General features: G+C 36.8%; 1 protein-coding gene across 1 annotated transcript; it reads left to right on the top strand.

Moving 5' to 3' along the window:
• Positions 1–20,142: 20,142 nt before the first annotated feature.
• On the top strand, positions 20,143–68,606 carry LOC145276982 (phosphopantothenoylcysteine decarboxylase-like). The gene is made up of 5 exons (XM_080128547.1): positions 20,143–20,304; positions 24,170–24,265; positions 25,956–26,081; positions 47,759–47,927; positions 67,971–68,606. The coding sequence occupies exons 1-5, from the start codon at positions 20,293–20,295 to the stop codon at positions 68,084–68,086; spliced, it is 519 nt and encodes a 172-aa protein (XP_079984673.1). The 5' UTR covers positions 20,143–20,292; the 3' UTR covers positions 68,087–68,606.
• Positions 68,607–72,089: the final 3,483 nt, after the last annotated feature.

The raw sequence follows: 72,089 nt of genomic DNA, 5'->3' as shown, positions 1-72,089 counted from the left end.
TCTAGAAGTTACGGGTTTCCAATTTCTGTGCTTCGATGCGTTTTTTGGTGGTTTCAGTAAATTCTCCTTAGCTATCGCTATTTCTTTCTTACAGTTATTTCTGGCTTCTATATACTTCTGTCTGTTTGAACTGGACTTATGTCGGTTAAATCTGTGGTACACATGCTGCCTTTAAGCAATGGCAGCTGCACAAGTAGAAATAAACCATTGGGGAGAGTGGTGTTTGCTATAAAATTTCCGCATGGGAACATGAGCTTCAATTGCTGTTTTGAACCATTCAGTGGTCTCTTTTGCGCACTGTTCAGCAGGAAGTGAAAAGATATTTCGCCATGAGACGTCTCTGATGAGATCCCTGATGGCTTCACAGTCAGCCTTTTTATAATATCTTGTTGTTTTGAGCAATGGCTCTTCTGTTTTGGCTCTAGAGTTTAGGGTGATTTCAACTATTATCACTACATGATCAGCATTCCCAAGTGGGCTGTGGGTATTCGTAACACAATCGTCGGGAACTGCGGTCAGAAACAGATCTAAAAGTGATGCGTGTTGTTCTTGCTGGTCAGGGAAACAGGTTGGAAACATAACCATCTGTGATAGGCAATGAGATATAGAGAAGCTATGTGTTGTGCTACCAGTTGCGTCTGTGTAAGTAGAAAATTCAAGCCAGTTGTTGTGCTGGATATTGAAGTCACCAAATACATGCACTTGTGCGCTAGTGTCGAGGGAAAGTGCTGTATCTATGCTATCAGAGACTTTGTTTTTTAGGTACATCCTGGGTCAATGGAGAACGGTAGAGAAAATAAAAGTAACTAATATTATTATTCCTAATATTCATAAATGACCTCTCTGATCAAATTGTTTCTGAGATGGATATATTTGCTGATGACACCACGCTCTATAACATGCACGAGGCGAAAACAAATGACCACATATCTAAGGAAATGGCAGAAACACTAGAGGAAGTCTTCCAATCTATAGTGGAATGGGGACAAAAATGGATGGTCACATTTAATGCAGCCACGACTAAGCTTGTTTCCTGCAATAATTACAAGAAACATTCTCAACCACCAATAGCTATGGTTAAAGATACATTAACTGAAAGTACTTTCAAACTCCTCAGCGTAACATTTATAGAATAAGAGACAACGAAATGGAGTTTCATTGTATATTCAAAAACAACTTTATTTGTCATCTTTGTTAGTAGCATGTACAAGAGAGAAATGGGTTAATAGCTGGAAGTGTTTTTGTGTGTAAAGATAGATTTAATATTATGCCAGCTTGCTTAAAGAGAGAATAGTTCAGTTTACACGTTGTGTAGTCAGTAGTAGTTGGGATAAAAATTAGACAGTTCTGTGATGTAAATGAGCTAAGCCAGTTAATAGAGAAAAAAAGGGAAAGGTATTCAGTGTGTTTACATGTTGTAGCGAATAGTAGTAGTGTACGTCTAGTCTATGTATTACCCACCCCATAGAAAATAGACACCCCACAAACCGTTAAAATAAATTACCATGCAGCAACAATACACCCCCTATTAAACCATAATACATATACCCCTTAATCTCAATAGTATGTTAAAGGCCATATACAATCTTATATATCATACTATATATAACAAACTTCTCCTTATTTATTTAGAATTCAATAAAGCTTCCCCCAACATTCTATAATTCCTCTTAACCTTTTTGGTCCCTAATGAACCTTATGCTAGACGCCGCATCTTCCCCATTGCTCCCTAGCATCCTTCTCTACTCTTCTGATGAGAAGCATTAGGTTTCGAAATGCCCTGGCATAAAGAGTCCCTTCTATCCCCCAAATTTTGCCTGTATTCCATTATTCAATAAATGATCCATTCTATATCTACCAATATATAGTTTTGTGTCTTCATTTCATACTCTTGTTGTCCTATTATATATATATATATATATATATATATATATATATATATATATATATATATATAATTATTATATATTATAATCTATATCTGTACTTCTATAAATTTCGTTTTTTTTTGTGTATTGGTATTCATAAAAACCCTTTTTTCTATTTATTTAAAAAGAAAATACAAATTTGTTATATATGGGTCGTGGAATTGCATTTATCTACAAAAGATCTAGCTAATTTGCATATTCTTTTCAACATTCAATTCTCTATTAGTTTTTTTTTTTTCTTCGGTTTTCTTATGGGATGATCATTTTTAGTTTTGCATGTAATTATATTCACGCAGATATTCTACATGATTTATACTTGCGTGATATTTGCGTAAAAAGTTTATAGTAAGCAGAAACCTCTTTCTATATATATATATATATATATATATATATATATATATATATATATATATATATATATATATATATATATGCGTATATATACATTTGTTTAAAAGATTTTGCCTACCAAACTCCTCTATCAGTTTTTAGGCTATAGGCATGAAACTTATATAGGGTATTTGAACCCATGCGAAACATTATATTTGACTTTTAGCCAGGGAAATTTGGTGCAAAAGTGTGAAAATTTAAAATATGGAATTTACCTGGTGATGGTCGAACAATGACATTATGAATATGCATGCGTAACATAGTAGTTATTGGTTCATATTGTAACGACACGTCAGAGACATTTAAATAAATAAATAACATTTTCGTTAGCCCACATTTGCCATTTCCACCCATGCAAATTCTGCGGAAATAAGTAGTAAAACGTTGTTTCGTGCGGACGTAAGACAGAGCATACCACGTGACAGGGCATCCACTTTCTGTCCAATCAACGCTCGAAGGAAAACATATTTCTCAAATCTTTTTCTGACAGCTTGGCTGGAGCCGCCCAAAAGCGTATAAAAACACCCCGCTAAGAAGAAATTTAATTCTTTTTTGTTCCTATTTCTTTAAAGGACATCATTCCCTCCGCCCAGACAAACTCTCTCATTTAATTCCAAAATCAAACTCTAACATGTTTTCTCCTGTGCGATGACAGAGCACAAAATGCACACACATAAAAAAGCGATGTTTTCTTCAATAAATTTCTATATTAAATGTTGAAACTGGTCTTCATATTGCTAATTACTGACATCTATTTTATTTTATTTTGTTTTTTGTTTTTTTTTGTCAAGGGTTGGGAGATATTTATCTATGTTTACGCCACGGCCGCGATATCAAACATCGGTGAATGCCGACCAACCCCCGTTCATATATATAAAGTTCACGAGTCACGACACTCTGTGTTCCCAAGATTTGTTCATTGTTGTTAGCGGGCAATGATTATTTGAGTTGAATAAACTCGCGTTACGTGATGGCTGGAAAACACGTGCTTCTCGCAGCAACAGGCAGCGTGGCTTCAATGAACATTCCCATTATTATTCAACAGTTGCAAGAAGCCGACCCTTCAGTAAGTTTTAACTTCTACATTTTTATTTTGGAGTTAAAATTCTTCGAAATGTCAACATCATGCTTTGTTTAGGTGAAAGTGCAGTGCAGTGCAACTTTAATAGTTTATTTTGGAAGTATAATCCATAAAGAAAATAAACAACCCACCTTTAAAAGAGAAATTACGAGTTTTTTTTTTTTTTTAATATTTTATTCGCAGTTTCGTGTTAGGGGTGTCAAAAATTCCTACAAAAATTCTGATACACCTACATAACTACTAGGTGCATCAGAATTTTGGGGGAATTTTTGACACCCCTAACAGAAAACGGCGAATAAAATATAAAAAACTCGTAGTTTCTCTTTCTAAAGTGGGTTATTTATTTTCTTTATAGAATATATTTCCAAAATAAACTATTTAAGTTGTTTAAAAAATAATAGAAATATTATTTTTCATTTTTTAAAAAACAGTGTTTACAAAGTGCGTGTGTGCGTTCAGGCAGTCATTTTTTTTACGTAATGAAATCAATTGATTTTTACGAGCTGAATATTTTTCAATTTTTAAACTTTAAATATCTATAAAAAAAATTTCTATTGGTTCAATTTTTACGGTTTTTTTCAGGGTGAATGTGAAATTTTATGCTCTTTCCAATAAACTGAATATAATATTTTAGACAAACGTTGTTTTATAAATTCACCCCCCCTCATTTTTAAATGTTTATGAGAATTTTAATAATTAATTTTTGTGCACAAGTTTTATATATCACAAATTGAAGATAAAACATCAATAAATAAAATAATCAACTTTAAAAAAAAAAAAAAAAAAAAACAGTTACGTGCAAATTTACCTGTAAAGTCCAAAGTGTAAATCCTTTTTTGTTTCGATAACCACGTTGTTTTTTTTTGTTTTGTTTTTTTAAGTGGAAGCTTATTTTTTGTTTAGAATTTTCCAGTCAATATTTTTCGGTCAGTGTATATTTTTATATTTAATTCCTGATTTCCTTTTTTTCGATATATAAAAAAAAGACGATACCGAATAATGTAGATTTATAGTATAATAAATAAAAAATTCAGGTATTTCTTTGAGATATTTAAAAAAAAAATTACATTTACTATGCTCGTTAATCTGTAATCCGTATAAATCCAAAATTACAAGATACCAGTTTTCACGTATGATAGCATAAAAACGCCAACAGTAAAAAAAGGACGATAAGTTATCTCCCTTTAAAAGTGGAAAATTTGAACGAATATAATCCCATATCGAGATTACTAACGTTTCTGAATTAGTGTTTTTTTACACTTATAGGCTTCCGTAGATAACAAAGTGAGAATCTTAATGTGTTCGTTACAACTCTACTTTCAACCGAGTCGTTGTTTGTTTCGTTCACCACACTCTTTTCTTCTACCTCTTCTTTTACACACGTCCGTTCGTTTCCGGGACTCAAAATCGTCTCTTTATGGCTGCCACGGCCACCCTGAGCCAACCGCACACAGGGAAATGGCCTACCATCTTTCCACAAAGCGAAAACACTGTTCGTCGAGTGATGTTTGATGGGAGCTTGGGAACGTGACTTCCTCTTCTCCAGCAAAGTCCCTCCTTGCTATTGCGCATGTGCAGGCCGAGAATTTTTGCTCCATCGCACAGACGCTCTGGTTCCTTACATGTCAGTCCAAAGCTTTCAAAGTGCATTCTAACCGATTGCGCTGACATGAGGTTCTCATTGACGAATATATCATCGATATATGAGGATGTTGCCTGTTGCACTGCCTCATCTTGCTGGCGGATAGCATGCATGATTGCTGTCATAATGCCTGGGGCCACATTTAGACCGAACCCTAGCCTGGTTAGACAATATCGGGTTCCTCTAATTTCCACAGTCTGAAATGGCCACAATTTCTTCTCAATGCGTATTTGCAGATAGGCCCTGCGTAGGTCCAGAGTTGCCACGTTCGATCCCTGCTGGCGCCACTTCCTTAATTTGAGTCCACACACATCAGCCCTTGTTGTATATGGGTCGACATGCTCATTGAGCTCACGGTAGTCTAGGATGGGGCGGACCTTTTGTTTGGTCTCTTGTACGACGGCTATCAAGGGAATCAGCCCTCGTGGGGGGGCCAAGCTCATCCTCTGGGTATGGAAGAAGCCAGCCATTGTCGATCCACGTTTGCAGTTCTTCTCCATACTGTTCCCTTAGCCACATCGGTGGGGGATATTCCGATAACCGGTTTCGCAAGGATATTGGTGGCTGATCGTTTGACCACTTCCAAGACGCCGTCCATGCATGAAAGTCAGGCTCATCGAGAGTTATGGCAGCCAACTGCTGGTATACTGCATATGCTCCCCAGTGAGGCGCATTGAGACCACGCATTCTATACGCTTCACCCCACAGCTGACATATTAATTCTGCTTTTTCCACCCATTCCTGCACTGAGTGATCAGTGCTACTGCCATCAAACAGGGGAATTAGCTTGGGGTCAAATCCTGACGTCATGCCGGAATAGCTTGTGTTCGTTACAACTCTACTTTCAACCGAGTCGTTGTTTGTTTCGTTCACCACACTTAACATTCGGTTTCTTTAATGGACGATAAACTAGTATTATCGATACGACGATTTACCGTGACATATGGTTGAAAAATCCTTCCATTTAAAAAATACATGGATTATAATACATAAATATGAATAAATTCTCATACAGGAAGATTAAAAGAAAGCATATGTTAGTCATGTGGAACAGGTAAGTGATGTTTTGCCAGTTAAATAAATATAATAAGATTCAACTCGTGTTATTTGTTCGACATTCCGTGAAATGTTAAGTGAAGAACTCCAAGGAAAAAATAAATAAAATTGTTTATTTCTCTATTAAAGCTTTTATGATATTAAAATTTGGTCTTTGCTCGTTTTATTGAAATAAAATTTACGGGTTTAAATTACATTTTCATATTGTTATAATCTGATAGACGTATAGGTGTCTATTCAAACAAATGTTTGTTATGGCGACTTGGACAAAAGTTCTGATACACCTACATAATCACATAGATAAATTCTATTTATTTAATGTAAAATGTTTATTTGGTTAAAAAAAAAAACGAGTAATGTTCAATGCTGCCGAGGAACAAGAAAAGATGGCAGCGATATCTTTGAAGACTCGATAGTCACTTCAAAATAAGAAATAAAACAAAATGATTGTAGAAACCTACTTAATGTTACCCCACCCCCTCAATGTAAACACAGAATTTTTTGTGAGATGTTAAACGGTACTTCTGCTCAGTAAATGTCGGCGCGTTCGCGTTACTTACGAAAAAACTGTTAATTAAACCGGAGTAGCACCTGTTAAACTATACAAGTTCTATAATTGAATATCCACCCCCAAAAAAGAACGAAAAACATAAAAACATGTTTTTGTTAATCGCTCGTGAAAACTTACTGACAGCATTATTTTTACTATTAAATGAGGTGAAAACTATTTTTTTTGATTTTATGACAAGTATTCCTTGTAATTTAAAAAATTGTCCGCTGTTTATAATCTCTTTAGAAGTCACTTTCGAAAACTTTATAAAGCACGTTAGAAAAAATCTCGGTAAATGTGTAGTTTAGCGGCGTAAATTATTTGACAGACAAAAAATACTATTTATTTTTATGTAAAACACCTTATTAAACCCAAAGGCCGAAATAAAACCAGAAAATATTTCATTTTTATTTTTTTCATAATTTTTTATTAGACTACATATACGATATTCGAGGCCGCCATATTGCTTTTAAAATTTAGCCTTTCTAAGGGTTGACAGATTGGGTCTTTTAATCTCTTTCATTTTGGGGCCGCCATTCTTTCTTTTTTTTTGTGTAATGAAAGAGCATAAAAAGGCCAAATCTGGCCTTAAAAAAGTCAACCTGTTAAACCTTAGAAAGGCCGAATTTTAAAAGCAATTTGGCGGCCGCGAATGTTGTTAGTCTGATAAAAATGATGAAAATGTTGTTAGTCTGTTGCAGGGCCAGTCGTCCGGGGACAATCGACCCAACAACTTAGAAGGTAGACACAGGCAAACAGTAAACAGCAAAAAGGCAAACAAGAATGACAGACACGGGTTGTTTGGTTAAAGGTGTAGGGGACTAGGATATATAAATACCCCAATCCCGTTACAAAAGAATAATGAAACGAATGAGGAATTGAAGGAAACAAAGACTCAATTAAAAGAGAAGGTAAACGTCGTTTATTTGCTGTTGAAAGAAATGAACAGTTTAGTTATAACATGTCCGCGCGTATGTAACCAATGTTCGTTGCAGGACTGGTGTTGTAGCAAGAAAAGGAAATGTGTTTTCATCTCAAGTTCGGGTCACTATTGTTTGTTCGCGCGTGGGAAGAGAAATAAATGTTGTAGGAAAATTGAGAACGGTAGTCCAGCGTGTGTATGCATTGATAAGGAATGAACTTTCGTAGGTTTGTATAATTAAGCAAAGCGTACTTATCTTTTCAGACGACAGGGGTGGTAAGTGGGTGGCCGGTCGTGCTACTTCGGTGATATGTGTCCAGGCTTTTAACTTGAGAGCGGCGACTACATTTATCAACGACTAGCAGCGCGGCGTCTTCGCCTCCTGTGTTTTTCTCCTTCTTTTTCTTCTTTGGTTTATGTGAAATAGGCATTGTTAGAATTGAAGGCATCTTGGCCCATAACATGAGAGCGGAGTTGGCTTCAGTTTACTGGTGCCTTATTTCTTCTTCTTCTTCTTCTTCTTCTTCTTCTTCTTCTTCATCTCTTTAGGTCGGGTGGAAGAATGTCCGTGCGTTCACTGACGCAGCTGGGCGAATCTCTTTTTTCTTTTCTTTTTCTTCTTCATTTCTTTAGGCCGGGTGGAAGACTGTCCGTGCGTTCACTGACGCAGCTGGGCGAATCTCTTTTTCTTTTCTTTCTGGTCCCCTCCTTTTATAGTCGTAAACCGGCTCCCAGCGGCTGTGATATTTTAGGCCTTTATTTTCGGCGGGGAGCTCTGCCATTGGTTGATAATTCTTTTATGGTTTCTTATTTTTCTTTTTCCAAACGGAAGCGATGCGTGGAGCCATGTGCAAACGACGATTTTTTATTTTGTCCCTTATGCTGGAGACGTTAGCATCCGGTTGGCATGTTCCCACAAAGGCGAGGGTTTGCCTTTTATTTTTTTAAAGGAAGCAAAAAAAAAAATTAATCGTTGTATCTGGTTGCTGGTCGCCTGGAAGACCGCACGTCACTAGAGGCTAAGGTCGGAAACAGGTACTCTCGACGTAGCGTGGTTTATGGTTGTTCACTGGGTCTGGAATAATCAGCTGGACGTCAAGGCGGTCCGGAACGGATAGTGGACACTGACATGGAGGGGTCAGTGTTAAGGAACGTGCAACACTGAGAACGGGGGATCAGTGTAAGGAACGTACGACCCTGAGAACGGACAACACTGAGACAGAGGGATCAGTGTTAAGGAATGGACGACCCTGAGAACGGAGGGATCAGTGTTTAGGAATGTACGACTGGCAGGGAGCCAAGTGCGAGCAAAGTGGCAGGCGAGGCTGCAGGAGACACCAAGGGCTGGAAAGCTGCAGGAATGAACTGGAGCGAACTGGAGACTGGAAGTGAACTTTGCCGGTGGGTCTCAAGAAGCAAGCAGTGATGAATCGGATTTATGAAAAACTTACTAGCCCTGACAAGGACTGTTTGAACTGCTGCTCAGCATGGTTGCTCCTGCTGCTGGGTTCGGACAACGTGACTTGTAGCGTCAGTTGTTGGTCCCGGGCAAGCTCCTCCGACTTGGCCAGAATGAGCTGTATTCATTTTGCTGGCGTAATATTAGTGAGGTTGGTCCCCATGAAAACAAACAAACGACTCTATTTAATTCTTGAACGAAATTTATGCACTCGAGAGTAGATTCGGAGTTTGTTGATTCCATCTAAATTAATTTCGTCTAAAGGGTAAAAATTAAATCGCCTGTTTTGTTGATATATGTTCGTGCGTTTCACCCGTGCTTAGCCGAACGTTTCACTCGTGTTTTTATCGAACGTTGCACGCGTGGGTGGTGAATGCACTCGTGTTTGGAGAATATTTCACTCATGTTTGGCAAACGTTTCACTCGTGTTTGGTGAATGCTCTCGTGTTTGGTGAATGTTTCACTCGTGTTTGGCGAACGTTTCACTCGTGTTTAGCCGGTAAGAGAAGGAGCGGGGGGGGGGGGAAGAAAGAAAGAAGGAGAAAAAAAAATGGAGGCGGTGATTTGAAACCGCGACAAGTCTAATAAAAATGATGAAAAAAAAAAATTAATAAAAATGAATATTTTTCCGGTTTTCTGTCTAATAATGTGTTTTATATAAAAATAGGGTACTGGTCGCGGTAAGAGTTCCCTGCCGAACACCCTAAAAAACAATGACTTCTCCCCGCGCAGGCGCAAAGGACATGTTTTAGTTGCCATAGTAACAAAACTTTTTATCGACATTGTTTTACTGTTTATGAATATTGAAATAAAATACATTACTACACATTTATTAATAATATCTCACTTTTAATCACTTTTATCGACTTTTTAAAACTTTTTTTTTACTCTTTTTTTCGTGTTAAAGAGAGAATAAGACGCCATCTTGAATGTTCCAATACATCGGTAAACACTGTATGGGTTTCGAGCTGAATAAATATGTTACATTGAATAAAAACACGAAAAATATATCCAGTTTGGTAGAAAAGTAAATTATCTTGCCTTTGATAACATTTATTTAAAAAGGCGATAAAATTGACACATAAACAGTAAAAAAAAAGAAGATATTAATAAATTTGTAGTAATGTATTTTATTTCAATATTCATAATCATTAACGTTGTCATTTAAAAAGAGTAAAAAAAAAGGGGTTTGTATTACTGTACACATAGATTCGAAAAAGTTGTCAAAAAACAAATATATAACAGATAAATGTTATCAAAGGCAAGATAATTTACTTTTCTGCCAAACTGGATATATTTTTTGTGTTTTTATTCAATGTAACATATCTATTCAGCTCGAAAAACAGTCTTTACCGATGTATTCGAAAATCAAGATGGCGTCTCACACCCTCTTTAACACCGTAAGTATGGAAAAAGGTGTTATAAATAAAAAAACTATACAAAATACTATTAAAAACCCGCCGAATATATGTCAACCTATGTCACGGTAACATATATTGAGCGAGTTTTTAACAGTATTTTATCCGGTTTTTTATTTATAACATCTTTTCCCACACTTACCGTGTTAAAGAGAGAATAAGACGCCATCTTGAATGTTCCAATACATCGGTAAACACTGTATGGGTTTCGAGCTGAATAAATATGTTACATTGAATAAAAACACGAAAAATATATCCAGTTTGGTAGAAAAGTAAATTATCTTGCCTTTGATAACATTTATTTAAAAAGTCGATAAAATTGACACATAAACAGTAAAAAAAAAAAAAGAAGATATTAATAAATGTGTAGTAATGTATTTTATTTCAATATTCATAAACATTAACGTTGTCATTTAAAAAGAGTAAAAAAAAAGTTTTAAAAAGTCGATAAAAGTGATTAAAAGTGAGATATTATTAATAAATGTGTAGTAATGTATTTTATTTTAATATTCATAAACAGTAAAACAATGTCGATAAAAGGTTTTGTTACTATGGCAACTAAAACATGTCCTTTGCGCCTGCGCGGGGAGAAGTCATTGTTTTTTTAGGGTGTTCGGCAGGGAACTCTTACCGCGACCAGTACCAAAATTAGATAGTTTTTATATATTTTTTTTGTCTGTCAAATAATGTACGCCGCTAAATTACACATTTACCAAAATTTCGTTACAAAAATCTCATTTTGGAAAATAAATTTTGGTTCACTTGAGATTTCACCCCCCCCCAACAATTGTTTTTCCTTTTCCTCTCTTTCCAAGTATTTTTGCGGATTATTATCAATTGGACATTAAGCTACCAGATTATTAAAAAAAAAAAAAAAAAAAAAATCAATATTTTAAGATTTGAAAGGGGTTCAATTTCACATAAAGCGTTCTAAATCGATCCCTCATTTTTTTAACTTGAATTTACGATAGTCTCGTTTTGATGTTAGATTCTTCATCCACCCCACCCCACGATTATTATTAATTTGCGATTTTTTTTTACTTTGGAAAAACTTATGTCCCCCCCCCCTCGTCATTATTATTAAAAAAAAAATTATGTATGACTTGCTGAGATAATCTAGATTGCAAATCAGAGAACATCATGAATTTTGGAGCATTGGAATATATAAATAACACAAATATATTTGAAAGTCAAAACAGTTATTGTATAAATTATTTTTTTAATTAAAGTAAAAATGGATTGTATCAAAATATAATTGTAAATAATAATGATGTATAAATAATATATATTTTTTTAATTCGTTTTAATGGTCGCATGCTATCTCTTAAAAAAAAATAAATAGAATTATATTCTTGGTGTCCCCAGGGCGTGAGAATTATGTCCCTTTGACCATTGAAATTAGTTCGGTTGTTTGTAATTTTTTTTCCTTTTGCCTGTCCGTCCTAAATTTCCCAACTTTTTCTCAGGAATAATAAGTTGGCATTACCGAATATTTTTCTTGCTTGCTCAACCTTGCTCCAATTTAATTCTTTTTTTTTTTTCTCACTCTGTTCGCCGTTTTTTTAATCTTTTCTTTCCTATTAGTTGGAAGGGTTAGCGTTATTCACAACAATTAGCATTCACAATTCTGTAATATAATATTTCTCTGGCTTTATTAAGCCTTTGTTTTTTTTTTTGTTTTTTTTTTTTAGAAAGTTTTTTCCATCCATTAGTTGTTCTTTCTGCTTCAAACTATGGCTGCTAAGGACCTGGTCTCCTGGATTGAGGCGAAGAAATTTTGTATCACCAGCACATTGGACTGGTTAATTGAAAATACTAGTGGACTGGCCTCTCATGAATCGAGTTCTTTGAATATTAATAAATGATTAAATGAGTTGGACGACATGTTCGACCAATTTATTCTAAAAACCCCCACTAAAGAAAGATTAAAACTGTATCGAGAATCAGCACAGTTTACTTCTGACATGAGAATAAAATTACTCGAGTTGAGGCCTAGCTGAGAAGAATCTGTTTTTTTTTTTTTTTTTTTTTTTTTACACAGTGATCAACTCTTATCAAGGCCCGGAAGCCACTCAGGGATAAGGTTTAAAACAATCTACTGCTATTCAACAGATGAGAATGGACATGGACTGCCCTAATTTTAGTGTGTCTCCCCTCATCGGATAAATTCAAATTTTCAAAGCTTCCTCAGGAGTTTTGAGTTCTGTTCGACCAACATGGGGAAGGCGGACAAGTTTCTTTTATTAAAATCAAAATTAATGGGCAAGGCATTCGACCTTGTTTCTAACTTAGACATAACATCCGATAATTACGACCAGGCATTTGCATGTTTAAAGGAGAGATTCCTAAATCCTTCTTTAATTAAAAATTGAATTTTCGAGGAAATTATTCCTCAGCCATAATGTATCGCACTATTAAAAGACCTCTGGGTCTTCCTCGAACGTGTCAAAATGGACAAGTCATTTGGTACAGACTTCTTTTTGGATAATTAAATATCTGGGTCTATGATAGCCCATATCTCATTCACAGAATTCTCAAGCAGTATACAAAGAGAAATAATGAACAGGACAAATGAATGTTTCCCTTCTCGTTCTTCTATAATCTCACATAGTTTTGACATTTCGGAATTTTTGACGGCGGCGCCATTAGACGCGACAAGGTGGGAAAATAGCCTACCTAAAATGTCAACTTCTTCAAAACTAAGGTCCAATATGGCGTCCGGTTCCTACTCCAAACCCATTAACATGAAGAAGGGTATGAATACGTTTAGAACACTCGCTAATAATAGCTAAACTAATAAAATTTGTAAATTTTGCAGGGTTACAGACTGCTCTGGTAAGGACTGTCCCAAATAAATGCTAAATTTCAAAGTGCCAAGGAACTTAAGTTATATGCCAAGTGTCTTGGTGGGCACTCTGAAATTAATTGCAAGGGCATTAAGGGATTTCAAATACCCTTGCATTGTTTGTGAACTAAAGAACCACTGTTCTATTATGTGCCCTAAGAGTCCCAAATCCTTTGTGGGACATACCTCTTTAACAGGACAGGAAAAATTGCAATTTTCCTGTATTTTCTTGTACTCAATGAGGGTGAAGGGCCACCTTGTCTATTTCTACAGCTTGTCAGATCTGGGCAGTCAGAGGTCATTCTTTTCACAGGCCCGCTCTGTCGGTGGGGCATCAGAATACACTGATTGCCCTCGTGCAGAGGATAAAAGTCCCTTAATGGAGCCACCTGCTGGCCATAGGTGGCGACCCGTGACACCTTGGGATGGAATCCTTGCAGGACCAGTTCAAGAACCTCCTCTTTCCAACACATCACTTTGGCTCTTACCTCAGCTAGACGGGCAGTCGGAGGGGCCCAATCTGATCAATCACCTGGTCAGCTCAAGCCCAACATCTACTATTAATGGCTTAAACTAAATAAATTGAGAATTCTAAAACTAATAAAAGAAATCCTCTTACAAAAAAAAAAAAAAACACAGAAACCAACAAACCTCCTTCCCTAAGGCAGACGTTTGAAGGTGCTGGCTAAGAGTCAATCAGCAAGTGAAGAACACAATTCTGACATGGCTGCAAACTCCACTTTTTTCACTCAAGATTTTAGTAATGAAACAAATCTAGTGACAGATGCTCGGGATTTCCCACTTGATTGAGTATATTTCAGTGCCATGATCTTCCAGAGAGGCTTCAGTGTCAGGGGAGGAGTTGGCCTATCCTCAGAAGTTGTCCACGGTCCTGGTGCTAGATCTCTGAGAGACACATTAGACTCTCTACCATCTGCATGTCGTACTAGAGCATACTGAAGGTTCACCTCTATGAGCTCTACATTGTCCACCAAAAGATCGTTCTTGGTGTAATGTGCATGTCATTTCAAAAACACAGTACCGAATCGAGAGAGCCAAGATGGAAGTGAAGCTCCCGCTGAACTCTGTCACTGAAAAGGTAAAAACTTTTCGTGCGGGGTGACATTCATGGAAGTACACAATAGGGATCGAATGGCGTATAATGCGACAGAAAGGAGATTTTCCCCAATTATCAATCGAACATCCGTTATTTGACGCAGCCAATTGAACTGTCTTCCAAATAAAGCTGTTATCTTTTACATTGATGTTGTAGGGAGTTGTCCGGTTTATAACTACTCTTTGACCCTGTAGAAATTTTCGAAGGTGCTCTGACTTGAAATAAGCCCCTTGATCCAAAGGTATATAGGCAGGAACTACAGAGCATTGTAATATTGCAATAGCTGATATGTCTGAGCAAGGGAAGGCAAAAGGAAACCGTGAATATTCATTGACAACAATTAATATATATCGGTTCCTTGCTTTGCTTGCTTGGTAATGATTCTTTAAAATCAAGATTGAGTCTTTCAAACGGTTTGTGTAGCAGGAATTTGTAATTCTTTTTACCTTCTCCACTGAGAAAGGCAAGTTTCTACACCTCACAGCACGAACCATTCGAGTAATGCCCAGGTGACATTGTTATGTAGTGTTTGGAGCTTGTCCCTGCTTGATGCCATACAGCATACTCTTGACAGTGTATCAGCTGTTAGGTTCTCTTTGCCGGGTCGGTAGCTGACGTCAAAGGAGAAACAAGATAGTTCAATTCTCCACCTCACTATTTTCTCATTCTTTATTTTACTTGTAGTCTTAGAGTTGAACATAAAAGTAACTGATTTGGGTCAGTAATAAGTTTAAAATGGCGTCCGATCAGGTATTGTCACTAATGTCTTGGCTATGGCATAGGCTTTATTTTCAATTGTGGGTTGTCGTCATTCAGCCTGTGAGAGTGTCCTTGAAAAAAAGGCTACAGGGCGATCAGCTCGTCTCAAAGAAGTAGCAATCGCACAATCTGATGCATCTGATGTATCAACAACCAGAGGAATATTTTGATCTATTGTTGTAATTGCTGATTTCGCAATATCCCTTTTAAGTCCCTCAAATGCCTTAACGGCTTGATGGGACAGAGGAAATGTCTATATTTGTGTCAATGGATGTATCTTTTCTGAGAACTATGCAAGCAATCCATTGGGAGTAGAAAGCAAACATCCCTGTAGCACGTTGAAAGGAAGGCTGATTGTGAGGGACAGGAATCTGGAGTAAAGGTTTTAATTGATCTACGTCTGGTGCTATAAAACCTTTGCTTATGCTATACCCAAATAGATTTATTTTGTCCAGTCCAAACGAGCATTTGTTGTCATTTTGGGTAAGGTTGTATTTGTCGACAGTGGACATGAACCATTTAAGATTCTCATTGTGTTCCTTTTTATTATGGCCACATACTGTGACACTGTCAATGGATGCAAATGTGCCTTCCAGTTTCTCATCCGTTATGATTTGGTCGATTATCCTTTGGAAGCTAACTACCCCATTCATAATGTCAAAAGGAATCCTGTGAAGTCGACCGTTTGCCTCAAAAGCTGTGCATAGCTTATCTCTAGGTCTAACGGCGATCTGATAGTACATGTTTTTCAAGTTCAAAATGCTCAACATATGATATTTGACTATTTTGCCTATCATTTCATTTATCCTGGATAGTGGGAAGGCATCCAAAAGAGTAAATCTATTTATGGTTTGGGAGTAATCTATAACCATTCTCTTTTTATGGTTTTCAGAAGTAGTTATAACTGTCTGAGCCCTCCAGGGTGATTTGTTAGGCTCAATTATACCTTTCTCGGGTAGTCTTTTAATCTCAGAGTCAATGAATTTTTTTATTATCATAAGAAAAATGTCTGCTGCTCACTGCTATGGGTTTTCAGTTAGCAGTTAGGTTTTCAAAAAGTGAAAGGTACTGGATTTTTGCTGTCACCAATCCACAAAGTTTCAATGCGGGCATTGAACTGCCAAACGGAATTTCAATCTATGAATGTTGCTGCAAAAAATCATGCCGAAGTATTATTTTGCAACAAAGGTTTTTCCTTATGGATAATTTAGTGGTTTTATCGCAAACGTCATTAAATAGTAAGTCCACCAAGCAATGACCACTTGTGCAGACAATGACGCGTTTGCCATTGTTACTCTGCTGGGGGAGGGGACAAAATACAATTTGTTGGTTTTTACCAAGTTTTCTTTCATAAAATTTTCTGAGCTCCCGTTAATTTTCACTTTTACAATAGTTTTTGAAAAGCAGTCAGGGGAGGCAGCTAAAGTTGCAGATGTATTTTGACAAGTGGCTTTGTATAGGGTTTTAGAAGACTTGCATACCTTTGAAAAATGACCAAGTTTTCCAAATTTATGACAACGAGTATCTCTGGCAGGGCATGAAACTTGTAGCTGTTTAGATAAGCCACAAAAATAGCAGGTGTCCCTTTTTAAAGCGGCAGTGACCGATTGTTCTTGAAGCTTCTCGGACTATTGTCATGAGGAGAGAGGCAGTAGGAACAGGTTTGTTTAGCGCGGTGCCCACAGTTTCTGGCTGTAAATAACAACTAGACTACTGTATAGCACATTTGAAGGTATAGGCTTGTTTGTAAGCTGTTCTAAGTCTAAGGGTCTTATTCTCAAGAAGACATTGTCTTACCTGAGCATTACATAAACTGTTAATGAAGGCATCCAAAATGTGTTGCTCTTGGGCTTCTAATGCCATCATTGAGCAGTAGTTGCAATCTTTGCCCAGTGTCCGAAGGCTCTTAAGGAAATGACTCACTGTTTCATCTGATTCTTGTTGGTGAGTCATAAGTAGGTGTCTAGAAAATATCTCATTTTTGGACTTTATGTATGTAGTGTTCAGTACATTGATTGCCTCATAGGTAATGCAATCCGAGATAATTTTGTTGACTGTGTGAGACAGGTAGTTGGTTAGGAACACACACTTATTAATGGGAAGTCCTGATCTTTCTAAATTTAGAACTTCGATGAAATTTGTAAATGTCTCCTGGCAATGTTTCCAGCACTTTTCGGCTGAATCGCTTTCTAGATCTGCTGTAAATCGCTCCAGTCACATAAATTGTCCCATTCTTTATTGAATAAATTGTAATGAAAACAGGACAAGAGATTCCATCTAGTAATCTTTTATTCAATTAAGAAACTTATTACTACTTGACAAATAGCAATGTACAGCTTTTATAACCTGGATTATCAAAGAGGAGATAATCCATATTTACAACAGGAATTATAGTGCACTTAACAACCGGATAATTACCTAATTACTCACTTGCATGATTTTTCCAATTCGCTCAACGGAAAATCAATTTTTTCCAAAATCGACCTCGTGCATGTATACAATCAAATCCCTGTCGACCCCAAAGACATTCCCAAGACTGCCACCACCACTCCATTTGGACTTTTTGAATTCACCAGAATGACTTTCGGCTTGAGAAACGCCCCCAAGCTTTTCAACGATTCAGAGACACAGTGACACATGGATTAACTTTCGTTTACGCGTATCTCAACGATTTATAGTGTCAAGCTCTTCAACGGAGGAGCATATTCAACAACTAAATGAATTATTTCACAGGCTATTTGAATACGACATGATTATCAACCCTGACAAATGCAATTTCAGTGTGTCATTATTTTTTCTTGGTCATATTATTGACAAACACACCATTTGCCCTCTGCCTGAGAAGATTCAATCCGTTGTCGATTACCCTGTTCCCACTTCCCTTCGTAAACTACAGGAGTTTCTCAGTTTTTTACAGACGATTTCTCAATCTTTTACAGATGATTCTTACCTCACTGCACCGAATTACCACAGTTCTTAACCGACCTTCTAAATAGAAAGAAAAAGGATGAAGGGATTACTTTGAATGAACAGTTTTGAAAAAGACTTTAGCAAACGTTACATTGTGGTTTTTCCCAGGACAGGTGCACCACTCGTGTTATTCGAAGATGCTTTCAATGTGGACATCGGAGAAGTTTTACAACAACTCGTTGATTATTGTTGGCAACCATTATCTTTTTTCTTTAGAAGACTTCAAAATTCTGAAAGAAAATACAGTATTTATTCTACTTATTCTGCAGTAAAATATTGCCGATTCATGTTAGAAGGTTCAACCATCACTATTTTTACTGATCACAAACTCATATGCTTCATCCGGCAAACTTTCACCCAGAGAAGCTCGCCACTTGAATTATATTTCGCAATTTACTTTGGACATCAAATATATCAAAGGTACTGAAAATACAGCTGCCTATACATTGCACATAACCCCATTCAACCTGCTTACAATATGGATTTCATCAGATCGCCAAGGATCAGGAGAATGACGAAGAATTAAACAACTTATGACAATCTTCCTCTTTCAACTTTTAACAAGATTCTTTGCCTTTTTTGTATGCTTTTATTTGGTACGACACTTCAACTGGACATGAACGTCCGTACGTACCTGTACAACACTGACAAGCTGTTTTCTCGAGGTTACATGATTCATCGCACCCAGGTGTTCGAGCAACACAGAAATTGCTTATGTCATGTTTCATATGGATCGCTATTAACGAGGGTGTACATAACTGATCACAGAATTGCATCCCTTGTCAGAAATCCAAAGTCACTCAACATATTAAGAGTCCCCTAGCAAAGTTCCCTATTCCTGAGGCTCGATTCAGGCATTCAGATTGACATAGTGGACCCATTACCACCTTTGAAGAACTTTACATATCTACTGACTTGTGTCGGCAGATTCTCCTAGATTGCCTGAAGCCTTACCAATCACTGACATCTCTGCTGAGACTGTCACCAGAATACTCGTTTCTCAATGGATATCAAGATTTGGTATACCAGAAATTATTACCATTGATAGAGGTAAACAGTTCAATTCTTATTTTTTTGCTAAACTTTCACATTTATTTGGATGCAAGCACATATGGACCACACCTTATCACCTGTCATCAAACAGCTTGGTTGAACACTTCCATTGCCAACTGAAACCTTCCTTAAAATCACATTCCGATCCCAATAATTGGATGGAATTCCTTCCCTACCATTAAAATGGACATTGGACTTACAACCGCTGAGATCGTGTATGGAACACAACTAACCTACTAGGATAAATGATTGCACCGACTGCCATGAGAAGCACACTAGATCCGACTAGTTACACATCTTGCTTGAATAAATACCTGTATAAACTACTACATGTCGAATCAAGGTCTAAAAAACTATGATTCATCTTCCTCAAGACATTCACACATGAACACATATTTTTGTAAGAAACTATGGTAGACTCACGCGACTTACAAAGTGCTTAAGAAATTATTTGTGATAGAGAAGAATGGCAAACATGACTCAATCAGTGTTGAACAACTAAAGAAAGCATTTTTTGAAGACACAGACTGTAATACCACATGCTATGATTTCGACCAGATCTGGCAGGCCTGTAAAGCACCCATTCCATTTTGCTAGATACACTCAGTGAAATACCTAAAATAATCCTATCTTTTCTTAGGTTGACTTTTCATCTAGGAGGAGAGTCCTGCAGCAACCGCTATATATGGCCGGAACAAATCTTCGGCAGAGACATTCTCATAGCAATCACCATGTCAACGTGCACTGATTTCAGAATGCGCAAAGACACAACATCGTAATTTGCCCATCTGCACACATGCAATAAACGAACTATGTTACTGCAATGAAAACAGGACGATAAGTTTCCGTCTAGTAATCTTCATTATTCAATTAAGAATTCGACTACTTGTCTACTCGACAAGTGGAAATGCACAGCTTTTATAGCATTGGATTATCAAGGGAGATAATCCATATTCACAGTTACGCTTTGTGTGTAGTGATACAATAAATAATTTGGAACATTCTAAAATATTGGTATATAAGCTTTTGCCACATAAATCAAACCAGTTTCTCTTCAGATCCTTCAGCTCGACTTGCATCTAAAAGATTCCATCCGTGCTGGATGTTAAATTATGTAACAAGACTTTCTGGTGTTATGCATCTTAAATTCTCAACATAAAAATTATCATATCTAACGAGATTTATTCTTCTTAGCAACCCTGTTATTTCGAACTGCTGTTTGCGTATGTATTGAACACGAACACACACACACGCACGCATGTCACTTAAGCAATTAATGATTTTCTTTTCCCTCTAGAAAATAACCATGTGTCTCTTTTGCTCATGAAAATCTTTTTGCCTTTTCTATGAGACACTTTTTAGCAAAGTCTGTCTAATGGAGACTTATTGCAAAACCCTTAATGTTGGAATAATTTGAATTACTTTTTCTTAAACACATAAATAAATGTTGTTATTTTATCCCAGTACAGCGATCGCGAGTTCTTTATCAAATGTCATTACTTTTCCAAAGTTATTCATGCCTATTAAATTTATATGGATGTGGATGTGACTCGGTAGGACCCTTTTGTGAATATGATTTCGTTAAATTTATCTTTAATGGTCCCAGTGATACTCTACCACTTTCGACTTATAGACATTCCGGCATCTGCAAACTTGATCTCTAAAATCGACGGGTTCTGATTCTGAATTGGTGAATACAGACTCACACTTCACATATTCTATAAGCAGTGACTCCGCTGTGAGTCCTGCAGAATTATTATTTTGTTCAATGTGCACTGATTGTTCAACCTGCAAAGGATGTTTCTTCCGGAAGCTGTGAATATGGAGAGGTTGAAAAAATAAGAAAATGCCTTTCGGAATAAACACCCTCAACCTCCTCATGTTAAGAACGTCTTTTAGAATAAACATCCTTTGTAGGTTGGACAACCAGTTCACATTGAACGAAATAGTAATTAATTCTTACTAAATTAATAACGGGGAAATACCTCTTTTTCTGGTAAATGCGTACGTGAACTAAAATAATAATAATAATAATAATAATAATAAAAAAAATAAGTGCAGTATGCTTGCTTCATCCTACATATAAATATTTCGCATCAATTTAAATTTAATGTGTTGCATTATTATTTAGTGTTTTAGTGTTGTGTTATTTTTTTTATATTTCGTTTCATTTTCAGTGAATTTATTCAAGTACGCATGGAAAAACTAAAAGAATTAACAATTTTATTTTAGTAAGAAGGATAACGAAATAGTAATTTGTTCTTTTCTGGTAAACGCGTACCTGAACTAAAATAAATAAGTGCAGCAAATAAATAAATAAATAAATAAATAAATAAAATAATAATATAAAAATAAATAAATAAATAAATGATCTTCGTTTTATTTAATTTTCGAGTTTCTGGTCCGGTTTTTAAGTTTGGTGGATCCAGACGATTTTTTTTAGCTGTGATTTGGCCGTAGTCACATTTACCAGATAAATTACTCTTCTTCCTATCTGAATAAGTTTTTAGTATTTCTACTCACTTTAAAATGTTTTAAAAATAGCTGCTACTGGACACTTAAATACGCAAAATAAACCCCCCCCCCAAATCTTTGTCTTTCCGACAAATAAAATAAATAAATAAAATCAACTGGTGTTTTTTCTTTTCTTTTTTTTTTTTTACTGGAATATTTTGCATTTAACGAGAAGTTGAATAAAACAAACAAGCAAACAAACAAACAAACAAAAAACACTGCAGATAGGTAAAAAAAAAAAAAAAATTGAAACTATAAGATATGTGGGGTGTGAGTCGGCATTCACCATTTTAAAAACGTTTTAAATTATAGGATATGTGGGGTGTGAGTCAGCATTCACCAATTCGTAGCCGGAATCCGTATACTGCAGAAGTTATGATCAGAGTTGTGGAGTTGGATGGTAAAAGTCCAACTTCAACTCGTGATTTCTAGAATTCCTAGGATGCCGACTCTAACTCCTTTGATATCTTTGACCCCGACTCCTTGTGGAAACAACTCTGCAGATCCACATACCAGCCTCACAGACCTATTCATCAAGCATTTTATGACTTTTCATGCATATTATTTTTTATGCTAACATTCACTTGTATTACGAATAAATTCCTATATACACACACTCAATCAGCTTTATAGAATAAGAAAGATAACAAAGGGATAAAAAATTTACAATGAAATTTTATTATGCTATCAGTTCAAAAGGGAATACAATATTTAGGGACAGGGAAACCTCTTTAGGCCATGGCATTTCAAAGGCAAATGCTTCTTATCAGAAGAGGGAAGTAAAGACACCTATTATACAGAGAATAAATTGAAAGATAATATTGCCTTTATGGAAACAGGATCAAAGGAAAAACAGGAAACTGTACCGAGATTAAAGCCACTTTCAGGACTGCTAGCAACCACTGTAAAAGAGTAATAAAGAATGTGAGAGAGTTGTATGCTCAGTCCTTTAAGTCCAAAATAGCTGAGCAGCAGCTTAGTTCCTACCAATTTTGGCAAATAACAAACAGGGTTCTGAATAAAAGTGTGTGTTCTATCCCAACCATCATCAATCGACCTGAAGTAATCTCGTCAGCAACAGACAACTCTTTGCCAAAAACTTTGCAGCTAATTCTACCCTATGCGATCAGGGCCGTGACCCCCCCCCCAATATTTTCTCTTGTGTCTGAAAACATGCTATGCGACATACAAATATCTGTGTGTGATGTTGCCAAGCTAATCAAAAACCTCAATTCCAGTAAAGCAACTGGCCCTGACGACATTCCAATTATAGTGCTCAAAAAGCTTCAACCAGAACTAGCTCCCATACTTATAAAGCTATTTAAGTGTTGTCTTAAGGAGAATTGCTTCCCACCACCTTGAAAACCTCATCAGTATGTCCTGTATTTAAGAATTTAGGTGGTCGGTCCTCTCCCTCTCAGTACTGACCAGTCTCATGTGCATCATGAGCAAGTTGCTGGAATCTGTGTTAAATAGAGAAGTAGTTAACCATCTCAGTAAAAATAACCTTCTTAGTGACATGCAATATGGTTTCCATTCTGCTAGATCTACAGCAGATGTGCTAACGGTTATACCTTATAGGATTAGCGAATTGGGAGAAGAGAGGGCTGAGTGTTCTGGTAACAAAGAGAACAAACCGAATTTAAGAAGTCGTGCAAATGCTGTCAATCCTTTTTTTTTTTGTATTAGACCTTATTAGATTACGATGTCAAACTTTCCTAACATGTGGATCTATGAAAAGGCAGACTTACTGATAGGAATGTCGTAATAGAACAATGAACTCAATTCTGATCAGTACTTTTGGAGATTTTTTTATTCATATTTACACAGAGTATTCTTATAATTTGGTTGAGTTCTGTTTAATGATTTTGGAGACTTTAGGTGTTTATTGTTTTCACTATTAATGTGTTATTGGTTTAGGAACTTATAAGTGACAACCAGAAAAAAAAAACATGTTTAATTATAATAGACTAGCAGGGCTATCTGGCATTGCCTGGGTTCATAAGAACAGAATAGAAAACGCTTAAAAGTGTGTGTAACATGTTTCTATCAAAACACTATCTCTCTACCTCCCTCAATCCATTTCTCTCTCTCTCTTTCACTCTTCCTGTTTTCTCACATTCTTCTTTCCCACTTTTTTTTATATAATAAGTAACATTGGAAATGGCTGAAAAACTGTCCCCACTCAATGAAATTTGGTTTATTTGACACCCAAAGAAGTAATTTTGGTTTTAGATATTATACATCTGGGGCAATGCCAATCAAGAAAATATAAACTTTGTGCATCTTTGGTTAGTAATTTTGGACATACAAACATATTCACAGACAACTGCTCTTTGTATAATAGATTATTTTCTGAACCTTATATGTATGTCTTAGATAAAATGTTGTTTAAATTTATTTATAATGATTTTATTGTATGATTTTTGTTTTAAGTGTACTCATATTTTTCTTTTCTTTTTTAGCTTGAAATCCGGTTGATTGTCACAAAAAATTCACTGCACTTTTTCGATGCAGAATCCCTTTCAGTTGAAGTTTTACGCGATGAAGATGAATGGAAGGTTTGGAGCTAAAAAAAACTTGTTACTTTCATCTACTATATTTACATTAGTGAATTTTTATTTATTAAACAATGGAATATGTTTTCCTTTGTGATTTAATGTACAACACTGCTTTTAGCATTGTACATGAAGATAGTGTCAGAAATATACATTGTTATTTAGGTGCTTCTGTGTAACTCGTCATTGATCTGAGAAGAGGTGACTCAATCTTACTAAGAGATTTGTTCATTTTTTCATGAGAATTTAGGACGCTGAAACACAACTTTGAGGAATTGTATGAAAAGAAAAATGCGACTACTTTTTCAAAAATAAATGTTATCAAACAACGAAAACATTGCAAAAGAAAAGTTTATAACATTAATAACACAAAACTATAGTTTTCAACATTTAAGAAAGAAAATGCAACGATAGTTGCAGAGGAATTGAAGTTTAATTTGAGAATTTTCTTTAAGAAAGTTATATAGTATTCTTGGTATAGGCATCACACATATGCACATGCATACAAAATTATTTTGCACTATATGACTTAAAATGAACATTGCCTTGAAACAGCTGTAAACAGCTTTAATACATTTGTGTATAATCTTTATTGGTAATATTATTGGCAAATTATTTAAATCGTCAAAAATACATATATACTCAGTCTTATCTCACTAAATATTGAGCTACCATGATTTGCAAGTTGATGACTAACCTTCTAGTTAAACCAAAAAAGAGTTTTATAATTGATCTAAATCAAAATATATATCTAGGTATCTAATAAATAATTATATATAAAGAATCAAAGAAAAATAAATTTATATTTAATTGTTTTATTTATAATTATGACAAAAAGCAGTTTCATTTATATGTGAAACCATATTAGTTTTATAGACTGAAATTTTATTTTCAAATGAAAACATTTATATTCGTTATAAAAAAGTAATTTTCTGTTCAATACCTATTTCAATTGAAAATTTTGAAAAACATAAATAATCAGTGAAATAGTATTTTTATATTTTTAAAATAGTTACTAAAACCCATTACAATTGCTAAGAACAAAAAATTGAGTGACGTTATGTTAAGAAATAAATTGAACTGATTTTTCTTATATTTATTACACTGCACAAAGAACTAAAAGTTTTCAAGACTCATAGGAAATTTACTGGAAAACAAAGCGAAAATTTAATTTCAATCATAGAATGCAAATACTCAGGATTATAAAAATAAATAAATAAATAAATAAATAAATAAATGTTCACAATTCACATCCCATGAACATTCATGATAATCAGGGAAGACATTAAAGTGGTCTTTTTAAGTGCAAGTTTGAATCATTTTTCTCATTTTGTATTTTGTGCGTTTCCAGCCCCACAGATAATTTTAAATTATTATTTAAACAATATCTAACTTTTTTATATTTTTCTCTAAAATTTTAAGACATATTTATTAGATTAATTATTTTTATAAGTCTTGAGTCAAAATAAGGATTTCCTGTAACTAAAAAAATAAAATAATTAAATAATTAATTTAATCTTATAAGTATCATACTAGATATTTTTTGTAATCTTGTTTTATTTTTATTGCTTCAAGCTTGTAGTTAAAGTTCATTTGTTATGAAAAAATCTGATTTATTTAAAAAAATCTTTTTACGTAAGGCACATTTGCTATGAAAAAAAAAAAAAGATTCAATTTAAAAAATTCTTTTTAGTGGCAGAAGATGAATGATCCAGTTCTTCATATTGAACTTCGGAGATGGGCTGATCTGATGGTAATTTCACCCTTGGGTGCCAACACTCTGGCCAAAATAGCCAATGGACTTTGTGATAATTTATTGGTGAGCAACATTTTATATTTTTAATAATTAATGGAGCATAAATAAAACACATTTTCATTTTGACTTGTTTTGGCTAGGAGAAAGCTTAGTATCTGCTCTAATACTAGACTTAATCTTTTTTGTGAGGGAGATAGAAATCCTTCTAGATATAATACTATTTTTAGTACCAAGCGACACTGGATTACCTTGCTATGCAAACTTGGTGAGTCAAGTATGATCATACTATGGGTTGACAATTTGTGAAAATTAACAGATGGCTCAAAAATGATGAAATATTTTTCTTTTTTGCAGATATTAGAAGAAGGAATATCTCGAATGAATAAATAGAAATGACAATCGTTAAACAAATCTGGTTTAAGTGAGAGGGGTTGTCAACTGCCGGTCATCTGTGTTAGTATTTGCAAATTAACAATAAAAACAAGAAAAAAAAAATTGATTTAGGGAAAAGAAAAATCGAAAAATGGTAAGTTTATTTGCCTAAGTTAGAGTTAAGGAAGTTTTAACTACATATTAATAAAAGAACTCCCAGAAAGTTGACATAATAATAACAAGGAATAATTTAAATGAAGCCAGAAAAAGATAGTAAAAATAAAAATAGCTGATACTCAATTTTTTGGAAAAGAAAAAGAAAAAATAGGGGCAGGTCTCCTAGATAGTTACAGAGAGACAGATAGAGAGTTAATAGAAAAAAAATTTCAAAAGCGAGAGTGTAGAGGACTATGATATATAAATCCTAATCCCGTTACAAAAGAATAATGAAACGAATGGAATTGAAGGAAACAAAAACTCAATTGATGGATAAGATAAACGTCGTTTATTTACTGTTGAAAGAATGAATGTCTTAGATATAACATGTGTTCATGTCCGTGCGGGTGTAACCATCGTTTGTTGCGAGATTGGTATTATAGAAGGAAAAAGGCAATGTGTTTTCATCTCACGTTCAGGTCACTATCGTTTGTTCGCGTGTGGGAAAAGATGTGAGTAATATAGTAAAAATGAGAATGGTAGTCCAGCGTGTAGACAGGAAAGGATAGTGGGTTGAAATCAGTTAGCAGTCAGCTATGCGAAGGTGTTCTCAGGGACCAGTAGTAGATAGAGAGAGAAAGAGTGAGAATGATGTACATACGGTCTGTTAGCTTTTTGCCCCACATAGTAGTAAATGGTGTGAGGTACGCGGTCGGTCCGTAGACCAACCAGCTTGAAAGCTGGTCCTAAAAGGGTTAGAAACAGCTTGTCTCTTCCTTTTATACTTGTTTCCGGTCTTTTGCGCATGTGTGGATTTCCTTTGAAAGGAAGTGACGTTGTCCATCTGTGTGCGTACGTTAGCATGTGTGTATATATGCGTGAATGTGAGTGTATGTACGCAAATGTGAATATATGTATATGTGTGGACGTGGGCGCGTATGTTTGTGAGCGCGTATGTATATGACAAGTAATATAGCTTGAAATGTGAACGTGTTTTTGTGTGAGACTAGGAAAAGGTTCGCGCAAGAGAAAGGGAAGGGGAGAAAATGGTGTTCTCAAAGAGATGGAAGGAAAATAGCCAATTTCATAAAAACACATGCCCCAACAAAATCAGAGGACTTTCTCTCTAGTCAGCTGAAAGACACAGGTTTCCATCCTGTAAGCTATTTGAAAACAAAGTGAATCTTGAGAACTAGCTTTGAACTTGCTAGATAGAAGAAAGCTATTTGAAAGAATTTGATTAAGTTAAAAATCCTGCAACCAGAAAATAATTTGTTTTGCTTAAGTCTAGAGAAGCCCCGAATTATCTAATCTTCTTTTATTTTTTTTGTACAAACCATATATGGAATTATTTTCTGCAAATAATTATTTTATTTTGATAAGAAAGTGATCTCCGATGTTTCATTAATTATTGGTTGCCTGTTGATTTGAAAATGACTCAGTTGTTTTCAGACTTGTTCTGATACCCAACACCCAGGCTACAGTGGAGAGAAGTGGCATATCACACAACACCGAAGCATCTATAAAAGGAGAATTCAACTACAACATTTGACATAAAACAACCAGCCACTGAGAGACCCATCTGGCAGGGACACAGACCAGCTTTTGTGAAGGGTGTTGCCATGTGGATTTAGGGGCATTGTGCATTTTGGGCACTCAGGGCATAAAGGTGGTAAATTCCAATAACCAGTGAGTATCTGGTTACATTTTGATGAGTCTAGCACAAGACAAAGTTAAGTGTTGCCACTAGGACTTAGGGTTAGTGTACAACCAATACCATTGGGTTACGTAGAGACTGAAGCAATTTTTATTTTTGTCCTAATCTAGAGTGCTTCTTTTGGGGAGCTGGATTTTCCTCACTTTCAAAACCGACCTTTGTCTACCTTGGGAAGAGGCAAGTAAATAGAATTGTCCCAAGATAACATTTTTCCATAAAAAGATAACAAAACTGAGTCATTTATATACTAGCAGTTCATCCCAGCTTTGCTCGGGCCCAATGTACTGTTCATAACTTTATGTGCATATGTATATATATATTAAAAATTGCAACTCATGTCCAGGTAACCTACATCTAAAATTTCAAGTGTATAGAGCCAAAATTGGCGGAGGAGTTTGATAGTCTGCAAAGATCAACTCTTTCAACTTTGACCTCTTGGCAGCCAAATTTTCGCCCAAAATCTGATAAAAAATCTTGCTGAATGTTTGAATACCCTTTATGTAAAATTTCAAATGTTTAGACCCAAAATTGGCTGAATAGTTTGCTAGAGACTGCAAAGGTAAAATCTTTTGGTACCAAAATTTTCGGCCAAAAACCGATTAAAAAGCTTGCCTTATGTCTGAATACACTTTATGTAAAATTTCAAATGTTTAGACAAAAGATTTGCTGAGTAATTTGGTAGAGACTGCAGAGGTCAAATTTTTAAAAACTTTAACCCCAATTTTGATCCCTTAACATTTATTGTTTTGGGCTCAAATAAAATTAAAAAGTTTGATCCATGTCCAAGTCTAAAATTTCAAGTGTTTAGACCTATAATTAGCGGAGGAGTTTAGTAGAGTTTTCAAAGGTTAAATCGTTGACCTTTGACCCCTTGACAGCCAAATTTCTGTCCGAAAACTGGTTAAAAAGATATTCACAAATCTCAATACTCCTTATGTCAAATATCGAGTCTGTAGACTGAAAATTGACAGAGTAGTCTGATAGGGAAATGTACACACACACAAACACACACACAATTTCACATATATATATACTGGTATTGCTTGATCATAAGATATGCTTGATATATTTTGATTTATGCAGATTTTGTATTATAGAGCAAAGTCTCTATTAATCGTTCTATTATACCTGATGTATAGTAGTGATTTCAAAATTAAAAAAAAAGAATATAACTTGGGTACCATCAGCTAGAATCGAAATCAAAACATATAGCTCTCCAGCCTTATTTGTTGCCAACTGAGCTAAATCCGTATGCATATCAAAACATTAAAAATGAACATAGTTAAACATATAAATGTATATTTGTGCATCCGTAGAAGATACATGTTTTGTCAACTTATGCCTGCCAAGTTCCAATTTTTCAATTTTGACCCCTTAGCAACTATTTTCACTGGCTAAAAAACAAACCGAATTTGTTCCACAGGTCTGAATCATCTATATATAAAGTTTCAAGTCTGTAAACCAAAAATTGACAGAGTAGTTTAGTAGAGACCACTCCGCACACACAAAGACATGGTCACTTTTATATATATACTAGATTACCGGTGACCTGTTGGGTTGGTATGTTATATTTAGCTATGGAATAGTTAGTATACAGAATAAATGTAACGGTGATACTTATGACAAAAAATAATTTTTAAAAACTTATGTGAATTGATCAAGTACTTTTAGTTTTCTTTTTTATGCAATGAAAGATATTTTTGCGAACGTATATTAAAATGAAATAAAAAAAAATTATACATAGATTACTGTGAGTCATTTCAACATTACACTAATGCGTGTGTGATTATCTTCACATGCTTCCAACTTAAAATAGTTAAATATAAACTATTTTTAGTCGTGTGCAAACGACTCTATAAGTCATTCCGTCAGTGCGTCGGTCGGTCGGTCGGTCGGTCGGTCGGTCCGTAACACTTTTGTGCTTGGCCTTTTTGGTTAAGATCAAAGGTCTGTTGTTAATAGATGCTGTTCTTAGCTTTTTAAGCTTTTCTTGGCCTTTTGACCACCCGGTACTATACCTGTACCAAAGGAGCTTCGCCATGTGGGACATCCTCCTACCCACCAAGGACGATGCGGAGAGACTCTCCCTCCAAGAAATAAAGCATGGAAGAGTCAAACTAATGCCAAAATACCAGGGCAAGAGAAGGACTCGGGTGCAGGTATTTAATGTGCCAACCCTAATACCTGTGGAACTGCTAGGATGCCTCTTCAGCCAGTATGGTGAGGTGGAACAGGTGACCCCAGTATGGTCAAAAACTGGGACTCACCTGGGCTGCTACACAATAGCAATGAAGCTGAAGAGGGAGGGTTTTTGGGCGACACCAGCGTTGCTGACATACGAAAAGCAGGTCCACATGGCTAAGAGCTACCCCCAAAGGGTAACCCCTAATCAAACGACCCAAAAGGTGGTCACAACCCCTGAGACAGCGCCCGCGCCAAAACAGGCGGCAACAACCCCTGCAACGGCGGCACCAACCCCAGCTCCAAGGAAAAACAAACCACCCAGGAGGCCAAGGGGTAGGAATGGAGCACGGTAGTGAGACAAAAATGGAAGCTCATAATACCTTCCACCACCGTCCCACCACCAGCCCAAAAATCGAGGCAGCAGCCTCTGCAAATGCAGTAACAACAACAGCCACCACAGCCGATGCCGCGGAAACAGCTGCAGCAACAACAACTACCGCAGCAGAAAGTGCAGCAGAAGCAGCAGCAGCAACGACACCAGAGAGAGCAGCAGCAACAAAAACAGCCGCAGCAGCAACTAGAGGAGCAGACACAACCAACGGTCCCCACACCAATCGAGACGGGGATCAAGCAGAGAAAAGACTGCTCCTCTGAGGATGAATCCACAAGTGAGAGGGAGAAGAACTCAACCTCACCTTTCCCCGGTTCATTCGAAAGAATAAAAAAAAAAAATAAAAGAAAAAAAGGGGACGAAAAGGTGCCCCCCCCATTCCCTGTGAACATACACCACCCCTAACAACAAAATCCATTTCCACCCCCAAACCAGACACCATACCAACACCAGACACTGCACCAACACCAGACACCACACCAACACCAAACATGGCACCAACATCAGACACCGTATTAACACCAGACACTACACCAGCACCAACACCAGGCACCACACAAACACCTGCCCCCACACCAATGCAAACTGAGCCACCACCCCAAAAGGAAAACAATGAACTGAGGGTAGAGAGAGACTCCTCTGCCTCTTGCAAACCAACCAAATTAAAAGCCCTTGCCCCAGAGGAACTATGTTATGTAGGCCCTCTATCTGTGATAACAGACATTTCCCATCGGCAGAGGAAAAACTTAAAACCTCTGTTCGATTACAAACAGATAGATAGAGGGGAAAGATGTAAATATCCCCTCAAATTTCCCGGACGCTCCGCTCCTAATAACTTTTGTCACTCCAGAGGCCTGCAAGACCAACTTGTGAACAAGGCTGCAGGCCGCTGAAGGGGCGTTTTCGGGAATCGAACTGGTTAAGAAAAATGACCCTTCTCTTGATGAACTGTCAAAACAATGCAAGGGAAGGGTCCCAGTGTTGGTCCATCCGTCACTCTACAGGGCCATAAAATTAATTTATCCTTTGGACATCGGCGGCATTGCGAGAGAAGATCAGGATACGAAAAATCTGACCACCTTGAGCATGGCACAAAACGTTGGTGTCCTCTCCCCGGCTGACTTCGGAGCTGAGTGTGACACACCCTAAGGTTGAATATGGCTAGTTTGAATGCGAGGGGCTTGAGATCATCGGGCCGGGCAGCTCGCCTCCAGCACAACCTCTTGTCCCTGGGAGTGGATGTGGCTGCGATTCAGGAGATGCATTTTGGTTCCTCTGTGGACTGTCAGGTGCTGGCCCGAGATTTTGAGATTTTCTCAGCATATGGCCACCCACTGGGAAAGGGAGTTTCTGTGCTGATTAAACGTACCCTGTCGGCAATGGTCAACGTTGTTCATAGGGATGCGGTGGGCAGGCTGGTTGTGGCCGATGTTGCCATAAAAGATTCTGTGTTTCGGGTGATCGCGGTTCATGCGCCCAGCACTGCTCATGAGAGGGTTTCATTCTTCAGTCATCTTGACGCGTTTGTAGATTGTTGGGAGCGGGTAGTGCTAATGGGGGATTGGAATGCCATCTTAGACCTCAAGATAGATAAGGTAGGAGGCGATGCTAGAGGATCGGAGGTGCGAGTCCAGCTTGGCTGATCTGATGGCTAGATGTGGTCTAGTCGACAGGTTTCGGGTCGAGCATCTGGGGCGGGAGATGTGGATGTGGACCAATAGCGTTTCCTCCTATCTAAACACTTACTTGGACAGGATGTTAGTTAGGAGAGGTGAAGTAGACTTCTTATCTTGTCCCACATTCACTTGGCTAGGCCAGACGGACCATAAACTAGTTATGGCCTGGCTGAAGCTAGGAAATAGGCCTAAGTTAGTGGCTCACTGGAAGTTAAACACCTCCCTTCTGGAGATACAAGACTTCCAAGAGAAGCAAATAGAATTAATTCAAAAAGCACTAGTGGGGGCGGTTACCGGGTGTAAGTGGTGGGTAGGTCTAAAAGCCAAAATTAGAACCTTCTCCGTCAAGTATGCCCAGCGCCTGGCACTAGATAAGGCCAAGACGAAGAAGAAGCTAGAGCAAAAACTAGCCCGGGCTATGGAGGAGTGTGATAAGCAGGACCTTCTGCGTGAGAATAGTGAGTGTTATGAAGGTTAAGTAGTCAGAGCTAGGCTTAGAAAGATAGATAATGAAGCAGTCAACTCCAACACTGACATGCGTCGTGAAATTTCTAGGCGTGGCTTGGACAAGTACATTGCAAAGGTAAGACATCTGGATGGACGCGAGGGGTTTCGAGAACATTTCAAGGAATGTTTTACGCAGCAGCCCGATCTTCCAGTCCTTAAGTTTAGTGACTATTTGGCTGACCCTCCTCGCCTCGAGGCAGCTAGAGTGGCTAGTTGCGAGGGCCGGGTGATGGAACGGGAGGTTTTTACCGTGCTGAAGCAGGTCGTCTGTGACAGATCGCTGGGACTCAATGGTCTGTCATACGAACTGTATTTGAGGCTGTCGCCTATGTTTCTGCCTCTTCTGACGGATGTGTTCAACCATTGGTTTGCTCAGGGATCCATCCTAGGGCAAGTCACCAAGGAAGTGATCACATTGCTGAGGAAAGGTGATGGGCATAGTGGGGAAGAGTTAGACAATTACAGGCCCATAACTCTGCTAAACACAGAATTGAAGATTTTGGCCAAGGTCCTGTCGAATCGGCTGCAGGTTGTTATCAGCGAGTTGGTTGAAATGGAACAGAACTATGCTGTGAAGGGGAGATTGATTCAGAACAACTTGCACCTGATACGTATGATCCTAGAGGGATGGATAGATGACCACACAGAAGCCACGATGATCAACTTAAATCAGTCCAAAGCTTTCGATAGGGTCGACCATCATTTCTTGGCATCTGTCTTAGAGGCTGCCGGTTTTAAACTGGACTTCTGCAAGTGGATCTGCGTGATGTATTGACAGCCCATAGCCATCGTGCAAGTCAACGGAAAACGCTTGAAACCCTTTGTTATCTCTCGGTCGGCTCGTCAGGTTTGTCCACTGTCACCCCTGCTCTATGTCTTGGCTTTGGTGCCCCTGCTCTGCAAGCTGAGACGTGGGGAGGCAAATTCAGCCCTGCGCGGAATTGCAATACCTGGTGGCTCAACCGCCAAGGCATCCACATTTGCCGATGATGTCACGGTCTTTGTGTCGAGCTTCAGAGACATCGAGATCATGTCAGAGGTACTCGCTTGGTACGAAAGAATTACAGGGACTAAGATAAACCGCAGCAAGTTGGTAGGACTGCGGTTGGGCACATGAAATGGCAACGCCAACCTCCCGGTACCCTTCAGCTGGACGGATAGCCCGGTTCGGATTCTCGGTGTGTGATTCAGACCGGGTCTCCAGCTTGACAAAAATTGGTTGGAGGTATGGTCAAAGATGGAGGCTGCAGTCAATTCGTGGCTTCCTAGGAAACTTTCCTTAAAAGGTAGAGCTGAGGCATGCACCACTTATGTCTTTCCTCTCATCCTTTACCGACTGGCCGTACTTCCCCTGCCTGCACAACACCTAACAGCTCTCGTCAAACTCTTGTCCTCGCTTCTTTGGGACAGATGAAGACACTGGGTGAGCAGACAGACCTGTATTTAACGTCCGTGTGAGGGAGGTTTGAGAATGCCGGACTTGAAGTACCATCGAGACGCTGAGAGGCTGCCCTTCTTGAGCCATTATATGCAAGATGACCAGCCGTTGCACCCCGTGGTTACTGCCGCCTTCCCTGACCTCATTCTCGACCCTTCTATTGAGAGCCGTCGCAGGCCGCAGGGAGAATCTGCCTACATGAAGGAGTGTCGAGCCGCGCTAAAATGACTACTAAGGTCCAGCGACCTTGTGACTGCTACCCGTAGGGAACTCCACAGGGATCTAGTGAAGGGGGCCACCACCGACCCGCTATGCTGGACACCAGGTTCGAGTCATCTTAATAATTCGGAGTTCTCTCTGACTTGGCAATTGGCCCAAAATGCACTTCCACTCAACAACATACAATGCAGTTCCGGGTTTTTGGAGTCGCCTGATTGTCCCTGTTGTGGGACAATGGCCGTAGAAACGACTGATCACGTTTTCTTCGATTGCTGCGAACTCCGCCGGTACTGGTTGTATGTCAGCGAGGTGACGGCTTGCATCGATCCTGAGCTTCCTTGCCCAGTTACCTTATCCAATGTGGTGAACAAAGTGAGGCCGCCGTGGGACCGGGAAAGACAAATGGTCTACATTACGATTCTGACCGTGGCGAGAATGGTGATTTGGACATCGCGTCTGCAAGGTTGTCGGGGGGGGGTTGTCTTTTTCTGATCAGAATCTGATCACTTTCTTTAAACACCAACTACAGGTGAAGATCAGATGTGATAGAAGAAGGCTGCATCGTGCGGCATTTGACAGAAGATGGATACATGTAGCAAGTCTGTGTGTACGAAGAGAAGCCAAATTTGAATATGTGTTCCCCGCCTAGGTGTGGAACGCGCAGTTCCGTAAAGTAAAATGTGTTCCATCCCTCCCCGATTAGGAAGCCTCCAAGATCCCCACCCCCTCCTACTTGCAATTTTTGTTTTCACTCCTTCCTCTAAATTTCACTCATCTTGGAGAGAAAGAAATACAAACTAACCCCCATCCATTACCCACAAAATTTTTTCTCCATTCACCCCCATCTAGAGGGCATCCCCACTTAGAGACTGACCCGCAGAAGCGAGGTTCCTTTTACAACAGGCAGTCTATCAACTAGACGGGGTTGGGAGGGTCCTACTAATCACTTTTTGTTCCCCCCCCCCGCCCTCGACACAAATGAATTATTGTACCATTTTTATTGTTATCTTTTTTGTTTTTTACACGTCAATAAAAAATGTTTTAAAAATTGGGAGTTAAGTAGGACGTCCCCCAGTACGAAAGGGTGAATGCGATATTATGGTGAAAGAAGATACTAGCTGGGAGAAAATTTTGATTTTGTTTAGTTCTGGAGTGACCAGGATGACCAACGACCCCCACAATCCCCCCTTTTGAGTCGGCCATGTACCTAAGTTTTTTGTTCATTGTTAATTTTCACTGTATTTTTAACACGAATAAAGGATTTAATATCTCAAAGTGTAGTATCTGTTCTTACTACATGCTGTACTTATGTTTGTAACTTTGTGAAAAAAAAGTGGGGTTCACTTTTCTGTATTAATTTAATGTAAAGTTCACTTTACAACCAATCAGTCTCAAAGCCATTCAAGTCATTCTCCAGATCATTCAAGTTGTTTTTGAAGGATTCCAGTTATTTTTTAAGCATTCAAGTCATTCTTAAGGCCATTCAATTCATCCTTAAGTTCATTAAAGTCGTTCTAAGTCATTTACTTTTTATTTATTTAAATCATTTCAGCCCATTTTTCGGTCATTTTAGTTTATCTTTAAGAATTTCATGTCCATCCTACATTCACGCATTCATTCATTACACGGGCGCACGCGAATAATGGCTATCAGCCTTGTTCTTATAAGAAGCATTTTTTTTGTTTTTATTGTAAAAAAATAACTTAAATAAAACGCAAATAGGTCACAAGAGTTTAGCAAAATAATGTCATTACCACTTATTCTCGTGTGGCTTTTGGCCTAGATAAATGGTGATTCGTTTTATATTACTAGCATTTCAGCCCGGCGTTGCCCAGGTGTTTGGATGTGTGTGTTGAGCAAAAAAAAAAAAAAAAAAGAAGTGGTTGTAGGCAGGCAGGCTCGAATCAGGAAAAGAACATGAAAAAAAACGTGACGTCTTTGCTGTTTCGCCCATCGCCAAACCGGAAGTGATGTAGGTTTAAATTAAGGCTAGTCAATTGAAAAGAGAGGATGGCTTTCGAAAACATCGGCGAAAAAGCGCCCAGTTGAGGGTGAAGTGATTAATGTTTTAGCCAATTTTTCCGTATTTGTCGTCCGAAGGGTCGGCTTCACAACGATACCGATCTCGTGTAAATCCGTCGCCTCTTGAAGGTTTTAGGAAGACAAACATACACACATATTTGATGATTGCAACGTCTTGTCAGACGAGTGCAACGCCCTCAGACACGAGTCCATGAGCCCAAAAATGACTTCCATTGCCACAGGACCATTTTAATAGACAAATGCCTGAGGAAGTATCTATACACAGATGATGTTACAGAGTCTTAGCTTTATACGACAGCTAAGCCTCTCTCTCAGTTCAAAATGTTGAGATCCAACAACAAGCAAGAGTAAGATAGCCAGCAACAAGTTAAACTGCAAACCAGCTTAATACAGGTACTGGTCTCCCGCTTTATGGTTTTTAAATCAGATTTGTTTCTCCTAGGAAGGTTGCCTTCACCACGGTTTACGGGAGCCCTCTCCACCCCAACACAAACATACATACACACAAACGCACACGGTGCTAGTTGGCTGTTGACCTTGAAAAAGGGTTCATTCGCCCTTTGGAAGGTCTTGTTTTTAATCCTTCAAGGAGACTAGCCACCCTTCTCACCAAACAAGTCTGGTGGGGGAACCAGTTTAGTCGCCGGTGACCCGACCATGAGGCAGGTAGTACTGGGTTACATGGTACCAGTAGCATATGACATGACCTGACACATATATACATACATTTAAACAAACAGGTGAGATACATATTATAGATTATATTGAACGCAATATATAGCAATGATTTCAAAAGTTAAAAAAAAATAAAGACTCGAGCGTCACAACCGAAAATTGAAACCAAAACCTTCAGCTTATGATTTATTTTTGCCTCTGCTGCCAATGACTGGGCCATGAAGACATATTTACTGCGAGGCTAAAAATCAAAACATGAACCAATAGCGACTACGTTATGCGTTTGTAATGGCGGCGTTCGACCTTCACCTGGCAAATTTTATTCTTTTTAATTTCCACACTTTTGCACAGATTTTTCCGGGCTAAAACCCAAATATAAAGTTTCGCAAAGATTCAAATACCTTATATATGCAATTTCATGTCTGTAGACCAAAAACTCTAGGAGGAGTTGGGTAGGCAAAATGTTTAAAAAAAAATATATACGTATACATAAATATATATGGAAACAATTTTGTGTTTACTATAAACTTTTTACGCAAATATTATGCAAGTATAAATCATGTAGAATATCCGCATGAATATAATTACACATAATAGTTAACTAAAGATGATCATCCCATAAGAAAACCGAAGAAAATAATAAGGAATTAATTGAAATGAATGTTTAAAAGAATATGCAAATTAGCTAGATCTTCTACTAGTGAATGCAATTCCACACCCCATACATAAGAAAATTGTATTTTCTTTTTAAATAAATAGAAAAAGAGATTTTAATATGAATATCAATACACAGGCTTGAAAAACGAATTTATAGGAGTATAGATAGATAGATAGATAGATAACGTCCTTTTAATGTAAAAACATATTTAATTTCAATAAAAATTAGGCTCCTTCTACAGAATCTGAACCAAACGCAGTTTTATAATTTGTATTTGAAATTATAAATTGATGAATAAAGTATTATACAGTAACATCTAGCGTATATTAAAGCTATAAACGTCAATATAACCTCCAAATAAAAACTATTCATGAAATGACAGTAACCACCTTAAAAGAGCACTAATTACAGTTATCATCAATCACTCATAATAGTGCCTGATAGTTGAAGACAGCCAATTTGATTTTATAACAGTCAAAAGGAGGCTGACAATGGTCATGATCAAAAGTGACACAAGTTACCACTAGTGCTTGTCATTGAAGACGATTTCATTTTGGAGCAGTTCAATAGAGACTTTACTGGCCATGGGAGCAGATAACCAACCGTGAACATTGTTAAAGGCTATTATTCAAACACATTTTTCTTCATTTCCCTTTTCAATAATTGGTTATAAGAAATATTTTTTGTCAAATTAAACCTGTATTTATATTTTGTAAGATTGAATAAATACATATATTAATCTGAAATCAAGTCAATGGAAAATATTTATTAATTTCGATTAACCTTCAACTAACGCTAAAGTGTTGTGTTAAACTCATTCATTTCCACCGCTAAGATAATTGGGGTGTTCCAATTACATTTAGTCCAAAAAAATATTTGAATTATTTTTCAAATCAAATTCACTTGAATATTTTTTTTCTTTTTTCATGGCTTTATTCCTATTTTTCAAACATTGTACACCATCAATAAAAGAAGATCAAATTTAAATTTTTACAGGCCTTTGTGTGTTTTATTTTTAAATTGCAAAAATATAACAAAAAACAAACACGAAAGTGAAGTAGCCTTTATTCCAAATTTCTGCTGTAATACATATGTTACGTTATTATGATGACTAGAGATATTCATTGCAACATATCTATGCTCTTTTGCGTGTATTGATATTCGTATTAAAAACCATTTTTTTCTATTTATTTAAAAAGAAAATACAATAGTAATTGTCTGTATTTTTGAGATGAGGTGTTTTCATTTATTGAGATTGTCAGACTGACTTCCTCATCTTCGTTGTTATAGTCACAACGTTTCGGCCATTTTGCCCTCCGGCCTTCATCAGGTGTTTTGTATCAAACTGGGGAACCGTCTCTTAGGAGTCTCGAACCCAACCCTTTTTTTTTTTACATAGTCATCACCACATTATCAAGGCCAAGAGGCCACTCAAGGATAAGGGTTAAAGAGTGTACAGTAGAAATTGGAAAATATAGTAATCATTAGTAATGAAAATTCGGTAAATTTGTTAACTTATATGGAACAGCTCATCAAGAACTTGTTTACGTTAGACTTGAAGACAACCATATTGTAGTCAGCTGGAAAGCAGGAAAACGGAAGATAATTCCACAGGCGTGCAGTTCTAAGAAAGAAGCTTTGTTCATGGAATCTATGTTTAGGTTTAGACAGATAAAGAGTGGGGGGAATTATTGATAGTGTTTTCAGCTAGACGAGTGTTTCTTGTGAAAGTTTGGAGGGGAGACCATAGACTGAAGCTCAGTCAAACACTTTCCATGAAAATAACGATACATCAGAGACAAGCTCGCAACATCTCTTCTGTGAGATAGAGGTTGCAGGGAAGAGAAAAGGACATCTCCTACGAGGCTACGAAGTCTATTTTGAACTCTATCAAGGCAAGACAAGTTCTTTCTAGCTGCTCCTGCCCAGATGGGGCAACAGTATTCCATCCTTGGACGTACCTGGCTCTTATATAGATAGAGAATTGCATCAGCAGTGAGATATCTACTGGATCGATAGAAAGATCCCACCATTTTTCAAGCAGCCCTGGCAACAGATTTGATGTACGTGTTCCATTTAAGATCAGGAGTAATTGTCAAGCCCAGAAGCTTGTCAAAACTTGAGGTCTCCTCAAGACGAGAGCCATTCATTTCAATTGATGCCAGATGAGGATCAGAATGTTGATGATGTAAAGAGAGAAGCTTGGTTTTAGATGCATTAAAAGTAACCAGCCACTCCTTTCCCCATTGTACCACGTGCTCAAGATCAGAGGAGAGAGAATCAGAGAGAATTTGGTCGTTTACTGTCTTAGATGTGCTATCATAAATGGTAGTATCGTCAGCATAAATGTCTACAAATGATGTAAGGATGTGATTTGGAAGATCATTAATGTAGATCAAGAAAAAAGTTGGGCCCAGGATAGACCCCTGAGAAACACCAGCATTAATACTGTGAGCTTCTGATTTTTGCCCCTCAACTACTACTCTTATGAACCTATCAGAAAGAAATGATTATTATTATTATGGGGGTACCGTGTTCGGACTCCAGCTAGGCTCTGGGACATAGTTGCTGATTCTCTGTTTTGAATGTTACTTTTCACTGCCTTCGTTCAGGATTGAACTCAGCACCTTTGGGTAACTGTAAACTTTGATACAACGTCATATGTCACTAGGACAATTCTTAGTTGGTTTTTGTTAATGTTAAACCTATGTTGTTGTTCAAGGTTTTCTCTCTCTATTAGAGGTATCCAAATTACATTCAGCTCTACGCTTGGTTTGATCAGTAGGTTGTTATGTCCGAGCATGTGAGCTGTTTCTTTAAGTTTTCTCACTTTCCAGTGGGTCTCTCTGTTTATTATTTTTATTTCATCCCATAGAGGGCGATGATCCCCCCTCTCCATCCAGACATGGTTGGCTATACCCGATTTTTCCGTCTCCCCTTTAGTTACCGCTTTTCGGTGTTCTGCCCACTTCACGGAATTCTGCCAACTTCACAGAACTGATCAAGGGAGCACCCATCAGTACAAACCAAATAGCAAGCCTAGATGTGGTTAGCCTGTTCACTAAAGTCCCAACTAGTGAGGCACTAGCAGTAATTCAAGACAAACTAGCTGCGGACTTCTCCATAGAAGAGCGCACATGTGTACCATTGCCAAACTTAATGGAAATGCTGACATTCTGCATCGAAACAACCTACTTCAGAATGGGTACTGACCTATATCGACAAGAGGAGGGGCTAGCTATGGGCTCGCTATTATCACCAGTGATGGCAAGTATATACATGGAATACTTCAAAGACATGGCCTTAGGTTCAGCTCCCTTAAAGCCAACCATGTGGCTAAGATATGTTGATGACACCTTTATACTCTGGCCCCATCAGGAAGACATCCAGGCTCTCCTAGACCATGTGAACTCAATAAGACCATCGATACAGTTCACAATGGAGAAAAAAAGATAACCAACTGGCCTTCCTTGATATACTCATATCATGCACAGAGCATGGGTTTAAGACATCCGTATATCGCAAGCCTACCTTCACCGGACAATACCTTAACTTCAACTCCCATCACCCATACAGTATCAAACATGGAATCGCACGCTGCCTACAACATCGAGCAGAGACAATAAGTAGCAACACCATTACATACCACCAAGAAATGGTCAGGTTGAAGAATACCCTCCGTTGTAACAACTACCCCGATAGCATACTATCCACCAGACGTGTTAATAGTATAAGAGAGAAGAATGAAACCCAAAAACCACCAACGGTCTGCCTACCATACATATGAGGCATCTCCAAAAAGATTAAGAGAATATGTGCCCCCTACAACATCAGGACGGTATTCAAGAACGAGTCAACACTCAGACGACACCTGGTACGAGTGAAGCCCCGTATGGAGGAGAACATGACAAAAAACTGCATATACTCCATTCCATGCAGTTGCAGAAAGGTTTACAAGGGTGAAACATGCCGCCCCCTTAAAGTAAGGGTGGAAGAACACCGAAAAGCGGTAACTAAAGGGGAGACGGAAAAATCGGGTATAGCCAACCATGTCTGGATGGAGAGGGGGGACCATCGCCCCCCCCCTATGGGATGAAGTAAAAATAATAAACAGAGAGACCCGTTGGAAAGTGAGAAAACTTAAAGAAACAGCTCACATGCTCGGACATAACAACCTACTGAGCAAACCAAGCATAGAGCTGAATGCAATTTGGACACCTCTAATAGAGAGAGAAAACCTTGAATAACAACATAGGTTTAACATTAACAAAACCAACTAAGAATTGTCCTAGTGACATATGGCCGAGTGGTCCTAGACGTTGTATCAAAGTTTACAGTTACCAAAGGTGCTGAGTTCAATTCTGAACGAAGACAGTGAAAAGTAACATTCAAAACAGAGAATCAGCAACTATGTCCTAGAGCCTAGCTGGAGTCCAAACACGGTACCCCTGTAATAATAATAAAGGGTTGGGTTCGAGACTCCTAACAGACGGTTCCCCAGTTCAATACAAAACACCTGATGAAGGCCGGAGGGCAAAACGGCCAAAATGTTGTGACTATAACAACCAAGATGAGGAAGTCAGTCCGACAATCTCAATAAAAGAAAATACAATATTGTTGTATATGGGTCGTAGAGTTGCATTGCATATTCTTTTAAACATTCATTTTAATTAATTTCCTATTAGTTTTTTCGCTTTTCTTATGGAATGATCATCTTTAGTCAACTATTACGTGTAATTATATTCATGAAAATATTCTACATGATTTATACTTGCATGATATTTGCGTAAAAAGTGTGCAGTAAACACAAAATTGTTTCCATATATATTTATCTATACGTATATATTTTTGTTTTTCTATCTATATATATATAAAAGTGAACCTGTGTGTGTCTGTGTACATTTCCCTACGCAATAACTCTGTTGATTTTTAGTCTACAGACTCGAAATTTGATATACAGGGTACTAAGATTTAGGAAAATCGATGTGATCGGTTTTTGGCGATTAAGGGGTCAAAGTTCAACGATTTGACCTTTGAGAACTCTACCAAACTCCAATTTTGGGTCTACGCACTTGAAATTTTAGATATAGGTTTCTTGGACATGGATCTAACTTGATAACTTGATTTGAGCCCAAAACAATAAATTTTCAGGGGTCATAATAGGGGTCAAAGTTAAAAAAAATTTACCTCTGCGGTCTCTTCCAAATTACTCAGACAATTTCTGGTCTAAATATTTGAAATTTTACATAAAGGGTATTCAGAGATAGGGCAAGCTTTTTCATCAGTTTGGGTCGAAAATTTTTAGTTACCAATATATAAATGTATGTATGTATGTCTGTTTGCATGTCTGCCTTAAACTTTCAATAGAGGCGACGGATTTTACCAAGATCAGTATCGTTTTAAAGTTCAACCTTTCATACGACAAATATCGAAAAATTGGCTAAAAACAGTAATATCTCCCTCTTCAACTAGGCACTTTTCTACAGGGGAGGTCACTTTTTTCACCGATATTTTTGAAAGTTATCCTCTCCTTTAGATTGTCTAGCCTTAATTTAAAAAAAAATGTCGCTTCCCGTTTGGCAGTGGTTGTAACAGCATAAAAGTTAGGTTTTAACCCGTTCTTTTCCTCCTTTGTGGTACGGGTTCAAGCCTGCCTTCCTACTACCACTTTTTTTTTTTTGCTCAACATACACATCCAAACACCCGGGCAACATCGGGCTGAAATGCTAGTATATTATAAATAAAAAAAAAGAGTTAAAAGAAACAGAATGGAGTTAAAAAGAAAATAAATTTATTGCAAACAAAAGTAAATGTAACAAAAACTATTTCACAGTAAACAGAATGATCTAAGGGAGATAATATAGGTTTTTGTTCTAGCAGGACACCATAAGTTAAAAGTACTTAAATAACATTCAAAGATATATTTTCTTTATCAGGATTCAGAAAAATCTATATTTACCAAGATGTTGTCGGTTGTGGTTTGTTTGTAAAATGATTTATTAGGTTTGATGTTCAGTATGCTTATTTACGACCATATTTCATTAATTTCTTGTTATTTGGCCAGAGTTAGATTCTAGCAAGAAGGTTGCCAACTTCATGTCCCTTTCAATGTGGTGTATGAATCAATAACTGGTTTTACAGGCGAAGATCAAAGTGTAGTATCTGTTCCGGCAGATACTGCAAGCTATGACTGGCTATGACTAGCTATGACTAGCAAAGACCGGATGTGGGGGCAACCCCACATGCCTGACCATTAACCAGCTCCCATTTCCCACCTCTCGGGAGCTGGTCCCCTTTTTCCCTTCCCCCTCCCTTCACTCCTCACATTAAAAATTGGCCTTGTGCCTAATTTGCTCGGTGGGGGAGCAAATAAATACCATCTGTTCCGGCAGATGCTGCACTTGAGATAGTTTGTACCAGTCAATGGAGGGGAAACCCTCTATACTGGGACAATTATTATTTTTGGTAACCAGAGTGACCCCTTTTAGGGGAGCTGGTTTTTACCTCACATTAAAAACGGCCTTGTGCCTAATTTGCTCAGTGGGGGAGCAAATAAATACCATCTGTTCCGGCAGATACTGCACTTAAGATAATTTGTACCAGTCAATGGAGGGGAAACCCTCTATACTGGGACAATTATTATTTTTGGTAACCAGAGTGACCCCTTTTAGGGGAGCTGGTTTTTACCTCACATTAAAAACGGCCTTGTGCCTAATTTGCTCAGTGGGGGAGCAAATAAATACCATCTGTTCCGGCAGATGCTGCACTTAAGATAATTTGTACCAGTCAATGGAAGGGAAACCCTCTATACTGGGACAATTATTATTTTTGGTAACCAGAGTGCCCCCTTTTTGCCTACTTTTAGGGGAGCTGGTTTTTACCTCACATTAAAAACGGCCTTGTGCCTAATTTGCTCAGTGGGGGAGCAAATAAATACCATCTGTTCCGGCAGATACTGCACTTAAGATAATTTGTACCAGTCAATGGAGGGGAAACCCTCTATACTGGGACAATTATTATTTTTGGTAACCAGAGTGACCCCTTTTAGGGGAGCTGGTTTTTACCTCACATTAAAAACGGCCTTGTGCCTAATTTGCTCAGTGGGGGAGTAAATAAATACCATCTGTTCCGGCAGATACTGCAAGCTATGACTAGCTATGACTAGCAAAGACCAGATGTGGGGGCAACCCCACATGCCTGACCTTTAACCAGCTCCCATTTCCCACCTCTCGGGAGCTGGTCCCCTTTTCCCCTTCCCCCTCCCTTCACTCCTCACATTAAAAATCGGCCTTGTGCCTAATTTGCTCGGTGGGGGAGCAAATAAATACCATCTGTTCCGGCAGATGCTGCAAGCAAAGACCATATGTGGGGGCGACCCCACATATAAGACCTTGGTCAATGTAGGGGCAACCCTTCATACCAATTGTCACTATCCAGCTCCCCTACTCCCCGGGGAGTTGGTCCCCATTTCCCCTTCACTCCTCACATTAAAAATCGGCCTTGTGCCTAATTTGCTCGGTGGGGGAGCAAATAAATACCATCTGTTCCGGCAGATACTGCAAGCAAAGACCATATGTGGGGGCAACTCCAAATATAAGACCTTGGTCAATGTAGGGGCAACCCTTCATACCAATTGTCACTATCCAGCTCCCCTACTCCCCGGGGAGTTGGTCCCCATTTCCCCTTCACTCCTCACTTTAAAAATCGGCCTTGTGCCTAATTTGCTCGGTGGGGGAGCAAATAAATACCATCTGTTCCGGCAGATACTGCAAGCTATGACTAGCAAAGACCAGATCTGGGGGGCAACCCCACATGCCTAACCTTTAACCAGCTCCCATTTCCCACCTCTCGGGAGCTGGTCCCCTTTTCCCCTTCCCCCTCCCTTCACTCCTCACATTAAAAATCGGCCTTGTGCCTAATTTGCTCGGTGGGGGAGCAAATAAATACGATCAAAGTGTAGTATCTGTTCTCCAGATGCTGCACTTCTATTTCTTGTTCTCTTTCGGTGGAGGAGAAATCCTTCACAACTGAGACAATTTTTATTTTTGTACCTTTTCTCCACGTTAAAAAACGACCCTGGTGTCTAACTCTGTCCCGTGGGGAGTCATTGTAAATAGGTACTCTTCTATTTATAGAAGAGTATGCGCTTGTGGAGAATGTTCCAGAATCCAATAATTTAGAACACTTAGGTTTTTTTTTAACCTTCTGGAACCAACACAAACAGAATACTTTTTTCAGTTATATTTTAAAAGTCTCCAGAAACGCTTAAAAGGATATTTTAATTTCCTAATATTAAAGCAATATTTTTTTTATTTTTTACAAAGGAGTCACCACTTTTCAAGGTCTGAGGCCACTCGAGGATAAGGTTTAATGGGTATACATTAGTCAATGGGATTATAGTGTAGTAATCATAAGTAGTGGACATTTTGTAAATTGGATTACTTAAGGGGACGGTTAATCAAGAACTTATTTACGTTGAACTTGAAGATGATCATATCATAGTCAGCTGGAAAGCAGGCAAACGGAAGAGAGTTCCACAGGCGTGCAGTTCTAAGAAAGAAGCTTTGTTCATGGAATTTACGTTTAGGTTTAGGCACAGATAACGAGTGAGAAATTATTGATATTGGTTTTGACTAGACAAGCTTTTTTCGTGAAAGTTTGGCGAGGGGGGGGGCATAGATTGAAGCTCAGGCAATCACTTGCGATGAAAATAACAATAAAGCAGAGACAGGCTCGCTAACGTCTAATTCCTATATTATTTATATTTATTTTTGTATTATATTTTATACATCATAATATTTCAAGTATTATTATATTATTTAATTATATTAATAAATATTTTCATTATGTATGATTACTTAATATTTTTGGTTGATTATATTATTTTGTGTAAGAAATTGTAATGTCTTCATATTTTAAGACGAAAAGATGTTCTCGCATGTATGGCCTCGGTATTTATAAAAAAAGGAGTTAACGGGTGGTTAAGGATGCCATAGAGGCCACAACAACGAATCTATGAAATGAATAACGTTGGAAGTGTGTAGATTCTGACTCCATATAAAGACAGACGAATATTGAAGGTTGAGAACCGATTTTATTTACTACCAACAATTTGTATTAGGAGAGGCAAAGTGTTCGTAGGATGGAATGTGATTTTAACAAAGGAATGAATGTTCGTAAACTGTTTGTAGGTATGTATGAATTGACAAGGAATGAATGTTTGTAAAATGTAACTTATCTTTTAGACGATGGAGAGGGTCAGGTTAGGCTGGTCATCCTGCTGTCGGTGATGCGTGTCCTGACTTGTAACTGGAAATCGATGGACTTCTTTCATCAGCTCTAGCAGCCCGGCGTCTTCGTCGTCTTTCTCCTCCTCTCTCCTGGTTCTCTAAAAACCCTTGTTTTATAGTGGCAAACTGGCTCCCAGCAACTGTGATATTTGAGGTGTTTATTTTAGGCGCGAAGCTCTGCCATTGGTCAATAATTATTTTGTGGTTATCTTATTTTTTTTCTTCCCAAGCGGAAGCGATGCGTGGAGCCATATGCAAAAGACGATTTTTCATTTTGACTATCATGGTGGGTGCGTTAACATCCGGTTCGCTGCTAATTCTCATCATGTTCCCACACATGACAGCTGTTAAATCTTTATTCTACATTGTATTAAAGTTTTGTTTGATTAAAAGCTTTTTTTTCTTTCCTCTCAGACTCTTGTTGTGCGTGCCTGGGACATGAAGCGTCCTCTCCTTTTTGCTACTGCCATGAACAACTTAATGTGGGAACATGTCTTTACGAAAAAGCATATTGATACTTTAACTGGCTTCGGATTCATCGAGATTCCATCTGTTGTCAAAAAATTGGCTTGTAACGATATTGGTAAGGAAATATGACAGATTTTTTATGATTTGGTGACATTTTGACAGATTGAGGGTTTTGATTTATTTGCCTTCTCACAAGGTTAAAGTTTAACATCAGTTTATGTAGTAGGGGCGTGGGAGGATGACCAAGTCCTCAAAAAGGAGCACTCTGGATGTGACGAAAATAAAAATTGTCCCAGTTGAGAAAGATTTCTCCTTCATTGATCGAAAACAGAAAAGTTGAAGCCTAATACCAGAACAGGACAGTTTTATGTCGCTAGAGTGTAAAGTTATTTGAATAACCTTCCATAAAGTGCCATTAAGTTTCTCAACCTGTTCATTATCTTCAGGGTTGTATCTACTTGTTTTAGAGTTAGCATTTTCCATGTAAGAAGTTTCTAAATTCTTCCACAAAAAAGTCAGTAGCACGGTCAGTATGCATCATATCAGGCATACAAAAAAAATGAAAACAGCTGGATGACTGTTTTGGTTGTCATGTTCTTATGGGGAAAAGCAAGGGGAAAGCGAGAATACTAATCTATTATAGTAAGTATTTGTTACCATGTAAAGAAGTTGGTAATGAGTTCAATCGCTGGAAAGATAGTATGGTCTTTATGAGTGTCCCCTTGTTACTACTAACAAATTTGGGCTTCAAATACTGGCAGGGGTAGCAGGAGTTGGTTATGCATTTTATTTGGTCTAAAGAGAATTGGACATTCCTTAGTCTGATAAAATGGCAGAGCTGTATAACATCAGGATGGCATAATTGAATATTCAAATAATGATGGTCTTGCAGGGTGTGAGTGGGAGCTGAGATGCAAGAGAATGTGTCAGCAGCTGCATTTTCTGTTCCTGGATGGTAGATGATACTGAATTTGAACTGTGCCAGTTCAATACGCCAACAACATATTTTGTCATTTTTAATTTTAGATTTTCTACTGTGTTTGAACATAAAACTGATGCTCTTTTAATCCCTAATGACTTTGAAATGTCTGTCAAGTAGGAAATGACACCACTTTCGAAGAGCTTTGATAATCGCAACTGCTTCCTTTTTGACAGCATGGTGTTTAATTTTGTTCGGGTTCAGCATCCGTGAAACGAATGCAATGGGTTGACCTCGCTGATTTAGTGTAGCAGCTATGCAGTAATTACTTGCTTTTGTCTCTACTTCAAATTCTTTATCAGGGTAAACTGTCATTAGGGTAATGTCTTTAAGTCATTTTTAAATACCTGAAAAGAGTTTGACAAATGGAAGCAGTGGAAATTCCTTGCTGTGGTTGAACAAGAGTATTTTGTCGGAGAAGTTTTGAATAAATTTGCTATAGTACGAAAACATGCCAACTACTCGTTTTTGAGGCATGAGATTTAGAGGTAGTGGCATTTTAAGAAGTGGTCTCTCAGTCTTTAGTAGTCGGGAGCAATTTGGTTGTTTTGTATAGTGTATCCAAGTAGAGTGATTGTAGCAGCCAAAATGATGATCTTGCTTTCATTCAGTGTGATGTTATATCTTTTCATTACATCATAGAATCTTTAAAGATTGTGCTCATGCTCTTTTGGATTTCTTCCACATAATGTTGACTATATACACAAAAGTATCTGTTAGGTGTTCCTTATCTGTAATGTCATCAATACATGTTTGGAATACACTTACTTGTTGAGTGTTTTAAGTATGCTATACTGCACAGTCATCAATCATTTTACTGATATTAGGCATAGGATAGGTATCCAGTTCCGTAAATCTATTTATGGTATCACTGTAGTCAATGGCCATTCTTTTTTGTGATTTTCGTTAGAGGTCACCAGAACTTGAGCTTGCCAAGGAGACAAAAAGGGCTCTGTTATGTCTTCTCTCAACATCCAAGCAGTTTCGTCCATTATGAATTTGTTGTCAGCAATAGTGTAACGGTGTGGTTTGGTGGCAATAGGAGTTGTATGTGGGGAAAGTTGAGAAAAGAGAGGAGGGGGAGGAATGTTTATAGATGGAAAATAATGAGTTCATCCCAAGGATCATTGAATTTCAGAATTACTCTTTTGTACTTTTTAGGATGTCTTTCCTGATATTTGTCAATAAAGAGATCATTCACTTCTAAAGTCATGCCAGGATGGATAAATTCTTTATGCAATGTCTACAATGGTTTCGCCATTAATTTTGGCATGTTGGTTAGGTTCTGCCAAACCTATATATATATATATTTTTTTTTTTAGGTATATTAACGAGCTTCAGTCTTTTGGCAGTATTTTTTATTGATAAATGTTTCCACGGTACCAGAATCTCTTATTACATTCACAATATGTCCATTTATTTTACATTTAGTGAATGTACTGTCTTTTGCTTATGTCCTTAGTCAGTTGAGACTAGGCAGGGCGAGTCAGGGTTGTATAATACAGCAGCACTAGATGAGGAAGATTTACATACATTAGCCCAATGTCTATTTTTTTTTTTTTTACATTTCCTACACTAGCATTGTGTGCTAGGCATAACAATCATGTGTGCCGCAAGTTCCCACGGAAGAAACAAACTCTTTTAGGTTGAGCATTTTCCTTTATAGACGCTGTAGGTGTCTTCCAAAGGAATTACAGTAGCAGCTATGTTATGGTTGTTTTCGTAGCTTTTCAAATGTTTTCCTCCTTGTTCCAGTGATCTGGTCATTGCATAGGTTTCTTCCAGTATGAGGAAGGGTTTCTTGAGCAAGTGTTGTTGACTTGAGGAGGAGGAGGAGGAGGAGGAGGAGGAGGAGGAGATGCCACTGATAAAAATGTTTCTAATGTAGTGTTTTTTAAATTTTTTTTTGCAGTATGGCTTGAAAATTACACAACTTTGCGAATATTTCCACCTGTTGTATGAAAGCATCAATAGTTTGTGTCGGTTGCTGTTTGTTTGTAAATAGTTGGTGTCAATTATACACAACGTTTGTTGGTTTAATATAAGCAGTCTCAAGGGCCTCTATCGCACTGTTGTAGTCCGTGACATCGCTCATTATCTTGTCGACTGTAGGTGAAATGATGTAAAAAAGTTTTGGGGATTGTTTTCAATTTCATCGTTGTTGATAAAAGTTAAGTAGTTTCTGAAAGATAGTTTCCAGGGCTTATATAGTTTTTCTGAGTTTGAAGCAGAAGGTTCAATGTCAAATCTTTCTGGGCGCAGTAGTCTGACCATTTTGGTTTTGTTAGTTAATAAAATTGTAGTAAGTGAGAAGATATTTGAAAAAGAAGAGATTGGTATATCGTTAATAAAGGTTTTATAAAGAATACATGTGTTGTGGTTTTCATACAATGTTATAATAGCAGAATGACATCTTCCAGCCAAGGGGAATAACCTATGAGATTTTGGTGTATGTTTAGCTATAATCGACAAATCGATTTTTTTAAATATATCGTTTTAAGCAAAAACAATATTATGTACTTAATTGTCATGTCGGAAATAGTAATATATGCAAAAATTACGAAAATTCATCAAGTAGAACAGCTACTATTGTGTTTTCAGTAAAAAATAAAGTATCACTATAGACAATAAGCACCTCCATAGCTTTGTGTAAAATGTCAGTGTTTTACTCAATAACAGCAGCGTCATTGTTTCATGTGTTTACTATTTTCTGTCAATTTCTATGGATGGGCATTAGCACTATAATGGTTAATGGAAGTAACGTTTATTTGCTATCGGATTTTCATATTTACATTGTGAAACAAATAAATAGATCTTTTTAACGAACTACACAGACGAGAGTTACTAAAATTCATTTTAATGTTTTCTGTCGACACTTATGTATATAAAGATAATGTTGCTAAAAGGCTTCATGCTTTTTTGGAAAAAGGTACAAAAAATAAAGTTCACCTTCTATCAATTTAAATAATCAAGTCAAAATTTAATTCTTTTAGGTCGATTTTGGATTTTTATTATATCAAGAGTCCTGTATTCTATTATATGAATATATTTTTTTAAATATTGGAAACCTGTTATAAAAAAAAATCTTTATTTAAACTTCATATCGCGAAATATTGGAATTTAATATCATTTAAAACTCTTTAAAAAATAATAATTTTTTTAAATTCTCTTTTTTTGTTATAATTCAAATAACCATATTACGAAGAAAAAAAATTATCAAGAAAAAGTGTTTTTTTTTTAACATATTAATATCGATTTTATGTCCAATTTTATTTCAACTTTTAGATGAGGGAAATAATTAACAGGATTTTATATATATATATATATATATATATATATATATATATATATATATATATATATATATATATACATATTTCAGGAAAATATGACTATTATTTGATCTTTGCTAGATTTTTAAAACATGGGTATGTTTACGGCTTCAAAAACGTCACTACATAGGAATGTTGTTTTAAAGTGTCAATAATGTAAACACGATTTTAATCTCACATTTTCATTTTTGTATGTTGTAAAAAAATTAAAAATATTAGCAGTTTATTTGAAGCTTCTTCTTTTGAATGATAAAAAAGTTAGGTTGATAATAAATTAGTTACATCGTGTTACATATGGGGAGGGGTTAAAACTAGCGGACGTTGGAGGTACCTAATAGACAAAAAATATTGCAGCCATGACACAAGTAATCTAAAATATTCCTTTCAGAGTTATCTCCCCTGCCTTTAGACTTCTACCGTCTACCTCATAACGTCTAAGAAAAATGCGATTTTACCCAATTTTTCATACAAATTACTTTTAACTAACGAGGGTGGGGAGGGGAGCACATGGCTTTGCCCGGTCCTAAAATATGCTTTATAATGATATTTTAACTTGTCCAGATTTCATATATATCATTATAGAGTCGTAATTTCACAAGTAAAAAAAGTATTTGGGTGCCATCAGCTAGAATCGAAACCGAAAGCAAAACTGTGGCATTCAAAGCTGGTGACGTTACCACTGTACTAACGTAACATGCATATGAACTGATTGAAAATAAATCAACATGAATGTAAAAAATGTATATCAATTTTTTTTTTTTTTTTTTTCAATTTTGACTCCTTTTTAACCTTTTAGTTTCGAAAGAGATAGTTTTAAAATATGGGAGCAGACAGACATACAGACATAGTGCCTTTTATATTGTCGGAATTTTATCTTGCTTCCAGATAAACTCGCTGCTAAAGTAACTAACATGAAAAAAAAAAAAGCCAGCATGAAACAAAAGAGGGGAGGGGGGTAAAGAATAAAATATAAAGGTCTTGCTTTGAAATGAAGAAGAGATTTTATTCACAATAAACTTATGAAACACCAAAGTAACATATTATGAAAAAAAATAGCCCTGGTTCTTATAAAGAAGATGTCGCATCCATGAACAAATACAATAAGATTAAAAAATAGTATCTCCTAATCACACTCGCATATGAAACAAATTTTAGAAGCGTACTCACAAATTGAAAGCCAGTCAGGCTCGTGCTTTTTCTTTTTTTTTTTTGTTTAAAGTCCTTTTAGAATTTTCTCTCCCTCCATGTTTGCATGCAAACCGTAGACACACAGATGGATTTCAGAAGCAAGACCGCGTCGCTTGTCTGGATTTTTTTCTTTACCGGGTTTTCTTCTTTGTAGGAGATTCCCAAATTCCTTGTCTCGTAAAATAAGGTATTTTCTTTAAAATAATTTCACTCCTTCTAAAATACGTGCAAAACCGTAGTCACGTAGATAGTTTTCATAAGTATGTCTCGTCATATATCCGGGTATTCTTGCCGGGATTTTCTTCTTTGAAGGATGCTTGTCAAAATTCCATTTTCAGCACCGGGCAATGAACCAAAATGTCCAATCTCCACGCCGCCGAATTTCAAAAGAGGAAGAAATATGCGCTGGGCTCGTGACGTCATCACAGAGCTAGCATTTCCCTTTTCTCAAATTAAAAGGAGTTTCATACAAATCCAACATATACGAAACTAAAAATCATAAAGGATACGAAATACAGAAAATCATATATAAGAACCAGATAAAAAATAATAAATGTAAACGGGGGGAGGAGTGCACCATTATTGGTACAAAAATATTCCAACATTCTCCCCCAACAGGAAATGGCAGTCAACTTACAGTTGGATGACACCTGTAAAATTTACAATACAAAAGATTTTTTCTTTATATATACATATACCACAATGTATGGTCAGAAGAACTCCAGGAAACACATATCAGAACAAAAAAGCAGAAAAATTCAAATAGTCTTTTTTTATAAATTTTCACATGAAAACCTTCATGTTTCAGGTTTGAACAGAGGAGTACCCAACCAGATTCACAAATTTAAACTAATGCTACGATGCCAGGTCACAACACAAGTTTGAACTGAGAATATTTCGCCAGATAATTAACTACATACATATAAAAGAGTATAAAGGCTTGAGAAGTTCACTTACCATCCAACCTCCTCATCCTTATATTATCTCTGGCGAACACCAAAATATCTCAGCTCCCTCGTAACCACAAGAGCCCAGTGAGATCAACACTGGTGCTACAAGAGGGACGAATCCAATCAACCCTATGCTTTGATAAGTTCTTCAACTTTGTGGAATGAAATAAAACTGAATCCCCCATCCTACACAAATTATGCAAGGCAATTACAGTTTTAAACGTTTGCATAGCTATATACATATAGCCTAACAAGCAAAGTTGAGTATAGGTGTGGGAAACACCTAGGTAGCTGAATCTGGACACCCCAATCCAACTTGAGTGCACGTAACTCTTCAAAAACCATTCTCCTCTTGGTTTTTTCAAGTTGACAGGAGGATATAGTGCTTTCTGCCCTATACCCTTGATGCAGAATTTCTCTCCCAGTGCTAAATGAAGTGCACAAAACTTGCACTTTCTCATAGGATTGACTCCTGTCTTTTAACCACTGACCATTGTCAGAGTTACATAACCGGAGTAATATCCCACCGTCATGATTAAGTTCCTCAGCATTCTGACAAGGTTGTAGAAGATAACCACACATGCAAGTTTTCGAACTCACATGGTTAGAGGGCAAAACAATTCCAACATCCCATGGAAATCCCTCCATAAATTTCACAATATTCATGCCCACACTTAACAAGTCGTGGACACGAATGGTATCATTAATTTTACTTGGGAATCTCACTCCCAATACATTTTTCTTTAAAATATTACAGGCAAACTGCCCGCCAGAAAAATCAAACTTCAGTGCCTGACTATGCAGATCCTCTGAAGTGGCACCTGCAACACTGCTTTCAGACCGTGATACCACATTTTTCAAGCCAAACTTGCCAGCACTCAGCAAACAGTCTTCAGAGTCTGGACATTAGGGCTTAGTAGTCGGTAACTCGCCAAGCATCTCCCTAGGGGTTTCGAATATCACAGGGTTGCACAAAGAATCACACTCTACACCAATGAAAGAATGAATCGAACCTGGGACGAGAACACTACAACATTAACAGCATCCGCTTCTACTAGCAAACAGTCCACGTCCTCACGTAAGGAACAATCACCCAACAATTCTGTTATATTATCTACCGATGCTAACCATTCATCAACATCGGCTTGTTATAAAATAAGGCTTAGGTAATTCCTTCTGCAACCGCAATAAATCCATCTTCCCTAAATAAAACTTTCATTTCCTTACAAGGAATCCAGAAGAACGAGTGACCAACATCGTGCAGCATTTGTCCTTTTCTAAAAAATATGGAATAAATCCAAACAAATACAAAAAATAGGTGTTCCGAAATTAATCACAAAAAAATGCACACACAAAGGTTACAAAGGTATCCGCATAAAATTCCTTCCTCATAGCACAAACAAAACATGACCAATACAGCATATTGAGCCGTGAAAATATCAAGGGATACAATCTCCAGTTACAAATTAAAAGGGTCACTATGACTTAAAATTATAATTAAGTGAATTTAAAATTCAAACTTCTATATGGAAGTTAATAGACTAGAAAATGAACGTTTAACATTTTTATAGCAATATCCTCACTGAAATGTAATCTAGGAAAAAAGTGGGAAGAGAGTTTAAATATACAACTATGTCGGGGGAGGGTACATGCCACTATGTCACATGTGTATCTTCGAAAGAATCCAAATAACCAAATGCAAATACACGTTAAGCAAAGAAAATGGAACTTGTCTTTTCATAGACTCTTAGAATAACAGTCCGCAAAGCAAATGGGTATAAACTCGCTATAGAAAATTATAATAAATATCTTCAACGTATAATACAATATTTCTAATAATGTCGTCAGGTGAATTCACAACCCAGAAACATTTAACACATGTGAGAGAACGCACGTGTTCATTAAATCAAAATAATGGGGTATATATTATTCCTTTTTTTTTCCCTAATATATTGAGGGAAATACGTAGTACAAATAACACAGGCTTCGGACACAGCGTCTCTATTTACTAGGCTCCCCACGAGGGTATAATAAGATAAAAAGTCGTTTCTGAAAGTGGGGAAAATTCAGCTTCCAAAAAATATTGAACACGCTGGATTAGGACGAGAAATAAAATTACCTCAGTCTAGTAGGATTTCTTATTTGTTGACTAGAGACAGAAAATGTTATAGTTTCTCCCAACGTAAATCGCAATACCCGTGGAAATTCAACTAAAGCAAGTAAAATGGAAATTATATTTCGAAAGAGGGTTACGAAAGTCACAACTTCAATTCTAAAGGTAGAAAATGGAAAGTGCATACGTATTGCTTAATCTTTTTATTAAGAAAACTATATAAATAACTAGCTGTACCCTGCCACGCGTTGCTGTGGCTTAATTTCGTGTAATGGAAAATTCTAATAAAAAGAGAAAATGCATGTTTCTTATATTCTTAGTACAGCAATCCACTCCAAAAAGTAAAAAAAAAAAAAGGCGAAAATGAAAAAAAATATGGTACTCTTGCAGAATTGGATCCGGATCCTCGGGAGTTACCATCAATCATGGCTTGGGCTCGACCAACATTCAGTGGATTAAGCAGAAAGTTGCTAAACCATTGAAACGCTAAATAGTTTTCTTTTTTATTGTATTCAAAAATGTGAGTTTTTAATTAATATTTGGGTAAGGGGGGGGTGTTACTATACACAGATTCGAAAAAGTTGTTCAAAAACGAATAAATGAAAGCAAAGGTAAGGTAAATTACGTTTCTATCTAACTGGATAACTTTTTAGTGTTTTTATTTAATGTAAAATGTTTAATCGGCTCAAAAACGCAGTGCTTATCTATGTATTTGAAAAAGACGAATGGTCGCAGACTCTGTTGAATACGTTAAGTTTAGGAAAATCAGTTAAAAACTATACAAAACAATGTCAGACACCTACTGATTATATGTTATTGTGACATAGGCTGACATATTCAGTGGGTTTCTGATAGTATTTTGTTTAGTTTTTTAGTTTTAAATCATTTTTTCAAACTTAACATCATCAACAGTGTCCATCACGTTTGTATTTTTCAAATTTCCAAGTTTAATTAAAGTTTTATGATATGTTTTTTTATTCAATTGTAAGGTTAAAGTACAGAATAGATACAAAACACCCTCCCCTCCCCATGTTAAGAATGGCTTTTAAAATAATAACATTATTATTTCAGCACGGATCACTCTCTACATGAGTACCTAATATTTTTTTCAGCCATTCTTACCATAGAGAGGGGATGGTGTTTTGTAACTATTCTGTGCTTTTTTAACTAACAATTTATTATTAAAAAAAGATATTGTGAAATTATAAAAAAATAAAAAGATATTGTGAAAGTTGAATTTAACTTGAAAAAAAAAAACAAAAAAACAATGTGAACAACATTGTAGCCGGACCTTATTTGGCAATAATGTTACGTGAGTTGATTAATGGGTGCTAATGCACTTACTGATCGGCGCTATTTTTTAAAATCGTATTTCCAAGCTTAATTAAAGGTTTATGTTTTTTTTGGTATTTTTTTTTAGATTAGGTCCACCTCCACAACTTTCTTTTAAATGACGACTTTTAAAGGTTTCCGACTATGCTGAATACAGAAATCGCATTGAAATTTTGCAGACATAAGTAGTTATCGAGATATAGATAGTTGTTTTATGCATTGTATTATTTGGCGGCCATCTTTGTTACGTGCAGAGATTTGTTTATGACGCGCGCAAGCGTGTAAAAAAGACGGCTGCCAGAGATTACAATGCATTATACAAATTTTTAATATCTCAATAACTACTTATTTCTGCAAAATTTAAATGCGATTTCCGTATTCAGCATAGTCGAAAACCTACAAAAGTCGTCATTTAAAAGAAAATTGTGGAGGTGGACCTAATCTAAAAATTTACCGCTTTTTTCATTCAATTGTAAGGTTAAAGTACAGAATAGGTACAAAACACCCTCTTCTCCCAATGTTAAGAATGGCTTTTTAAATAATAACGTTATTATTTCAACACGGATCAATAAGTGCACGAGTACCCAATTTCTTTAAAAGCATTCATATTTTCTTATATAAAAACAATTTCTGTAAAAAAAAAGAAAAAACGTGCACTTTCAATCTTTGTTAAAAAAGGTTTTCTTGAAAAAAAACAAACAAAAAAATACGGTAAAAAAAGCAAAGTACAAAACATTAATCAGTATTCATGCAGAGAGTGATCCGTGCTGAAATAATAACGTTATTATTTAAAAAGCCATTCTTAACATGGGAAGGGGAGGGGGTTTGTACCTATTCTGTACTTTAACCTTACAATTGAATAAAAAACATATCATAAAACTTTAATTAAACGTGGAAATACGATTTAAAAAATAGCGCGGATCACTCTCTGCATTAGCACCGAAAGTACAGAATAGTTAGAAAACATCCTCCCTCCCCATGTTAAGAATGGCTTTCTAAATAATGTTAATGATTCAGTACTGTTCCTTGTCTGCTTAAGTTTAACTTTTGTTTATTAAATTGTTAGGTGAAAGTCCAGAATAGTTACAAAACACCCTCTTCTCCCAATGTTAAGAATGGCTTTTTAAATAATAACGTTATTATTTCAGCACGGATCAATAAGTGCACGAGTACCCAATTTCTTTAATAAAGAAAAAGCATTCATATTTTCTTATGTAAAAACAATTTCTGTAAAAAAAAAAAGAAAAAACGTGTACTTTCAATTTTTGTTAAAGGTTTTCTTGAAAAAAACAAAACAAAAAAATACGGTAAAAAAAGCAAAGAACAAAACATTAATCGGTATTCATGCAGAGAGTGATCCGTGCTGAAATAATAACGTTATTATTTAAAAAGCCATTCTTAACATGGGGAGGGGGTTTGTACCTATTCTGTACTTTAACCTTACAATTGAATAAAAAACATATCATAAAACTTTAATAAAACGTGGAAATGCGATTTAAAAAATAGACAGATCACTCTCTGCATTAGCACCGAAAGTACAGAATAGTTAGAAAACATCCTCCCTCCCCATGTTAAGAATGGCTTTCTAAATAATGTTAGTGATTCAGTACTGTTCCTTGTCTGCTTAAGTTTAACTTTTGTTTATTAAATTGTTAGGTGAAAGTCCAGAATAGTTACAAAAGACCCCTATCCCCATGTTAAGAATGGCTTTCTAAATAATAACGTCATTATTTCAGCGGGGTAGCTTCTCTGCATAAGTACCATGTTTTGTTTTTAAATTGTTAGGTGAAAGGACAGAATAGTTACAAAATACCATCCCCATGTTGAGAATGTCTTTCTAAATAACAGTATTTCAGCACGGTATTTTCTATGCATACGTACTATCTATTTTTGTTTATTAAATTGTTAGGTGAAAGTAGAGAATAGATGCAAAACTCCCTCCCCATGTTAAGAATAGCTTTCTAAATAACGGTATTATTTCAGCACGATACCTTCTCTGCATAAGTACTATCTTTTGTTGGTTATCCTGACGCTGTGCATTTCTTTATTTACATTGGAAGTGACGTCACAGAAATCTTATAATACGGATGGCTACAATTGTAAAAATAATTTGTTTTATTTTTCTTTCATTTTGATATCCTTTTTTCTCCCGTTTGTTTTTGTTTTCTACAATTAATAAACCAGTTTACAAGTAAAAAATAATTTGTTTTAGCGAATTTAATTTTTTTTCTCTCCCATTTGTTATATTGGTATTTGAGCGGAGAATCTAACATTTCTTTTCATTTTGAGAATTTGTTTTAGTTTTTAATTACTAACACAGCGGAGAATTTAAACCCCCCCCCCATTTCTTATTTTGAGCGGAAAATTTATTTTATTTTCATTTTGAGCTCAAATACCAATATAACAAATGGGAGAGAAAAATAAAACAAATTATTTTTACAATTGTAGCCATCCGTATTATAAGATTTGTGTGACGTCACTTCCAATGTAAATAAAGAAGTGCACAGCGTCAGGATAACCCTTTTGTTTATTAAATTGTTAGGTGAAAATATAAAATAGTTACAGAACACTCTCCCTTTCCCATGCTAAGAATGGCTTTCTTAATAGCGTTATTTTAGCATGGTACCTTCTTTGCATAAGTACCATCTTTTGTTTATTAAATTGTTAGGTGAAAGTATAGAATAGTAACAAAACGTCCTCCCCATGTTAAGAATGGCTTTCTAAATAGCGTTATTATTCTATTATTATATTATCATGGTACTGTCTCGGTATAAGTACCATGTTTTGTTTATTAAATTGTTAGGTGAAAGTACAGTACTCATGCAGAGAGTGATCCGTGTTGAAATAATAACGTTATTATTTAAAAAGCCATTCTTAACATAGGGAGGGGAGGGGAGGGTGTTTTGTACATAATCTGTATTTTAACCTTACAATTAAATAAAAAACATATAATAAAACTTTAATTAAACCTGGAAATACGATTTAAAAAATAGCGCGGACCACTCTTTGCATTAGCACTACCAACCAATCTTATATCGAAAAACAAAAAAAAACAAAAGAAAACTCAAAAAGCAAGCGACAAACTTTTTTTTTTTGCCTTATATAATAAAGAAAAAAATGTTTAAATTAAAAAATTTGGAAGATAAACAAATGAATTATGTTTTTTTTGTTTTTTTTTACTTATCAAGTAAACAGAAAATGAAATCTACTTCCTCTCGTCAATTCATGGTTGTGAAATGAATCGAACCGGAAGTTCAGTTTTATCAACAGAACAGTTTCGCACTAACGGTTACGAAAATATATTTATTTTATTTAATATTTTAATAATTTGCGAGGAAAATTTATTTTTATAACATAAAAACATCCCTCGACTCTAAAAATGGGTTGTCTGAAAATTTCAAATAAATTGGTAACGTAGAAATATGGTTTTATTCACTTGTAACGAACCAAATTTACATTTTTATATATATAGATTGTGTGCTAGGCGTACATAAAATATATTAAGACAGATATAAATAAAGACATTAGACGTTCATAAAAATGCTAAATTCAGGAATAAACTAAATATAACATTGTTAAATTCGGGAATTTTTGTTAAGCGAATGTCGAAAACGCTAAATTACATTACACGTTTTCTAAATTCAGGACATAGCTGTCGTTGAATGTTTTAAGGATAGCGTTAAGATACACACCAAGTTACATCTTAAGAGGGAAGGGAATTTAGTAGCTGAAATATCTATACGGGCCGTGGGTGTGGGGAGATTACAGAAAGAGTCAACAAGTGGGCCAGTGATAGGAGTGTATATAACCCTAGCTAAGTAACGTATTGACAGAATGAGAATAAAACGGGTCTCGAGATAGAAAGGGGAGGGCACACGCTTCGTATCATACAAGGCGTATAGTAACTTAGTTTGCTAAATTTTTTGAAACAACTGACCACTTAATTTGAAAAGTATTCTGAAATAAGGGAACACGAGTTTGTAAAATGCCTTCAAATAAAAGCAGTAAACTTACAAAATGCTTCTAAATAACGGAAGAAATTCACAGTAGTTGAACGAATCTAAGTGACAAGTCGATAGGGTAAGGTAGCGGAGGTAACAGAAATGTCAAGAGGTTAAATTTAATCCTAACTTGAAAGAAAAGAATTAAAGCGTATCTTGATTAGAAAAAGGTACACTTAATTTTCAAGGTGTCCCAAATAAGGGACAAAAAATGGCTAAATATATTTAATATAGAGACAAAGTTTGCAAAATGCATTTACCGAAAGAGAATTAACGTATCTTGATGAAAAGGGAATATACTTTACTTTCAAAGCGTTCCGAAGAAGGGGATAATAAATTTGCAAAATGCATTTAAATAAAAGCAGTAATTTTCCAACCACTTCTACATAAAGGGGAGAAATCTGCAAAATGTCAGAAAGCAATTTGCAAAATGTCCCCCAAATAAAAGCAGAAATTTCCCAAACTACTTTTAAATATAGGAAGAAAAATTTGCAAAATGTCGGAATTTTATCTTGCTTCCAGATAAACTCGCTGCTAAAGTAACTAACATGAAAAAAAAAAAAACAGCATGAAACCAAAGAGAGGGGGGGGGGGTAAAGAATAAAATATAAAGGTCTTGCTTTGAAACGAAGAAGAGATTTTATTCACAATGAAATTAATTGCAAATTTTTCCCTTTGCAGGCATCAAACTTATGAAACGCCAAAGTAACTTATTATGAAAAAACATGACACTGGTTCTTATAAAGATGTCGCATCCATGAACGAATACAATAATAAGATTCAAAAATAGTATCTCCTAATCACACTTGCATATGAAACAAATTTTAGGAGCGTACTCACAAATTGAAAGCCAGTCAGGCACGTGCCTTTTTCTTTTTTTTTTGTTTAAAGTCCTTTTAGAATTCTCTCTCCCTCCATGTTTGCATGCAAACCGTAGACATACAGATGGATTTCAGAAGCAAGACCGCGTCGCTTGTCTGGATTTTTTTCTTTACCGGGTTTTCTTCTTTGTAGGAGATTCCCAAATTCCTTGTCTCATAAAATAAGGTATTTTCTTTAAAATAATTTCACTCCTAAAATACATGCAAAACCGTAGTCACGTATATAGTTTTCATGAGTATGTCTCATCACATATCCGGGTATTCTTGCCGAGGTTTTCTTCTTTGAAGGATGCTCATCAAAATTCCATCTTCAGCACCGGGCAATGAACCAAAATGTCCAATCTCCACGCCGCCGAATTTCAAAAGAGGAAGAAATATGCGCTGGGCTCGTGACGTCATCACGGAGCTAGCATTTCCCTTTTCTCAAATTAAAGGGAGTTTTGTACAAATCCAACATATATGAAACTAAAAATCATAAAGGATACGAAATACAGAAAATCATATATAAGAGCCAGATAAAAAATAATAAATGTAAAAAAGGGGGGGGGGATGCACCATTATTGGTACAAAAAAAATTCCAAGATTATCTTAGATTATAAACAGCTGTCTACTCAATGATTTTTCGTAATTTTTGGATATGTCACTATTTTTGGCATAACAATTAAGTACGTAATAATGTTTTAGCTTAAAACCCCATACTTAAAAAATCGATCTGTTCATTGTATCTTAACAAGTACCGTCATTTTATTACCACTAGGGATCGTTGGAAGAGGTAATGAATGCTAGAGGAGTAAAGGGTAATTTAAAACTATGACATTTATTTTATTGAAGAATAGTTAAGAATAGGGAAGATTTTTTTTGGCGGGGGGGGGGGAGTGGTGATGCTGTGTCCTCTTCTAACAGTCAAAAAAAAAAAAAAATAAAATAACACTGACAATTATTTTAGTTCTTCATGGTGTCGCGGTGCGCTCACATCGTAGCTTATGTTTTGCCATGCTGGCCATTTTCTTACACCCTTCCTTGCCTACAAGAAGCTTCAACACATTAAAAAGAAAAAGAATGTTTTATATCTTTTTTTTTTCAATCTGGGGGGGGGAGTATTTGTACGTACACACACACACACACACACACACACACACGCACACACACACACACACACACACACACGCACACATGCACACACACACACACACTATATTCATCCCCCCTCACATTTTGAGAAAAAACATATTCTCTCAGCAATGGCTCACATTCAAATAGGCTCACACACTTTGCTAAAAAGAACATATTTTTGGCGGACGTAGTTGGAAGCACCATCATGTGACACAACCAGCCGATGAGAAAATTTAGAATAGAATTTCTTTTACGAATTTCCAAAACGCCAAAATATCAGCAGAAGCTAATGTTCTGTGGAGCCGGTCAGAGAGGTATAAAAAGGGCATTTTTGCGCTTAAACAGGCAGTCGACCTTTGGACACCATGGCGTAAACATCAACATTGACCCGTCTGTGTTTGGACGTTAAACACACGCGCGCCCGTCAATTAATTCCTCCACATGGATACGGGCTTGCTACCCTAATGGACTTTTTATTTTTACTCTTTTCTATCTCTCCGCTAAGTTTGCGGTGGACTTTTTATATTGTTTAATTCTTCGTAAAAGGACTGGTTATTTCTAACCAAGAACTTTCATTTTTCTATATCTTTTCATTCAATCACCTCAGTCGCAGGAAGGGACTGTCAATTAAGAAGAAACTCTCTTATCTTCTCTTTTCATTCATTTACAATTGTGAGACTAACCGTAGCCCTCGGCGCAAGAGGGTCCGTGTGTGCCTGGCGTGTGGGGTGGTGGCTGATCCTGTGGTCGGGGCAGCGGAAGAAAGAGTTTCAAGATGGCGCCTGCCTGCTTTTATTAGAGACGGAATCTCGCAGGATCGCGCGAGATCTCGCGGGGATGCAAATTAGCTAGGCCATCTTGAGTAATAAAAATCGGTCCATTGGAGGTGCGAGTCAGTCGGGTTCTGACGTTCGTGGCGATCAGTACAGTGACCGTTGGGTTCCGTGTCTATTCGTGCAGTCAGCTGAGCTTTGTAAGTTGCCGTGGCTGTGATTGTTTGTTGGTTTGCTGTGTGTTGCTGTGGTTCTTCAGTGAAACGCTTCGTTGCCCACGACGAGTCTCACCGTCTCCTACACAAGATACTCTTACAAGCTATTTCGGCAAGACTTTCGCCCGCGTCTTAGGACCGACTGACCCGTGCTCGACCGCCGTTGGCACGGAACCCTTCTCCACTTCAGTCTTCGAACGAGCAAGGCCAGGTCACGCACCAAGGCAGCCAGCGAAATGCTGATAAGACGGAGGCTCGAGACTGTGAAAAAACTGGTGACGGAGTACAACCTGTCCGTAGACGTAGTGCTCGTCGCCTCGGACTACAACCTCGCCGACAAGCTCACTCGGGTACCACGGAGATGGTATGAGGCTATGAAGAAAGAAGCTAAGCCATTGCCTCTGTGTGCTGCCTCCGTCGAGGAGGACGAAATCAGGAAGATACATCACGACAGTGGGCACCCCGGAGTGCAACGGACCTACTACTTTGTGAAGTTGGCGAGACCATCAATACCAAAAAGCGCAGTAAGAGCAGTGGTCAGGGAGTGCCAAACGTGCCAGTCCATCGACCCCGCCCCAGCCAGATGGCGGAAAGGACAGCTGGGAATGGACGCGACTTGGAGTCGGTTGGGTATGGATATAACCCACTACGGCAGCCAACACTTCCTCACGCTGATAGACTGCGGGCCAACGAGGTTCGCGATTTGGCGCCAATTGGCAAGGCAGGATTCCACCAGTGTCATCCACGAATTGGAATCCATATTCTACGAAAGGGGGCCGCCTGAGGAGATCCTCACAGATAACGACACGGCGTTCTGCAGCAGGGAATTTAGGCATTTTATGGACAACTGGGGGATCCGCCTTCGACACCGATGCGCGTATGTGCCGAGCGGCAATGGCATAGCGGAGCGATGCCACCGAACCGTGAAGAGGATCGCGGCCAGGAAGAAGTGTACGATCGCGGAGGCGGTTTACAGATACAACACAACGCCTAAGGACACCGTGACTGGCGGCAGTGCGCCTGCTGATGCGATTCATCACTACCACGTGCGCGTCAAGGACGTTGAAGTGTGTCTACCCGACCAACGAGAACTCCAGGGGACGTACCAAGTGGGAGACACCGTCTGGGTGAAGCCACCCGGCGGCCGGTGCACCAGCAGCTTTTGGAGGGGGCGGGTCACCGGCGTCATCAGTGAACAGGCCATACTAGTCGATGGTACTCCGCGCCACGTAAGGGATGTCCGGCCCGCTCTAAGCGCTGACCAATCGGCAAGCAGTGGAAGTAGCGAGTCATCCGACGATGAGCGATGGATCCAACCCGTGCCCCACGAACCTGGTGACTCAACTGCGAGCAGTGGAAGGAGCGAGTCATCCGACGATGAGCGATGGATCCAACCTGTGCCCCATGGACCTGATGACTCAACTGCGAGCTCTAATGCTGATGCTTCCGATGCCACTTCTGAGAGCTCCGATGAGGAAGTCCCGGCAATACCCCTCCGCAGGAGTGCTCGAATCAAACGGCCACGTCCGCCGTGTCACGTATGTGATCTGGAGACCAGGGGGGAGTGTGAGACTAACCGTAGCCCTCGGCGCAAGAGGGTCCGTGTGTGCCTGGCGTGTGGGGTGGTGGCTGATCCTGTGGTCGGGGCAGCGGAAGAAAGAGTTTCAAGATGGCGCCTGCCTGCTTTTATTAGAGACGGAATCTCGCAGGATCGCGCGAGATCTCGCGGGGATGCAAATTAGCTAGGCCATCTTGAGTAATAAAAATCGGTCCATTGGAGGTGCGAGTCAGTCGGGTTCTGACGTTCGTGGCGATCAGTACAGTGACCGTTGGGTTCCGTGTCTATTCGTGCAGTCAGCTGAGCTTTGTAAGTTGCCGTGGCTGTGATTGTTTGTTGGTTTGCTGTGTGTTGCTGTGGTTCTTCAGTGAAACGCTTCGTTGCCCACGACGAGTCTCACCGTCTCCTACACAAGATACTCTTACAACAATCTTTTAAAAAAATAAATTTTGTATTTAATTTATCCATTTGTCTCAGTCATCTTTGCTTGATTCTTTCAACTCCATTTTATACTCGATTCTTATCACCATTATTATTTATTATTTTGAATTTGCGGGATTAACATCGACACACGTTAGTCCCACAACAAAGGCAATCTCTATTCAATTCGAAATATTTTCATATAAATTTCAATCGTAAGGGAAGCAATTCAGTATTTAGTTTAATAGGGGGAATAACTCGTATTGTTTTTGATTTGCTTTTACAGATTAAAAAAAAAATTTGTAAACTTCCTTGTTCCTTGAGTAATTCTGCCGAGAAATCTATCAACCCTCATTCTGCTTTCAGATCCGAATAAAATAGTGGCCGGATTCCATGAATTCTTTTACAACATTGTGACTTAATAACCGACATAACATTGATATGCTTTAAAACAAGTAAATCTTGAGAACTTTCAGAAATATGAACAGTGCAAGAAGCTGCTTCATCATGAATGGCTGCACAGATGCAGGGAATGGAGTGTATTTCTAGGAAGGGATACTTTGTCAAAATGAAGCATCACCAAGTTGGAGTGCAATTGTGCCAAATGTGATCAGATTTTTTATCCTGCAGCCTGAATAATGTAGAAAATCGCAGACCACTAAAGTATCAGTATCTTTGTAGATTTACCCCATCCCCCCAATGAGATTCTACCTTTTTTTAGGCGATTAGATATGAACATCCTGAAAATTTTATCGAAAGAAGAAGAAGAAAAAAAAAAAAAAACACCATGTAGAATAGGAGATAAGTTTCAACATAAAATAATTTCAGATCATTTTGGCTTTGTAGGACAATTAACCTATTTTTATTTTAACACTAACCTCAAGTTCAACTGCCAAGATCAATAAAACCACATATATATTATCTCCCATAAAAAAAAAATTAGTAAACTGCCTTTAAATGCGAGAATAGGTCAGAAATAGATCACTTTATATTGTTAATGTGTGAAATTGATCTGTCACTTTGGATTCTAAAATGATTTTTTTTCTTCTTTCCATTAAGTTTTTCAGTGTTCACATGTAATCACCCAAAAAATCTAATTTTTATTGGGTGACTAGTATGTCGCTCAGCGTTGTCCAGTCATATGATATTTTAATTTATGCAGAATTTGTATTTATTATTACAGAGACAATTTTCTATATGTCAAGTTTCAAGTTTTTAGACCAAAATTGTACGTTTAATTCTTTTTTTCATATTCCATCTTTAGATAAATTGAGCATTTTTTTCCTCTTTTTTTCTTTTTCAGGTATGGGTGGTATGGCTCCTGTTAAAACGATTGTTGATAAAATACTGTCATCTTTACAATTCTTGGAAGAGAATTCTCCCAAAGTAGCTACCTCGCCTGAGTCAGTTTTTCATTAATAATCGTTGATTGTTTTGTTTTTAATTGAATTTAGATACCACCTCCCCCAATCACTAAAAAATCATTCGGTCATGATATCTTTTAGGTACGGACAATTTAATGGCTGTTTGGTTAGAAGGGGCATGGTTTTGAATGCCGGCTAATCATAATGATTTTTTTAAATTTTCAATTACTTTTTTATTGTGTTTGAAAGATAATAGTTTAAAGTTAATTTCTCCAAGAAAAAAAGTGTGTGAAATAAAAAATACATGGAATAAATTTATCTTAAATTTGAAAAACCCTACATTTCAAGTAAGAATTCATTATGACAAAGATCGTGTTTACATTTTTCTGGCAAGAAATATATAAGTTTTCTGGAATTATTTCCAAATTAAGTATTAAGTTAAAGTCTTAAGATAGTGAATTAATACAATAAATGTACTTAACTTTTGCTAAAAAAAGTAATAATTATCCAAAAATGTGACACTGGTAGGAACGAGACTTGTTTATTGTATAAAAAAAAAAAAAAAAAAAAAAAAACTCTGGCGGCAAAATTCAAATATGTATGGAAGGACAAATTGGGCATTATTTATTTCTTTATTTAACATTATTCCGGTATACTGAGCAACTTTTTTCTTTTTTTTTTTTTTTTTGAGTAGCAGAACCCCTTCCTTCATTTAAAAATGCATAAAAGTTAATTAAATTCATTAATTATACTACTGACATTCATTGAAAAAAAAAGTTAGCGCCATTATTTATTAATATTGATACAGAATTACAATTGGTTAAGTTAAGAAAACAATTTATAATTATTGAAAAAATTACACATTAAAAAATACAGATATACGTTAAAATTTATCAGAATGTCTACGTGAAATTTAAGTTGATAAACAAACAGGCAGTTAATTGAAGAGAGGAGGAGGGTGGGCAAAACAGACTGGTTTTCTTTTTAAGTCTGTGCATCCGTACTTACCGACATGGAACGTTCATATAGTTTTTACCATTTTTTATTAAATTATTTTTCTATGTTCCTGTCTTTCAATTTAATTTTTTTTTACTTTATTTTCTAAGATTATATGAACATTATCTTACGTTGATGATTATACATTCATGTGTGCAATGGAAATATTACGGGCTTTAGGGACTTATTTTGTAATGTTCCTGTAAAAATTATTTTATTTTTTTATTTTACAAATTACGATGCTTTATTTACATAAAAAAAGCAAGAATAGATTCTTGCATTTTTATTTACTACTGAAAACCATAACTTTGGTAAAGGCATTTTTTATTTAAACAAAGTAATACATTTCCACTAAGATTTAAATAATAATATATAGTTCATTATATTCAGCAATCATTATTTGAAAGATACTGAAATTTTGAAAGTAATTTTTTTTTTTTTTTTTTTACATGGGGATCACCACTTATCAAGGCCTGGAAGCCATTCGGGGATAAGGGTTATTTTGTGTACAATAATCAATGGGATAATATCGTAGTAATAGTTGGTATTGGAGATTTGATAAAGTGTCTTACTTAAGGGGGCGGTTCATCAGGAATTTGTTTATGTTAGACTTGAAGATATCCAAGTTGTAGTCAGGTGGGAAACAGGCAAACGGAAGAGAATTCCACAGGCGTGCACTTCTCAGAAAGAAGCCATGTTCATGGAATCTACGTTTTGATTTAGGCACAGATAGAAAGTGGGGGAAATTACTGACAGTGGTTTTAGCTAGACGGGTGTTTACCATGAAGGATTGGCGAGGGGGAACCAGAGATTGGAGTTCGGACGAGCACTTGTTATGGAAATAACGATAAAACAAAGACAGGCTTGCAACGCCTCTTCTGTGGGAGAGAGGTTGCAGGGAAGAGAAGAAAACATCCCCCACTAAACCACGAAGTCTATTTTGTACTTTGTCAAGGCAGGATAGGCTGTTTTTAGAAGCTCCAGCCCAGATGTGGCAGCAGTACTCCATCTTTGGACGTACTTGGCTTTTATAGAGATAGAGAATGGCATCAGTAGTGAGATATCTTCTGGAGCGGTAGAAGGTAGAAGTGGTTAATTTCCTGATTTTTCGTGAATTTTTAAGTAAAGGGATATTTATACGTTTTGAGCATTGACATTCATTTTGCCCGTACTTATATCTTTATTAGCAAGATTTATTCAGATTATTTCCATAATTATTATTTCCTCGTTGTTTTTTTTAAATTCCAGAAACAAAATTCAACAATGCAAGATTTTGGCAAAAAAATGTTTTCATGATTTTTAGGTTAGAGAAAAATTCGAGATTGTTTGGAATTTATTTTTGGAAAACTTTATATTTTAAAAAGCACACAAATCGGCAGGGACAAAAAAAAAAAAAAAGAAAAAGAAAAAAGCTGTATTCAGCTTTTCGTGTTGAATGATGTATTTTTGATTTTGATTTCAATTTCACAATTTAAATATTATTATCCGTAACTGTTTCACAAACAATGCAATACAAACGATAAAAGTTGCAAACTTTAGTTTTCTTCAGTTGTCTCCCTTGACCTTCTGTGTTGATTCAATTTTCTGTCACACTTTAACATGGCACCTATGCACACTGCACAGTGCACAGCTCCCCTTCTTTAAACAAACTCATGTTCTTCAAATGGTTTGCTTTTATACAGGCCAGGATCATCTAATTTGCATGTGAATAACGAGAATTCACATTACTATTGTGTAATCGTTGTGTATAAAATCAGCTGCATGTGGTTATTTTTTTTTTCTATTGTTAATTAAATTAAAAAAATGTACAGGCAATTCTGAGCTAAGCCATTTTTGCAATCGCTACAATTTTCCCTAGTAACTCTAATAACTAAGTGAAATAATAAAAACTTATCTAAATTAGATGTTGTACATATAAAGATAATTCCTGTAAATTAAAGTATTGACATTCAAGAAAAATGTGCTACTATAAAATAAACCTAATTGGATCGGATCTAACAATAGTTGCCAGATTTATTATTCATTTCTTTTCAATATTTACGAAGAGTTAGCTCCCCTGAATTAGGTAAGGAGTTTATTTACTCTCAAATTTCAATCTCTGATTTGGATTGAAGGTCGACAATATTATTACAATTTTCTTAAATAACACATTAATACTTTTTATTTTAGTTTATCAAATCATAATTTTGTAGTCGTTAGCAAGAGTCGGTACTTATGCAGAATAAGGACTGTGCTAGCGTCTGAATTTTCTGCCAGTTTACATAAGATGCTGGAAGGTGCCAAATGAAAGTTTTGTAATTTTTTTTTCGTGCAAATACTGGCCAATTTTTTTCAGTGAAAAATATACTTGTTATTATGAAGATAATTCAATAAAAAATTAACTGAAAAAATAAATATTTTTTTGTTATGAAGATGCAGTGAATAATAGAACATTTTTATAAAACTTTTAAAAAAATTAAAATTGAAATCAAGAAAAATAAATCATGGTAAAATAAGTTTCATGAATAAATACCTTTTTTTTTTTAATAACAATGATAGCAAACAAGTTTTTTTTTTTTAAATTCTTTATGATTTTTTCCTATGAAGATATTAATTTTTTTTAATAATAAACCAATGATTTCAAATAAATGTTTTTTTAAATGATGTTGGCTGCTGCGATTTCAAATTGCCCAGAAAATTCCGCCGATAACACCTACCAACTTTTCCAAGCAACTTGACAATTTTCTGCATGAGAAATGCCTTAAAAATCTGTGATATCAAAAATGCCTTCAGTAACTTGATCGCCGTCAGAACGCAAGATTTTTACGTTACTGTCATAAATACACTTGTTTTGTGTTGGCAAAAGTGTGTTGATTCTAATGGTGCTTATTTCAATCAATAATTTTTTGTTTGAGCCGAGATATGTTTAACTGAATTTAAAAATTAAAACCGTAAGAACTTTCTTGTCATCTGATCATATTATTCTGTATAAGAACCCAAGAATCATATGATTTAATAATAAACTGTGAAGTTGCGTTAACAATGAAATAATTGTCAAAAATATCAAACAATGTAGTACACTT

The sequence above is a fragment of the Euprymna scolopes genome, chromosome 5 (genome assembly GCF_053919585.1).
Source record: "Euprymna scolopes isolate OS-2025 chromosome 5, ASM5391958v1, whole genome shotgun sequence".
Classification (NCBI taxonomy): domain Eukaryota; kingdom Metazoa; phylum Mollusca; class Cephalopoda; order Sepiida; family Sepiolidae; genus Euprymna; species Euprymna scolopes.
Note: the sequence above shows the minus strand (reverse complement) of the source record. Positions and strands in the feature narration are given on the sequence as shown.

What these genes read in the sequence shown, in the direction of transcription:
- LOC145276982 (XM_080128547.1), top strand. An exon ending in GCGATGAAGATGAATGGAAG is followed by an intron (nt 24,266 to 25,955) that starts GTTTGGAGCTAA and finishes AATTCTTTTTAG; the next exon opens with TGGCAGAAGATGAATGATCC. An exon ending in GACTTTGTGATAATTTATTG is followed by an intron (nt 26,082 to 47,758) that starts GTGAGCAACATT and finishes CTTTCCTCTCAG; the next exon opens with ACTCTTGTTGTGCGTGCCTG.